We start from the raw sequence: 72,089 nt of genomic DNA, 5'->3' as shown, positions 1-72,089 counted from the left end.
TTCAGCACAGAGATAAGGGAATTTGGTTTTTTCCACTTCAACTTTCGGAAATTGTTCCGAGAAAGAAGAAAGACAATTTTTTGTTTGTTTTTAAATGACAAAATAAGTTTTGTTTTCGGCAAAACAACTTTGTTTTGTCTTTTTTTTTTTTTTGAACTATAACAGCCCACAACGACATCATTGCTTACGAGGATGTCAGGCAGACGTCGTTTGACGGATCGTTAACAGTAATTGGACGGAAATTGGTTTTCACACAAAAAATAAAGATTAAATATGAAATTCAAGTTATTGTAACAATTAAATATGTTTATGCTAATACATACGTTTAGGCATAAATTTAACAATTTCTGAAAATTGAGGTTGGAAAAAGCCAATTTTCCTCATCAGCTACAATGCAAAAATGATCATTATCACATGGCTACACATCCACCTCTAAAAATATACTAGATTCTAAATCCATGTGTCTGCGCAAAAATTTTTTTTAATCAAATTTTATAATGTATTTTGTATTTATAATGTAATTAGTTAGATTTATTTTTTCTATAAAAAAATTGTTATATGTTTTAATACTAATCTTTGTATATTAGTAGAATAAGAATATGAGTTAGTTAAATATATGTCTATGTAATACTAATTGTAAATTTTGTGTAACCATTTTATATATCAGTGTTCAAATAGGCTAACTAGCCTTTTAATTACCTTAAATCAACTGATGATCTTACCTATTTTTGATAAACTAACACACTTAAAAACATAATTATCAAAACATAACTCTAATCCGGTCTATTGTAGTACTATCTAATATGGAATATATTTACTAATTTTGAATATTTAAAATTTTAGGCTGAAGAATTATGATTAAAAAAATATGATAACATATTTATTTATCATTTGGACTATTATGAAAATATTATTTAAATATAAATATTTAAATTAAATCTAAATTAATATCTGGTTTTTAGTAAATATATAATAAAAATGATTTTTTGTTATTTTTTCAAAATATCTAAGATATTATTAAGAAAATCTAAAAGAATAAATTAATATATATGTTTTCGAAATTAAATTTAAATTAAATATTATATCAAATTAGATTAATATTAAAACAGGTTCCAAATAGAATTTATTAACAAACAAAAAAAAAGAAATGTTTAGATGCAAAGACCAAAAATATATCTGTTTTAATAATATAGACTAGATTCTAATTTGTGCGTCCACATTAAATCAATTTTTTTTAGACTGAATTATAATTGTCTTTAAGTGTTTACGATCAAATATATTGAATTTTTAATTTCTAACCGTGTAAGTAAAAAAATTAATTAGTTTTAATGATACAAACTTTTTGTAACTTTAAATGATACCAACATTTTTTATCTAACAAAACTATAATATATATAAATATTAAAATGAGTTTATTCATCTTTTTAATCTGCGTCAAGTCAGATCACTATTTTGTATGTTTTGATAAATCAAATTATAAAAGACAATGATTATAAAAATATTATCCTAATCCCTCCTTTCATAATACTGCATAAGTTAAATTTGAATATCTAAATTATCTTGTAAAGATAAATCAAAAACTAATATTTTTATTTTTGATAAGTGATATATTACCTATATTTGAGGAAATATAAAATAATATAAATTAATATTTGAAATTTTGGAATTAATTATAAATATAAATAAAATAATTTTTATCAAAATTTTATTAAGTTAACCTACATTTTAGGAAATTTAAATTAACCTAAAACTATAGTATATATATTTTTTAGAAAATATAAAATAATATATATGTATTTTCAGAATTAAATTTAAATATATAAGAAAATATATTTTAATAAAATTATATAAAGAGTGATTGGATGCAAATATTAAATTATCTTCTATTGAGTTTAAATGTATATATATCTTTTAATAGTTTAGATATGTAACGACACCAAGTATTGTAGTCATATGGTGACATGCACAAACTAACATAAGTTAATTATATTATTAAACCATCAAATTAAAAAAATTCTTAGGGTTAAATCTCAAATGAGTTTCGTAGAGATCCTACAAAACAGGCATTAACTTAATTAACCTGGTTATATACAAACTGATTTCTGACCCTACTCAAAAATTAAGAATTTGGGTGGAAATCAAATTGGACATAAACCAAAAGTTCCTGATTTAGTCAGATTTATATGGATTTCTTCAAAGATTATCAGTAAGAAATTTTAAATTTGGTGGTATGGTGTTGGTAACATAATTAACTTATGCTATTTGATGCATGTCATTACAATATTTGGTGTAGTTATAGATATATTTTGAAAGTTGGGATGTGTAGCTATGTGATAGACTATGAGAGAGTAAAAGCAGAAAACTAAATAAATTAAAATATTTTAGTTTTTTATTATTTTTATTTTTACGCTATTTCCCTCTTCAAAAGAGAGGCATAAAATTTTTTTCATTTTGTTAAGAAAAGACAAAAAAAGAATAAAATGGAGTAAATATTTTTCTGTTTTTTTTTCCACTTGATTGAGAACAAAATAGAGTAAATGAGCCTAAGTTAACAAACTATCAGACCCTATACTTTGTTCTACTACAAATACTTAAAATGATACAAATACTCGATACTACATAAATTCAGAGACTAGTCTGAGTTTTGTTCAGAAGTTTCCGCACGTATGTGCAGATTTTTCTTTTCAACTATTTTAAATTTATATTTTAAAAAACTAAATATAATCATCATTTGTTAATATGTTATTGTAAATTATTTTAGAAATTAATTTAAAATACAGATTGAATATTATTAAGTAATCTAGAGTTATATAAAAATAATATAAATATCCATCAATATTTTTAATTAATTATAACATAAATTTTTGTTTAACATTTATGATAAATGTTATTTAAGAATAATTAATAAAAACAGTTTTTCAGTTTTTGAATGATTTCAAACTTAATATTAAAATTTATGAATGGTTCAACTATTTTAAATTTTTATTTTTTATAATTTTAAAATTTAATATAATCATTATTTATTATTTGGTAGTATCTTATTATAAAAAAATAAAATTAATTTAAATACATATTGAATATTATTAAATAATTTAGACTTATATAAAAATAAAATTTATCAAAATTTTTAATTAATTATAACATAATTCTTGTTTAATATTTACATAAATATTATTTAAGAGTCAATTAATACAAAAGTCTTTTGGATTTTTTTTAGTGATTTGAAATTTAATATTAAATTTTATTAATCAATTTTTTTAAATGTGACATGTGTCATCTCCATATGGAAAGAGTTGACCATCTTTTGTATAAGGTTTCACTCGTTTAAAATTCACTAATATCACATACAGATTATTTATCCTCCAGAACAAAAGATTCAAAGTTTTTCTTTTAAAAAAAAAATGGAGACAGATCATCACAACAGAAAACTTGACACCTATATAGTTCGTGATGAAAAAAAAAATTCTAATAAATTTTATTACAATATTTAAACATTTATAAAAAGCCACCATCAAACCGTAATCAGCTTTATTTTCCTTTATAAACACAGCTCTCTCTCTCTCTCTCTCTCTTCAACGAAAGGACTTGTCTCATCGTCAGCCACGTTCTCTACAAAACGGCAGTTATTTTTGCCGTTTTATGATGGATTTTCGCCTAGATCCTCTGTTACCGATCTAGAACATCCGTCTCCGAATCCAGATCCGTCTCCCCTTCGATTTCATCGTAGACTATCAAAGAATCCCTCGCCGTAACGATGTTTTGCGACGTGGTGGAGAGATCTCCGGCTTCGATGATCAGGGACTCGTGCGCGGTGTGCCTAAGACGATGACGATATCAGAGAGCTCAGGAATTCCAGCCACGTGTTCCATCGCGACTGTATTGACCGGTGGCTTGACTATGAATGTCGTGGCGGCGATGAGGATAACCACCGTAACTGCCCGCTCTGTAGAACACTGTTGCTTCCTGCTAACACGACGTGGATTCCCGATTGGCCTACCAATAACCAACCTAGTTAGGCCGTCGAACGGCTCCTCTACCTTTTCGGCGACGATCTGCGTCCCTGATTTTTTCTTTTATTTTCTGAAAATTTGAAATTCATTTTTTATCAATGGGAGAATATTGTAACTTAGTGGAATTTAATGGGGTATATTAGGACATATAAGAATGATCTCAATTACACAAATCGAATCAAATTGATTGTACATTCCTTTATGTTCTTTTTTCATACTAGTGGTTATCTTTCTTTCACATTTCTAATGACAGACTTCTCATTTTTGTAATCATATCATGCCGCGTTTTATAAAGTAGTTTCTGATATCTAACAATAGAAATAAGTCTCTCATTCGCACCTATAAATTAATAAATATAGGCACCATGAACAATAGGCAAATCTGATATGTAAAGTAAATTATAGACATTGATAGTCAGAATATGAACACTGATAATGAAGGTATGAAGCAGGGTCAAGACTCAAGATGAAGATCTCTCTCCTTAATTCATTAAACGCTTTTAGTATGTCAGTTTGAATATGTTTAAGAATACAAGAGACATTACTTATCTCTTCTGTCTCACAACACTTGATAAATGAAATGAACACTAATTATATTATACTTTCAGATAAAACTAGTTAGAGTATAACAGTTTTATGTGAAAGCGTGAATACTAAACATTACCTTAGCCCAATTTAGCGATGAATATAACTTGATATGATTTGAAAACGGACGCAGAGATCAGAGAAAAGATCACATATAGAAATCAACCATGTATCACTTTCCAAATGTCATTCCAATTGATTTCTCCAACCTTTTTCCCTCTAAAATGTTTTCTCTCTCCTCTATATTTTTTTTGTTTACCAACAGTTACCAACTTTTGTAAACACACACTTGTTCCAACAGTTACAATGTTTCATATATATACTTAATGAAAAAAGACAATCTGTAGAGTCATAACTGTTCATTTAGGAAAGTTATAAGAACTAACTTTTTATAACTGCTGGTTTAATTAAACATGTTTGGTATGCTGCGAAATCATGGACGTAAACCGACCATAAACCAATATCTCTCACTTGCACATGATAGAGAACATAACAAGCATTAAAGAAGTATTAGAGAATAAGTTCGAGAACTGTAACTTAGAAATCATACGGCAAATGAACTGTGCGACCCTTACGAATACACCTGTACTTGGGAGCTAAATGATAACACCAGATTTTGACCATTTTTATACATCACTTTAATATCTTTTGCAGGTGTTTTTACTCCATTTTCAAAGGTTTTCAAAGGATTTATATGTTTTCGGATTTTAAAATACTTTTCAGGTAATTTGGGAGAAAGAGGTGCAAATTGGAACAAAAAAACTATTTTGGATAAATTCAGACCATCAGAACTAAGGAGAGACGAAAACTTTCTCACCGTCTGATCACCCCCAAAATTGGACACTTAACAGAAGACTCAACCAGCTTTCAAATGCACTTGGTTTGGAGACATTTTGACGGTTGGATCTCAAGATATTCTATTTACCCCGGAGACATTTGAAAACTGCCAGCAAGCTACGAGACCGCGGCCAACAAGCCATTTACCATGGCCAAGGCTATGCAAACGCGGCCAAACACCCATTAACCATGGTCACACATCATGCGACCACAGCCGACTATCTCCGACTTAAGAAGCCCATTTCTGAAGCCCAAATCATTTCCCAACCTCAATTCTGAAACCCTAGATGCCCTGGAGTATTGAAGACTATAAATACTTGTCATTTAGGTCGTTTTTAGATATCTCTTCCTTATTTTTTATAGAGACAACTTTTCTTAGCCTTTTTAGCGATTTGTAGAGAAAATTTCTTAACCTTGAGTTCATCAGTAGAAAAACTTTCTTTCATTTTTTTTCTTTATTATTTTTGATTGCTTTCTTTAAAAACCAATGATGATGTCGACTTCAACTATGTATGAGTAGATCCCAAGTTAGGCATAGGATTCCCGAAAGGGGTTGTCATAATCAAATAAGACATCTTGGTTTTTAGATTTGGGATTTTATTTTATGTTCTTCATTTATTCTTGTTCTTAATGCATGTATGCTTGATTGATCACCTCGTGTTTGATCTAGATAGTTATTATTGCGAAAGTTTTCATTAAGTATCCAACGTAGAATGAAACAGGCAATTCTGCCATAAAAGTGGAAACCTATATATGGGTGAGTCGTGAATATTGACGAGTCCTATACAAGTTCCTGCGTTTTCTCCCTTCCAGGGACATAATGGAAACCTACTGGTCAAGGCTGCGAGAGACAGCTGGTTATGATCACGCCAGTGACGTAGTCATACCGCCGTTCTCTAGCTCTAGAACACTATCCAATAATCCCAATCTATAGCCCTAGTTGTTAAAACTGATTATGATCTTCATAGAGTTCCCGAAAGCCCAGCGTTTTTAGTTATTGTTCACAATCCAGCGATTATTTACCTGCTTACTTAGATCTTCATTTTTGCTTGCTTTCATTCGATATTCTACTTGCTTTTTAGGATAGAATATTTGCTTTCTTTTGTTTTAGTTCAAACCGTGACACACACCAACCTCCTAAAATCTGATTGTCTAAACATAAACTTAGAAACCGTAGAAAAGTTCTCGGCACACAAATCCTTGTGGATTCGATCCCTAAGTACTACAACTGATTTGTAGTGTACTTGCGGCTTTCATTTGTTTATTTTAGAGTAAAACTTGTTCCCTCACACTGCACACATCAAGTTTTTGCGCCGTTGCTGAGGATTTGTTTTGCTGCTTTTTATTTTTTCTTGTTCTAATTTATGTTCTAGACGTCGGATTTCTAGTTCCTTCTTAAGTTTCTGAAATCTCTTTCTTTTCTTTTGTTTTTTTCTGTCTTTAGGGAAGTGCATGAATACCATGCGCAAACCTTCAACAAATATTCCGATTCTAGGCGACCAACCTAGAGATCTCGTAAACAAAACCTTAATGAAACCATTAATATTCCGATCATGGTGATGACCGAGAGGATGATCATAGAGTAGATGTTCAACCTCAGCTCGATGGAGACGGAGACCCAATCCTGATAACACCTGATTTTGACCATTTTTCACCATTGATTTCAAATGCTTTTTCAAATGTTTTACTTTATTTTAGGAACTTTTATTATGATTTCCATGTATTTTTAGTTTCAAGGCTCTTTTCAGGAAAGGGAATTTGATGGCAAAATGGAAGAAATCCACATTTTTAGCTCAGAGTGAGACCGTCAGAAGTTCAGCCTCAAATGAAGACTTTCTCACCGTCCGATCCAGCTCAAATTTGGAGACAATCAAGAGGAGACAACCAGCTTTCCATAGCACTTTACATCACAAAGATCCAACGGTGCAATCAAACGATACATGGAGAAAAAGTTGACACAGTTCACCAGTCCCGGAAGACTCTCACCCGCGGGAAACACATATTTTACCTGTCCTGGAAGACTCTCACCCCCGGTGGACCTTAGGACGAGCCACAATGCCCAACATCAAGGCCCACTTCGCCATTTCTCTTCAGAGAAGCCCTAAATAAGACATGGAAGACCTTAGGACCTATAAATACATTGTTTAGCAGCCCTAAACGGGTGTGTGCTCCTGTAATGAGATTTTGAGCCACCAAACTTTGTTTTTTCTAGGGTTAGGCGATGGTGATGGGGATTAGCTTCCCCATATCCATTGTTCTTCGTTCTTTTTATCTTATTAACCTTTTTGTTTCATTCTTTTGCATTCTTCTATGTCTTTTATCATTCATTGCATCATGTAGATTAGTCCCAGAGAGTCAAGTTGTTTGAAGATATCTACAAGCATATATATTGATTAGGATTTCTATTGTTCTTAGCCATATCTGGATCTCAACTCTTCTAAGTTATTCGTAAAGCATGAGAGTAGATTCATGACCTATTCTCTGAGCCTATGATCGATCAGATCCACGAGAGTGCTGTATCAGATCATCCATACCTAGCTTCAGAAGAACATAGTCGCTATAGGAGTCGAAAGCTACCTATAGAGAAGATGTGAGCAGACAAATTCAATGTCCAATGCATGATCTTAAGTTTAGCATGAGAGCGAGAGTTAATTGCTAGATCTAAGAGATTAGTTGATTAAGGTGACGACAGTTGGTTAATCATACATATGTCTATTCTAGTTCAATGCAGATTCCCAGAAACAATGAAGATAAATCGTCTGGAAGCTAATTGAAAATGCCATCATACATCGATTAGAGTAACCCGGAGAAGTCTAAATTGCCACCTATGAGTTCAAAAGTCTTTAGTTTGAGTCGATATGCTTTAGATGTTCTTTTAACAATTCATCATGCATTGCATTTCTTGTGAATACTAGATTAGGTTTAGTTTAGGATCTTAACCAAAAACCCCAAATCTTTTATTGGTTTATGAGTTTGCTTACTTCCCAGTATGTTGTTTTTTTGCAGATTAGACATCCTCCCTGTGGATCGACACCCTAAGTCCTACAACGTACATCTGTGCACTTGCAGACACTAGGGTTTTATAAATTTAAAACTTAAGGAGGACCAACGGGCTTGTTAATGAAGACACTGGAGGCTGAATCCTTTTGAAAGTCTTCCTTCTCAGGTGATAAAGTTGAGGGATCGTCGGCTCCATAACACTTGTCCGAGTCTGATGTACATAAGGTGATGGTCTCTCCATGGCTTTTGTTCCAATTGCTCCCAATTAGCTCCAAATGACCTGTAACCACTCCAAAAGTGCAAAACTCTCTAGGACCTAATGCAATTCCTAACTAAAGACAAAAGCAAAGACAAATATATGTAAAACTACCTAAATGTATGCATGAGACTCAATATTTAGACCAAAAATGCAATTCTAATTATGTAAATTATGAATATATCAACTCCCCCACACTTTTCCTTTCCTTGTCCTCAAGCATAAAGATCAAATGAGAAGAAGCTTGTGAGTTTGGGAGTTCACATTTCCTATGGGAAGAGAGAGTTAACCACATCAAGAATTCACATTCAATGTCCAAGTTGCTAAGTCTAAAATGCATGCATGACTTTACTTAGTGCATCAATTTCAAACCAGGATCTCCACAAGTTCTCATTTTCCTCAGCCCTTTAACATTCATTAGTCAGTAACCAAGTGATCAAAATGATGCATACATAAACAAACATGCTTGGCCAAGGGATGAGGTTATGAGATACAAATGATCTCATTATATGCATATGTGGTTTCAGCTCAGCTCATTATATGCACATGTGGGTTCAGCTCAACATTGGTTCTTGGGATCTTTCTTTACACTTATCTCTCTTTTCTTATTTAATTCCTCTAACCTCTCACTTTCTTTTTAAACACATGAGCCTTTGGATTCTTTTCTTTTCTTTACACTTAGAGGTTAGAAGCTTTTTCTTTTCAAAACACTTAGAGCTTTCTTTACTTTTTAAAAACACTAGACCCAAAACCTTTTTCTTTTCTTTTAAAACCCGTAGCTCTCATCACTCCCATATTCAATACTCTTTCTCTTTTCTCTCTCAAAAATCTTTCCTCTCAAAACTCTCACTCAAAGAAACCTCTCCCCCACACTTATTTCACAGCCTAGACCTAGTAGTTCCTTAATGTTGGAACTAATCTACATGAAACCTAACCCTTGTCGCTCTAAACCTAACACTTTTTGCTAAGTTTGATCCAAGGTGGCCTCACAATTCACACACAAACATTGGCTTGAAAGAAGTGGTTTTGGTTTGAGGTGAGGTAACTGCTCCAAAGATGGGAGTCAGATATCTGAGCTAAGGAAGAGAGTGGTAAAAATAGGGTTTCTAGCTTAGATATGTATATGCTATCCACATGGTTATTCAAGCATGCATCAAATGATAATTGCATTGTCAAGTTCAGGGTTATCACTTTAACTAGAGATGAGTTCAATTCAAACTTGCATTAACAATCTCACACATTTTCAAGTTATGAAACCATTAAAGACTTAACAACTTGGGCATTGAATGAAACTCTTAATGTGATGTTCTCTCAAGGAAACCTATCATTACTCCCATGCAAGTGATGCAACCCTATATGAATGCAATCCTAGACACAATCTAAAATGTGAATTGCAACTACATGAGCATTTTTTTGTGAAAAATTTTCAGATTTTTCAATTGTTTTTTTGGTTTTTATATGCACTTAGATGAATGCATAATGAGACTTAAGAGTGAAAAAGAAAATAAGATCAAGAACAAAAATGGTTAGCAATACTAAACTCCTCCCACACACTTAAATAACACAGTCCCTTGTGTTATAAAAGCATAAGAAAAGAGTGTAGATCAAACTCAAAATGCAGAGTGAGAAAAGAAATAAAATGTAAAATGCTATGTACAAGTTGAAGTGTTACCTTCTTAAGGACTGGGGGATGGGGCTGGAGAATTGACTACACCGACCTCTTGCACCGAGTGAAATCACCTTGGTGTGAGGCATCCTTGGCCATCTTTTGTTCTACACCGACCTCCATTTGCTCGGTGTATCAGGTCGATATTTCTTCGGCTTTTTGAACCTTGATACACCAAGTTTTTGCACCAAGTGAAATCACCTCGGTGTGAGACAAGTGTTGGCCACTTTTTGCACTTCACCGACCTCCATTTTCTCGGTGTAACTGGTCGATATTTCTTCGGCTTTCGAACCTTGTTACACCGAGTGAATGCACCGAGTAAAATCACCTCGGTGTGGATGCATTCCACACACGATTTCTCAGCTTTTCTTTGGTCCAATCTCCTAAACACCTCAGAACCCTGTCCACATTTAAGCAAGACATCAAAACATCCTAAAAATAGCAAAAGAAAGCATCAAAAAGAGTATTTACAAAGGATAAGCTTGGGGTGTCTCCCAAGAGCACTTTGTTTTAAGTCACTAAGTTTGACTTTTCAGAACCTTTTGTTAATGAGGGAGAGGAGGAGCTTTGATTCTCCTTGTCTTGTCCATGAACTCAAGTGTAATGGCCTTGTTCATCAGCTATTGAACACAAGACCACCCTTTGTCTATGAGCTCTTGTGTGAGGATTACCCTGACCTTAGTAAAAGGTTTTGATCTTCCACTGCCTTTAACCTTGTAGTCCACAGCTCCACCATCAAACTTCCATGGAGTGAGAGTTAAGACTTGAGAAGATGACTCAAGAGTGAATGGTCTGGTGCTTGGTGGGTTCTTGTCTTGAGACCCTGAGCCATTGCCTTTGTTGCTGCTTATCTCCTTCTCACTTGGTGTAGGAGATAGAGATTCCAAGCAAGCTTTATCATCACTAAAGAAATCCCCTTCAAACTCAAGATCAGGTCTTATTAGGGATTCTTTTTTTTTCTCAACAGATGCAAGGGGTTGAGCTTCTTCTATAGTTCCAATACTCCCCACATACATGATCCCATAGCATTTCAACTCATCAGAATCATCAGATATAACTCCACAAAACCCAGTAAGAGAAGGCTTAAGAGGATAAGGTACTTCATCATCTACCTTAGTAAGCACCACTCTTTGAGTATCAAAGTCCATCCTTGCTCCTGTGGTGTTCAGAAATGGAGTTCCAAGCAAAAGAGGTAGCTCTTTGGTCTTCTTCATCTTCATGACTACAAAATCAGTTGGAACTGTGCATTCACCATTCTTCAATGGGTAATCTTCAAGGATTCCATATGGTTTCTTTGAGGATGAATCTCCAAAGGTGATTAACATGGGGTGATGCTTAAGACTCTTGATCCCTAGTCTCTCCACCATGTCTAAAGACATTACACTGATGCTTGATCCAGAATCACGCAAAGCATTGTCCCTTTCAAACTTTCAAGAGAGCATGAGATGGAGAACTTTCCTGGATTACCTAGCTTGGGAATAGATTTGGGTTTCACCCTTGTTGAACTAGTGCTAGAGACTCCATTAGATGTCCTTCCTTGAACCATTCTATGATCCTTTCCTTCAGCAATCTCAGAATCATTCTTTTTCATATCAAAACAAGCTGCCTCCCCACATTTTTTCTCAATGTCCTCATTGAGATCACATAAAAGGAACTCAAACTCCTCTATGATGGTGTCTTCATCATCTTTTTCAGGCTTGTTGCACTTGAGACATTGCCATGGAGAAGATCCTCGATTTCTTGGACAACAACATGATTCTCATCATTTGAGAGGATTGCATTGCAGTATTCTATTTTATGTGCAGCTGATGTCCCTGGTAAAGATCTTTCAGCTTGAAAACTGCAGTGGCCCTTGTTGTTCTATAGAGTCTTGACTTTGGAAGCCAAGGTTGAAAGTTGAGTTAGAAGATCAGAATAAGTGCAATCCACCTTGTTATTAATCTCTGCCATTTTCTTGTTGAAGTCCATGGCACCACTTGCTTGACCTTGGAGAATTTGCTGGACCAGGTTATGTACTTCTTGATCCTTATTCCCTGAGCTCTGTTGGAGGCTTTGCTGTTGGGGATGGACAAAACCATGTTGGCTATTGATGTGAGAGTGAAAGTTCTGGGTGGGGTGATTCTTGTAGTAGGTAAAGACTTTTTGGTAACCTTGTTGTCCACCTATAAAGTTTACCTCAGCTGTGATGTCTTCCCCTTGAAATGTATCTTGAAACACATGATTCAAATCTCTAACCAAGTTGACTGACTTATGAGAAGCTAGGAGAAGTTTATCTAGCTTCTCATTGAGATATCAGATGTCTTTCCTTGTCCTTTCCTCGTCAGCACTCACAGCACCTCTTGAATTCCTGTCAAAATCTGATCCATAAATCTCATCACTCTGAGCTACATTCTCTACAAGGGTCATGGCATCATTGACTTCCTTGGTCGTGAAATTACCATTTGAAGCAGTGTCCAAGAGGAGCCTGACCTTTGGTAAAACACCTCTGTAGGAAGGTACTTAACAGCTGAGAATCTGAGAATCCATGGTGAGGGCATTGCATGGTATACCCTCTAAATCTTTCCCAAGCCTCACAAAAGGATTCATGGTTCTTCTGAATAAAACTTGATATTCCATTTCTTAACCTTGCTGTTCTTGATGAAGAGAAGAACTTGGTTAGAAATGCTCTTTTGCATTGCTCCCATGTTGTGACTGATCCTTGAGGTAGAGACTTTTCCCATTGATGACCTTTGTCTCCTAGAGAAAAAGGAAATATCCTTAACTTGAAACTGTCCTCACTCACTCCATTCATCTTAGTTAGATCACAAACTCTGTCAAAGTTGTCAATGTGATCTAATGGGTCATCTAATGCCAAACCATGGAACTTGTTTGATTGCACCATGTTGATCAGGCCAGACTTGATCTCAAAATCGTTTGCAGGTGTTGGAGCCTGAATCCCATGTCTCTGACCCTGTGCATTGGCCTTATCACCAGCTCCTACAACTTGTCTTGGACGTGGTGGTGGACCCTCTTGCTGATCCTGGTGATTTCCATTACCACTATGAGCCTGTTGCCCTTGATCCATACCCAACCTCTCAATGTGCTCAGCTCTTTCTCTTTGTCTTCTTGCTTGACTTCTGGTGTTCATACACCTGAAAACAAAGACAGCACTGGAAAGGTAATCAGTAAAACAAAATAAAATGACTTGATCTCAAGATGATCCAAAGACCTAATGCTAGAATGAATCTCCAATTGGCAACGGCGCCAAATTGATAGTAGGTTTTTAGCCTACTAAGGTCAATTAACCTCTTGTGTTGTAGCACTTGAGGGTCAATCCAAATGAAGATTATCTAGACACCAAGACTATATGGAACTATCTTAATCCAAGTCTAATTAAACAGGTTGGTGACAAGGTGATCTAAAACATAAAACAACAAGAACAAGCAGTGATTAAGGACAGAGCAAACAAGAGAAACTAAATAAGACAATTCAAAATAAAGATAAAGTTAAACCTCTAGATGTGATCATTGATCAGGGTGCTTTCAATGCTAGTTTATAATGTTAAGCAAACAATGAGACACTTGCAATTCTTTAGTCTAGACTTCCAAAGTAGATTAATTCATTCTCATGACAGAAATCACTTTGCAAGTTACTTAATCAAGACTAATTCCCATTAGTGAATAAGCAATCAACAAGCTTAAGGTTCCAAGTCTAATATGATCAAACAGCCTCTTTGTGCATCAAAATAAGAGCTAAGAAAGACTGAATCTTATATAGAAAGATAAAACAAGCATCACATAATCTCAAATTCCAATCAACATAGAACTCAAAGCAAGACCATTCCTTTCCCAAGACAATGATCACTATATCAATCAGCATTCAAACCTAACTCTCATTAGTGGTAATGATGATCAATATGCATTAATAAACAGTTCTAACATATCATTTATGCTTCAAACAAACATTCCCATGGCATTTAAAACATAACCCCTTAAGTTACCTCATTCAGGCATTTCATCAAACACTTTTGGTGCATGAAATGCCTAGGAACCCAGATTTCACTTTCTCAAGGAAACATGGCATTAGAAGCAGCTAATTAAGGAAAAGAAATGAGAATCTAGAACCTAAACATCATAAATCAAACATCTAAGCACCCTAATCTACACACCTAGAAGCTTAAAAGAAGACTACTCACTAATCATGATGAACACACAATTTCCTTTGCAAGAGGTGATGTTAATCATGATTATAAGTAAAGATAAGAAGAAGAGATGATAAGAAACAGCCTGAACTGATCAAAAACGAGGTATCTCTTAAAAAATCACAAAGGTTTTCACCCAAAGAGGCAAAGAAACAAAGAGAATAAAAGCTTTCTCTAACAGAGAGAATAAAATCTCTGAAATTCAACACTGAGCAGGTTTCACTCGGTGTAGCTCCTCGGTGCAGTGTAATGAAGGACTTCAGGGGGCCAATACCGAGCATAATTGTGTTGGTGCAGCATATCGACATTTCTTTGGCTCTGAGCTCCCAAAATCCAAGAAAAACCGTCAAGGGATCAAGGTCATATCGACCAAATTCTGGTCGGTATTTATTCTCGATATGAATGCAAACCGCTTGCACCAAATCCTTCATAACTCCCTTCTAGCTGGTCCAAACCTTGATATTCCAACTCCACGAACCAGATGACGTCCTCAGCTCCATTTTTAGTGAAGGGCTCGACCCCGTATGATGTCGGCAAGGGCTCTGTTCCACCGGTTCTTTGATGCGCGTTGCTTTGGTCCTTTATCGGCTCCGAGACATGTACTGCTTCTGATCGCCATAACTTTCAGCTCACAACTCCAAATAGGACGATCTAAAGTGTTATGGAAACTAGACTTAACCCTATGGATTCTTGATGAAGACACCAGAGGCTGAATCCTTGTGAAAGTCCTCCTTCTCAGGTGATAAATTTGAGGGATCGTCGGCTCCATAACACTTGTCCGAGTCTGATGTACATAAGGTGATGGTCTCTTCATGGCTTTTGTTCCAATTGCTCCCAATTAGCTCCAAATGACCTGTAAACACTCCAAAAGTGCAAAACTCTCTAGGAACTAATGCAATTCCTAACCAAAGACAAAAGCAAAGACAAATATATGTAAAACTACCTAAATGTATGCATGAGACTCAATATTTGGACCAAAAATGCAATTCTAATTATGCAAATTATGAATATATCAAATAGCCGCCCTATTCAACCCAAAAACCAACACCGAAGACAAGCCCGAAATCATCTATAGCTAACTTTGATGCACCAACTCAGAACTTTCAGAATCGATCTGCAATTCAAGTACCATTCCCGAACCGGAATGAGTTCGAAGTCAAGCCTCAGAAAATCTTTTTGGTGAAACAAAATCAGTTCCATGTAGTCCCTTCTGAACATTATATTGAAATTTTTGAAGAAATCTGCAGCATGATGAGAACAAACCAAGTTTTAACAGATTATCTTAAGTGTAAGCTTTTCCCATTTTCATTAAGTGATAAAGCTCACCGTTGGTTGAAATATTTGCCCTGCAGGATCGATAACTAACTTGGAAAAATGAAAAACTGCTTTCCTAAACCATTTCTATACTAAGTCAAGATTGAACATTCTGAGAAACAAGATCCAAAGTTTCCAGAAAGGTCTGGTCGAATCTTTTTATGAATCCTTAGAGTGTTTTAAGGAATATGAGTGTGATTTTCCAGACCACGGATTTCCTGGATCAAGCCTGCTAAGCACATTCTATAGAGGATTGCACCCAAATTACAAGCTCTCACTTGACACAGCCAGCAATGGAGATTTCTGACAAAAGACAATCGCCAAGGAAGAGCTCTAATCAAAAATCTTGCTCAACCTAATAGCAACGATTTTCCGGAGTATGATCGTTCGACAAAGCCAACCGGAACAGAAAACAAGGAGATTACCGAGTTGAAAAACATGATGATCCAACTTCTGAAGAGCCATAATCACACAGTCCATGCCTGTGAAACCACCAATGGCGTAGAAGATGAAGGATTTTGTGAGACCGATCACAACAATCCAGCCTTTCAAGAAGAAGACGTGAACTATGTAGGAGCACAAGGGCCATATCCGAACCGCTTCAACAATGGTTTCAACAACAACTTCCGAAATGCCAACTTCAACGATCTCTCTTACCGAAATCCAAATGTAGAGAATCCCCAAGATCAGCATTATCCACCGCAGCAAAGACCATTCCAAAACAAATATCCAAAATGGGAATTTTGGAGGAAACCGAAGCTTCCAGCCGCGACAAAAATACAATTACCAAGGTGCGAGGTTCAATAATCGATTTGGACAGCAGCAAGAAGTCACAACAAACCAGCTAGCCTCACAAGTCAGAAGACTTGAGCAGTAAATTCAGTAACTTGTAATGACAAATGAGAAGACAGCCAAAGACATAAACGTGAAGGTTGATTGTATGTACAATGATCTAAACGGGAAGTTTGAAGCCATGTTTATCCACGTCAAAAAGCTAGACATTCAAGTCGCTCAGACAACCGATTCCATGAAAAGACAAAATGGAGCTCTTCCTGGAAGAGTTGAGGATAACCCCAAAAGGTTTTGCAATACTATTACCACACTGCCCAAAGAAGGAGCAGCAGTCGTTAAAGAGGGCAAGGAGACCTTAATTTTTGTGCCCCTTTATAGAGATGTCAATGCAAAGCAACCACCCTTCAAGGTATCTCAGCTTTCTCTGTTTCAAAGGCTCACCAAAGCCGATGATCCGGGACGTTTCTCTTTCCAATGTTTCATTTCAGGAATCAAGTTCACAGATTGCTTATGCTACTCCGGAGCCAATGTCAACATCATGTCCAAAACTTTTGCTGAGAAGTTAGGAATAAAAGAACTCAAAAAGTCAACTGTTAAAGTAATTTTCGGAGATTCCTCTCAAAAGAATACCCAAGGGGCGATTCAACACCTGAGAATTCTTGTTGGAAACAAGATTGTCCCAGCAGATTTTTAAGTTTTTGAGATGGATCAAGACAAAGAAACACCACTCATTTTTGGCCGCCCATTTCTAGCAATTGTAGGGGCGATAATCAATCATGCAAACCGGTGTGACGTCTTTTTAGATGTAGATTATAAAAAGTTCTATCCTATTGGCTGAGACGAAGTTCAAAGTGACAAGACGAAGACCAAAGGTAATCAACCAAAGGAGAAAGATAAGGAAAAGCAAGGTCACCAGTCTAGACCTGTTTCAAAAGTCAAGATCGTTGTCCTACCAGATTTAGTGGAGACCAACGAAGAACAGATCCAAGAATTGATTAAAGGCACTAAAAAGGTCTTGAGCAATGTTAAAGTTTGTAAGAAGAATAAAGGAAAGAAGCTGGTACTACAAAGAGAAGAAGTTGAACCAACAAAGCTCAAGGATATTCAAGACACACCTGAGAAAGTGCCCTATCCCCTCGCCTGATTTTCCTTACTAAAGCCGAGCTAAACGACTTAGAACAAAAGCGCTTAATGGGAGGAAACCCATTTAGGTATACCTTTTCTCAAGTTTTTCTTCCTTTCCTATAAATGTTTTTCTTTTCCTTTTAGTTTTAGGAGTTCCATTAAAACAAAAATACCAAAAAAATCAAAAAATCGAAAACCCCAAAAGAAGTGTCAGTTTTAGTTGCTCGGTCCAGCAGAAACTGAAGGAAAGAAGTTTTGGCTGCAAGAGGATCGGCCACAGTCGCGACCAACCGACCCGCGAGCAACCTAGTATCGACCACGGTCTTGAAAACCAGACCGTGACCAAGTGTGTATCACCGCGGGCCTCCTGACCGCGGCCGTTGGTCATTGAGATGGGATCCTTTTTCCCATCCTTGTCGTGCAAAGCAGATCCGAACCGAATCGGTCCAGCTCATTCCGAAATCCCGTAAGTCTAAAAGTTTCCCGGTTTCCGATTCCGTAACCATCAAGCAAAGGTAAGTTCCCAAAAGTTTTGAAATCCCAAAAATTTTCCTTTTTTGTCATAAAAACACTTTTTAAAGAAAAGAAAATAACTTTTTGGATCAAAATCCCTTTTTCTTCGCCTCTTCCAAAAGAGATGGAGATTTAGGAAAAAAAAACATCTTTTTCAATTCTTAAGCTTTTCAAGAAATTCTTTGGCCAGAACTCACTCTTTTTCAAAGTAGAATTCAATTCTTTAATCATCTTCCTCTTTCCACCAGGTATGAAGCTCAATCTCATATTTTCTCATTGTTTTAGAATCTAGGTTTTTCTTAAAAGCTTAGATCTGGATCTAATCTAGGTAGAGATTGGTTTAGAAGTTTAGACTAACCTTCTACGTTGAATGGAAATCGATTTTAACACCTGGTTGATGAGAATCTGTTATTTTTGAAATTTGGAATCTTCAAGCTTTGCCAAAATCGAATTTAGAGGAATTAAATTGGTAAATTTAGTCAAATCTTGTGTGATTAGTGACTGGTATTAGGTAATTTATAGATTTTGCATAGAAATTTGCCATTTGAATCGATTATTAGAAAACTTCTATGTCAAAAACATCACAACTCCGAATCTGGCCATGAACTACTCTAACTTTTGAAAATTATTATCAATAATGCACATTTGTTGATTGAATATATCTTTTGATACTTTAATTTGTATCTCTGATCATTAATCTAGTCAATTCAACTGCCATATTCATTCTTCTTCCGAGAATTCTCTTGTTTTGTAGGAACTTAGACCAAACCAGTTTCAGAAGAAGCCGTCATACCGATGACAGCCCAGAGATAGCACCCGATGACAGCACTCTTTGAGAGTACATACTGAGCACTGACAGACCAGGAGTTTTAGGTCGCATAAAGAGGAATCTCCAGCATTCACGCAAAGCCCCTCCACCACCTGAGCCGCAAAATATTTTGATACATTGGGAAGGAGATGAACCTGAAGGTTGACTATGCAAGGAAATTCAAGAAGCTGAACATCAAACTGACACCTTGCATCAATTATCATACACTTGAGATGTTCGGGATTAGAGAGGATGCAGTTTGGTACATCAATGCACTTGGGCTGCGACCATACATAGAGCTGAATCTCCTCACTTATGCTGATCCAGTTCGTGAGTTCCTATCGACTGTCACCCTTCACCACACGAAGAGGAGGAGCCCTAGAGCATCAGATGTTATTCTATCTTTCTTTATCCGCAGATAGTCCTATTCACTCACTATCTCTGAGCTTTGTGAAGCTCTAAAGCTTCCAGACATCGATGGCGTTCACCTCGAGGAGGAACCTGACTTAGACCTATGGGGAGAGATGGGTCAAAGCGTCTATGATGGTGGGAGATCCAAGTCAGCTCTTTTCACTTACCCAGTGGTTAGAGTGGTGCACAAATTCTTGGTACACACGATTTTCTCTCCAGCCAACATGGGAGGTGTCCTCAAGTTTGAGCTTTTTACAGAACATGGTGAAGGTGAAGCATGATCTGCATGGATATGAGGATGCATCTACTGCTTTTGGGAGCACCATCACAGCCATACTACAGGCTGTAGGATTCAATTTCTCATCTGATGCTCCACTTTCTGAGGTCTGGTATGATTTACTCTATCTTTCTCTAGATCACACTATCTCTCGTGCCATTTTTGATCTAGATAGGTTTGGTTACAAGTATTGTACTAGCACAGAGGAGCACAGAGATTATTTACTTTCAGCATCAGTCCTGAGACTATACGACGGAGCTCGTCCGCGATGGACTCCGAGATCTGATGAGTTTCTACCATGTGTACCTCTCCTGCCACTCACCATTGGGCAGTATATGGGGGCTATAGCCAAGCGTGACACAGCTGCAACACGTTCTCGCTACCAGCCATCAACTTTGACCGACCACACCTCATCATCTACATCATCGCACTCAAGTCTGGATTCGGAGCACAGAGTTGAGAGACAGTGATGATGATTCGAGCGTATTGTCACCTTCTTGCAGGAGCCGCACCAGTTCGATGCAGATTCATCTGAGGATGAGGATTGATAGGACCAGCATTGCACTAGCCACACCATTCGACCATCATCCACAGTTATATCATCATTTTCATTTTTAGCTTTTTATTTTCACTTTATGCTACCTACTTTATCATCCTTTCACCAACTTTTTCACACCGAGGACGGTGTAATTTAAGTCTGGGGGAGGATGCATATTCGTACTGATCATTTTCTTGCCTTGTTTTTCATTTTCAAGCACTTTTAAAATCTTTTAATGTAACTTATTCGACTTTTAGTATTTTTCAAGAATGCTTGAAACAAAACTATGATGATTTTCGACCTGTATGCTTTTACACTATGCATGATAGCTCATTTGCGGTTAATACTAGACTAAGCGGTAGCTAGAGTACTTGCACTACGAACTCCTACAAGAGGACTTCTATTCATGGAGATTCTTTCTTACAGGATATACTAGCTCGTTTTATTTGACCTTAATATTGATATCTAATTTTCTCATCATTGATTATAGGAAGGCATCGAGATATACATCTAGGACATCTTTTTCCTCATTTTTACCACTCTTTGTTGTCCTAAATAGCCAGTAATCTTTAGCTGATATCATACCCTTACCCAATCCTTTAATTTCAAAACCTTTGTATCCTCTCTTTAGTTTATATCAGTAGATATGTGCAAAAATCGCCAAAGAGGGAGGAACGACACAGTTTCAGTCACCCAAAGAGAGTACTGAAAAGGAATTGCAAAAGAAGGTATACCGGCAATGTTTAGCCACTTCAAAAAACTCGCTCTGAATGGTAATTTTTCGTGACCTCTAAGGCTCTATATCTAAAGGTGTTTTCCCTTTATAAAAAGGAGAAAAAAGAGAGAAAAAGAATGAAAAGGAAAGAAACAAAAGCCTAAAGAGCCTTAGATGGCTGAAATTATTTGAAGCAAAAAGCGATTAGTATGCATCTATTGGAGTCACGGTTACAACCCGGAAAAAATCTAAGTCTTGGGGAACTAAAAGAAGAGCCGGAGGAAGATTAAAGATTCTATGGCAAGAAGAATGTGACAGGAAAATGTGGATATCAACAACTCCATCCCCTCTTGCTGTTTTGCATAATACCCTGCTTCTCCAGAAAATCAAGGTAACCCGAAACACTTTAAACCTTACCCCTACAGAGATTTTTGACACCTAGCCCAGATTGCTTTGCTTATACTTCTTTTGATGAGAACCACTGAGATTTTTAATGAATGTTAAGAGCTAGTTGACTGGAAGTTAGATATAAGTGTATAGATTTTTGCATGACGGATCAACAGACTAGTTATGCTTGTATTTTGGTGAGAATTTTCTAGATTGTCCCGATTGACGCATACTGATTGATTTTAGTCTAGAATTATGGTCTCTGATATTTTGTTAGTTCCTGCGTTTTCAAACCTCTCATCGAGATTTGTTCTTTGTTTTGTTTGACGACAAACAAAAGTCTAAGTCTGGGGGACTTGATAACACCAGATTTGAACATTTTTTTATGGATCACTTTAATATCTTTTGCAGGTTTTATTACTCCATTTTCAAAGGTTCTCAAAGAATTTCTATGTTTTCGAATTTTAAAAGACTTTCAGGTAATTTGGGAGACAGATGTGCAAATTGGAACAAAAAGACTTTTTCGATAAATTCAGATCATCAGAACTCTCAAAAAGAGACGAAGACCTTCTCACCGTCTGATCACCCCCAAAATTGGACACTTAATAGACCAGCTTTCAAATGAATGTGGTTTAGAGACATCCTGACGGTTGGATCTCAAGATATTTCATTTGCACCGGAGACATTTGAAAACGGCCAGCAAGCTACGAGACCGCGGCCAACAAGCCATTTACCACAGCCTGGGCTGTGTGACCGCAGCCAAGCACCCATTCACCACGATCATGCATCATACGACCGCGGTCAACTATTTCGACTTAAGAAGCCCATTTTTGAAGTCCAAGTCATTTTCCAGCCTCAATTCCAAAACCCTAGATGTTCTGGATTATTGAAGACTATAAATACTTGTTATTTAGGTCGTTTTTAGATATCCCTTCCATACTTTTTACTGAGACAGCTTTTCTTAGCCGTTTTAGTGATTTGTAGAGAAGATTTCTCAACCTTGAGTTCATCAGTAGAGAAGCTTTCTTTCATCTCTTTTCTTTACTGTTTTTAATTGCTTTCATTAAAAACCAATGATGATGTTGACCTCAGCTATGTCTGAGTAGATCCTGAGTTGGGCATAGGGTTCCCGAAATAGGCTCTCATAATCGAATAAGACATCTAGGTTTTTAGATTTGGGATTTTATTATATGTTCTTCGTTTATTCTTGTTCTTAATGCTTTTATGCTACGTTGATCACCTCGTGTCTGATCTAGATAGTTATTGTTGCGAAAGTTTTCATTAAGTATCCAACCTAGAATGAAACGGGTGATTCTACCAAAGGAGTGGAAAATTACCTATGGGTGAGTCTTGAGTATTGACGAGTCCTATACAAGCTCCTGCGTTTTCTCCCTTCCAGGACCAGAGTGGAAAGTCAGTTGGCTCTGATCACGACAGTGACGTAGTCATACCACCGTTTTCTAGCTCTAGAACCCTAGATATTTTGATATCCAATAATCCCAATCTATAGCCCTAGTTGTTAAAATCGATTATGATCCTCATATAGTTTCCGAAATTCCAGCGTTTTTAGTTATTGTTCACGATCCCCATCGATTATTTACCTGCTTACTTAGGTCTTCATTTTTGCTTGCTTTCATTCGATATTCTACTTGCTTTTTAGGATAGATTTATTTGCTTTCTTTCGTTGTAGTTTGAACTGTGACACACACCAACCTCCTAAAACCCGATTTAGTCTAGACATAAACTTAGTAACCGTAGAAAAGTACTCGACACACAAATCCATGTGGATTTAATCCCTAAGTATTAATATTGATTAGTGTGCACTTGCGGCTTTAATTTGTTTCTTTTGGGGTAAAACTTGTTCCCTCACACCGCACACATCACTAAACTATGCACATATTAGGGATACATACTTGCTACAACCCTAAAAAGAAAAAAATTACATTTCAACATGTCTCACTGTTCCCCAAACTCATTTGCCTTTCAAATCGCTCTAAACATATCTTTTCCCTAAGGCATATGTTGGAATTTTTATTACATCATGGATTCACTATATTCAAACTCCAACTGAGTGATATAGTGGCTGGCCAATAAACACATATGTCAATATAATAACAAATAGTTTTTCCTTCCTTTCTCATGTCTATCGGTTCCGAACTAACTGCTTTCCTAACATGTCTCATAAGGCTAATTATTCCATCACCGTCAAAGAACATACTAAAGTAGCAAACATTAGTTCATCCCTTAAAAAACATAGCGAAAGGTTCAAGGTTAACCTTGAAACCATAAGTAGGTTTGTAGGAACTCATATTGCAAGAGATAGGGATCATAATTAAATAAGGCTTAGGCCTTCATCTTTTGCGATTGGGGTTTCAATGTGATTATAATCAAGCATTTTAAATCTTTCAAGGATTGTTCGAATGTAAGACTCTTGTGAAAGAGCTAGTAATTTCCTTGATCAGTCTCGATGTATCTTAACACCAAGTATAAAATCAGCTTCTCCCATATCCTTCATCTTAAAATGAGATGATGACCATTGCTTAACGGTTAATAGAAACTCCATATCATTTCTAGCCAATAAGATATCGTCAACATATAGAGATAGTTATATAAAGGATTGTCCAATGCTCTTGACATAGATACAATGGTCTTCACTAATCATCGTGAACTCATAAGATTTTATAGCTTGATGAAAACAAAGATACCATTGCCTAGAAGAATGCTTTAGGCCATATATCGAACGTTAGAGCTTACAAACTTTGTGCTCTTGGCCTTTTACAACAATACCAGGATGTTATTGAATGTAAATTTCTCATTCTAGTTCCCCATTAAGAAACACTGTATTAACATCCATCTGAAGTAATTCTAAATCCAATCCGGCAACTATGGCTAGAATAAGGCGAATTGAGGCACATCTCACCACAAGTGAAAAAGTTTCCTCATAGTCTATACCTTCTTGTTGGGTGTATCCTTTCGCTACCAAGCGAGCCTTGTACCTATCTATGGATCCATCTACCTATATTTGATCTTAAAAACCCATTTGTTTCCTATCTCTCGACGTTTTGGCGGAAGATCTACCAAGTCCCAAATATGGTTAAGTTTCATAGTTTTTAATTCTTCTCATACTGTACCATCCCATTCAGCTGAGCTTGGGAAAGAGAGAGACTCTTGAACTGATCTAGGCTCTAGATTTTCATGTAGAGCAACCAAAAATTTTCCCCTTCAATCTCAAAATGGCGTCGAGGAATTTTTCCACGTTTACTTTTACGTAACTCAGACTCTTCAGATGCCCCCTAGAGGAATCACCAACCAATGTCTCTCTCCCACTAAGTTTTGATAGTTCTTAGGAAATTAGTTAAGGATTTTCTATGCTTCTGGAACTAGAATAGACGCAGGTATGATTAGCCAATGTCGTCACCCTAACCATCTAATCACTTAAACTCGACCACTAGCTTTCGTCTCTGGCCGCAAGAGAGATCATGCATTAACTAAACAGAATTCATCTCGGCTCATGCCCACTCTATAGATAGCTTTCGTCTCCTACGACGGTAACATCCATAAGATCTAGATCACACAATCTGATACATCATTGTCATTGCTCTGATTAAACCTTAGATCAGATGCTAGGTTATGAATCCAGTGTAAAGCATGGTTCATATTCAGCAAGGACTTTATAAGGGTTTAGAAGGCTTTATAAGGGTTTAGAAGGTTTATAAAGCTTTAGAAGCTTTTAGAAGGTCTTTATAAAAGCCCATTACGCAGCCCATATGTATTAGGGTTCTCTTGTATCCCTTTATAAAACACTTGTAGCCACCATTATTCTGGATCTAAGGAGAAAAACGTTTTTCTCTTCTCTATTTCAATCTACTTTCTCTTAGCTTATTTACAATTCTATTCCACAAATCTCAACATGGTATCAGAGCAATGATTTCTAAATCTTGCTCTATTCTCTCTAAATCTCGTCTTTCATCTCTGTTTCTTATTCTCTGGTTCACTCTTTCTCTTTTATTCTATTTCCCAACGGTTACTTTCTGTTCATCATGGAAAACATAAAAACGGTGGTAATTCCAGTTATGCTCAAGGGAGCTAACTATCTTCTGTGGTCCAGAACCACCAAAACTGCTCTTTGTGGTCGTGGTCTCTGGAGCCACATCTTGGAAGACAAAACACCAAAGGTTGATGACAAAGATGAGAAGAAGAGTGAAAAACTCCTTGCCGAGGAAACCAAATGGTTTCAAGAAGACCAGACGGGGCTTGGCCTCATCCAGAACTCTCTAGATCCAGCAATTCTTGAAGCTTACTCCTACTGTGAAACCGCAAAGGCTGTTTGGAAAACTCTCAGAAACGTCTATGGAAATGACACCAACCTGAGCCGCGTCTTTGAGGTGAAGAAAGCCATCAACGACCTAAGCCAGGAAGATATGGAGTTTACCAAACACTTTGGTAAATTTAGATCTCTGTGGGCTGAATTTGAGATGCTGAGGCCAGCCACAACAGATCCCATGGTGTTGAATGCTCGGCGTGAGCAAGATAAGGTCTTTGGTCTCTTGCTCACTCTGAACCCGGTGTTCAATGACCTCATCAAGCACATTCTGCGTGAGGATAAGCTTCCAAGTCTTGAGGAGGTGTGTGCTCGCATCCAGAAAGAACAAGGGTCATCCGGCCTCTTTGGTGGTAAAGGAGAGCTTCTCACAGCCAACAAGGGAACTTACAAGCCGGAGGAGAAGAAGCCATGGGTGTGTGAATACTGCAAGAAGAAGGGCCACACCAAAGACAAGTGCTGGATCCTTCATCCACATCTTAAGCCAGCCAAGTTCAAAGATTCAAGGGCCAATACTGCTTATGAACACTCGGCATTTCAAAGTCATGCCGGATCATCCACTCACCGAGAAGAGACCATCCAAGGAGACTTTGTGAGGATAGCTGACTTGGAAGCGGTCATCAAAGCCATTGCCTCCTTGAAGGAGTCTGGTATCACTTTCTTTACCTAAAAGTCCAGAAATGATATTCTTATAGACTCGGGTGCTTCACACCATATGATTAGTAACTCGCAATTGCTCAAAGACATTAAACCGGCCTTAGGAAATGTAGTTTTTGCAAATGGTGATAAAGTTCCTGTAGAAGGCATAGGAAATTGAACCTGTTTGATAAAAACTCTAAAGCATTCTTTATGCCTCAATTTACATCGAATCTATTGTCTGTTAGAAGAGCTACTAAAGATTTAAATTGCAAAGCTATCTTCGGGCCTAACGATGTATATTTTCAGGATATTGAGAATGGCAAAGTTCTTGGAAAGGGTGGAATCAAAGATGAGCTTTATGTACTTGAAGATTTATCTCCGAGCACTCTTGCATCATGCCTTCTAGTTATTGTTTGTCTACTAGTTTAAACGCTGTTTGGCACGCTAGATTAGGTCATCCCCATTCTCGTGCACTTGAATTATTATTACCTAAGGTCTGTTTTGATCATTTGAGTTGTGAGGCTTGTATTCTTGGTAAACATTGCAAGAATGTTTTTCCAAAATCAACTACAATTTATGAAAACTGTTTTGATTTAGTTCATTCGGATGTCTGGACTTCTCCTTGCATTTCTAGAGACAACAATAAATACTTTGTGACATTCATAGACGAGAAATCAAAATACACTTGGATTACATTACTTCCAGCTAAAGATGGTGTATATGATGCACTTTTCAACTTTCAAAACTATGTCACTAACCAATCTCATGCCAAGATAAAAAAAATTTAGGTCTGATAATGGAGGAGAGTATACAAGTCACCGATTCAAAGAACATTTAGCAAAACATGGCATTATGCACGAAACTAGTTGCCCATACACTCCACAGGAAAATGGAGTAGCTGAGAGGAAAAACCGACATCAAATGGAGGTGGCTCGGTCGATGATGTTCCATACTAATGTGCCCAAAAGATTTTGGGGAGATGCGGTCATGGCAGCCTGCTACCTCATCAACCGAATTCCCACAAGATTCCTACAAGACTCCTCTCCATTTGAGGTACTGAATAAATCTAAACCATCTATTGATCATCTAAGGGTTTTTGGGTGTGTTTGTTTTGTTTTTATACCAGGAGACCAGAGGAAAAAACTTGAGGCAAAGAGTACTCGATGCATCTTCTTGGGTTATTCCACAACGCAAAAGGGCTATAAATGCTTCGACCCATTTACCAATAGAACTTATGCGTCTCGGGATGTTAAGTTCTTGGAGCAGCAGAGCTATTACACAATTAAAGACTGGCAAAGCCTCAAAGACATCTCCAACTCACCCGGTGACCGGGCTACGAGTTTGCGGTTTCTTCTTGATCACCTTGGAAATGATGTTACCCTAAGGCGATCTCCAGAACCTCCCAGCTCTGATCAGACTCCGGATATCGATGCACAAACACCACTCAATCTTACAGACCCTGGTGGTGAGAAAGAACCGATAGAAGTGGATCCTGAGCCAGAAGAAGATCCAACGCCAACTCCACAACAAGAAGATGTTCATTTGGAGAATCATGAGTCAGATTCCGAAGCTGGTGATATAGTGGAACCTGACGCAGCTGTTCCTCAACTCCGTAGAAGCACAAGACTCATCAATAGAAGGGTTTACTACAACAATATAGCCATCGCTCACCCAGTTCAAGTTCCTTGTTCGACTGACCTTCTACCAGATGAACATAGGGCTTTTCTTGGGAAAGTGGAACTCTATGAGATTCCTCAGAGCTATGAAGATGCTAAAGACAAAGAAGTCTGGACTAATGCCATTCAAGATGACAAGGAGGCTATGGAGAGGAACCACACTTGGGATGAAGCTGACTTACCAAAAGGAAAGAAGCTCGTAAGCTCCAAATGGGTTTTCACTATAAAATTCAAGAGCAATGGAGATATTGAGAGGCACAAGGCTTGCTTGGTGGCCCGAGGCTTCACTCGGTCATATGGAGCTGATTACACAGATACATTTGCACCAGTGGCCAACCTCAAGACTGTAAGAGTTGTACTTTCATTAGCTACTAACTTGTCTTGGGAGTTGTGGCAGATGGATGTCAAGAATGCTTTTCTTCAAGGTGAGCTTGAAGAAGAAGTTTACATGCGACCTCCACCTGGTCTTGAAGACACTATTGCACCAGGCAAGGTCTTAAGACTTCGCAAAGCCATCTATGGCCTTAAGCAATCACCTCGGGCATGGTACCACAGGCTTAGCTTCAATCTTAGAGATCATGGCTTCAAGAAATCCGAATCAGACCACACCTTGTCCACTCTCCAAGGACCTAAAGATATTGTTGTTGTTCTCATATATGTTGATGCTCTTATAATCTCCGGAGACAACAAGGAAGGTATTGAATCGACTAAGTCCTTTCTTAAATCTGTTTTTGACATTAAAGATCTTGGAGAGTTGAAATATTTTCTTGGAATTGAGGTGTGCCGCTTTGATGATGGTCTTTTCTTCTCACAAATAAAATATATTTTGGATCTCTTGAGTGAAATAGGTTTTCTTGAAGCTAAGCCAGCCAAAACTCCACTTGAAGAAGGTTATCAGGTCAATCGAAAGGGGGAGACATTGGATGAGCTGTTCAGTGATACTCCCAAATACTGCAGGATTGTAGGTAAACTGATCTACTTGACATTGACTAGACCTGATCTCTGCTTTGCTGTGAATCAGGTGAGCCAGCATATGCAAAAGCCAACCGTACATCATTGGGGTATGGTGGAACGCATCTTGAGGTATCTCAAAGGCTCATCAAGCCAAGGCATATGGATGGGCAAGAATGACAGCACAGAGATAGTGGGATACTGCGATGCTGATTGGGGTGGAGACAGAAATGATAGGAAGTCCACAACAGGATATTGCACATTCATTGGTGGCAACTTGGTGACTTGGAAGACAAAGAAACAGAAGGTGGTGTCTTGTTCGAGTACAGAATCTGAGTACCGAGCCATGAAGAAACTTGCAAATGAGCTTACCTGGCTCAAAGCATTGCTCAAAGACTTCGACATTGAGTCTTCAAGCCCCATGACATTCCACTGTGACAATCAAGCAGCCATACACATTGCCAACAACTCGGTGTTCCATAAAAGGACCAAACACATCGAGATTGACTGTCACAAGGTCAGACAGAAGATTAAAGAAGGAGCTATTCTGCCTTGCTATACACGCAGTGAAGATCAACTGGCAGATATCTTCACCAAAGCCGCGAGCCTTAAGGTCTGTGATCACATCTACAGCAAACTTGGGCGTGGACATCTCGCATGCTTGAGCTTCCCTAACTCATGGATGCCATACTCTTTTTCCCTTAGCATAGTTTTTCCCATGTGGTTTTATATTCTAAGGTTTTTCATGAGGTGGTGCTCCATGAGTCTCCAAGCTTAGCCTTCGTATCCTACGGTTAAGCTTGAGGGGGAGTGTAAAGCATGGTTTATATTCAGCAAGGACTTTATAAGGGTTTAGAAGGTTTATAAGGGTTTAGAAGCTTTTAGAAGGTCTTTATAAAAGCCCATTACGCAGCCCATATGTATTAAGGTTCTCTTGTATCCCTTTATAAACCATTTGTAGCCACCATTATTCTGGATCTAAGGAGAAAAACGTTTTTCTCTTCTCTGTTTCAATCTACTTTCTCTTAGCTTATTTACAGTTCTATTCCGAAAATCTCAACATCCAGTATACATGCATTAAGATCAGGATGAATGAGAGAATCAACTATAAAAAATTACATCCATAATCTAAAAACCTAGATGTTTTCGATCATGAGGGCCCTTTTGATAACCCCCTTTACCCAACAAGGTAACTACTCAGACATAGTTGAGCTTAACATCATCATTGGTTTAAAATAAAAAGTCGTAAAGTAAAGAGATAAAGAATCAAGAAAAGCTTCTCTTATTGAAGACAGGGTTGACAAGAAAGCTTTCTACAAATGCATAAAAGTAAAACCTAAAACCTAAAAAAGTGTTCTCTATTCTCAAGCATGAAAATAAACAAATTGTAAAAGACCTAAAGACAATGTATTTATAGCCTCTTTTCTCCTTGGGTTGTCTAAGGTTTGCAGAATAAGTGAGAGGAATGACTTGGCTTTGAGATGGGCTTTTGAGGCTTGAAAATAGGTCCACCGCGGGTGAGGAGTGTTTCACCTTTGCAGTTATGTTCATTCGCCCTTTAGTGCATTGGGAATACCTGGAGATTTAACAGTTGGATTGTGTTCAATCCAGTTGTATTAGAAAGCTAGTTATCTCACCTATGATGTCTCCAACTTTGGGGATGATCAGACGGTGATAAGATATTCATTGGTTGCCAAAATTTTAACGGCCTGAATTTATCAAAAAATGTGTTTTTGCTCTAAAATGCACTTCCTAAGTCACAAATTTCCTTAAAAGTCTCTGAAAACTCTAATTCTTAAAACTCACTTATAAAACATTAAAAACAGAGTAAAAACACCTGCATTAGACATTAAAAACGATCCATACAGATGGTAAAATTGGGTGTTATCAACTCCTCCAAATTTAGACTTTTGTTTGTCCTCAAACGGCAGCGGAAGCTTCGACATCCGGCCTGAGGGAGGAGCCGCATAGAGAGCCACAGAGGATATATAGAATCTTGAAATGTTTTTTTTTTGTATTTTGACTATCATTTTATTTTGGAATTTAATTTTATTTTCAAATTATATTTAAATAATATTTTATTTTGTTAATTTTGGTTAATTTCAAAGTTTCAATTAATTCAGTTTATTTAAATTTTTAATTATTTTTATAAATCGCTTTAAACTCGTCCTTAATTACATCGATATTACGTTGAAATAATTACCAATGATTCTTCAACGACATTTATTTTACGATGAATTGCCGACAGATTTAAAACGTAAAAACTAATCTTATCAAAATGACCTAATAACTAAATGTAATAAAATTGATTAAAAAGGGGAAAACGACTAGACCTAAATTGCTTGAATGAAAATCGGCTGGAATAAGAAAATAACCTAATGACTAAAACTTGTATGAAAATCAGCGAAAACTTATAAAGATGAGACGCTGGATTTTCAGGGAAATTTTCTCCAGGGATGAAAGACTCAAAACATTGCTAAATAAGTACATTAAAAGATACTAGCTAAAACTTTAAGAACTCGAGTCATGAACGTATGAATAAGCCACTGTCGTTATCATAACCAACTATCTCTCGCAACCCTGACCAGTAGGTTCCACTCTGGCTCTAGAAGGGAAACGATGCAAGCTTGCTTAAGACTCGTCAACATTCACAGTTCGCCCATAGGTAGGTTTCCACTCCTATTGTTGATCTGCTCTTCTCAAACTAGATCTGGCCCCAGATGATACTTTCGCAACAACAAGGACCGAGATCAGATTGTAGTTCGTGACTCTACTCCCATGCATTGAAAATAAGTTTAGAAGAAAAAGTTAGATTCGGCTTCAATAGCTAATGGAATCCTCATCAAACATGTATAGCCCCCATTGAAAATCCTTTAAACTCAAAAATAAAACTACTCATATATGATTAAAGAAAGAAAAAACATCTCTAAAGAAAGAAAAGTATCAAAAACCTAAAAAGTATACTTAATCATACGACTTAGGGTTCCTGAACATGTATTTATAGTGTTCAAGTCATTTTTGGGCGTTACTTAGGGTTTCTCTAAATGGGGGAATCCTTTTGTGCTTGAAAATGGGCTTCTAGGTGATATGTTCATAATTTGCATCATTTAGGTTGTATATCTCATTCCAAATCATATCTTATTTCATGCATTTTAGATCTTTAGGTGTTGTTTTAGGACTTAGGGGTTTACATTAGGTCCAAGTGAGTCTTGCATGTTTTGGAGTGTTTACATGTGATTTGGAAGCAGTTTGGACCTGAAAAGATGAAGCCAGGAGAAGAAATGGTTATTGGGGCATTAAAAATGGTGAAATCAGCCTTTTGGAGGTTCTCGGCGCTAGCCTATACCGCGGGAAGCTTTTTCTCGGCTATTTTTTGTGTACCGCGGGTGGATTTCTCGGCTAAAACACGTACCGGCTGTTCAAGTTTCTCGGCCAAAATTCCCGGGTGCAGATACATCTCCACAATCGCGTTACCGGAAGGTCTTGCCGACTGATTCAGCCTCCGGGATCTTCAGAAACGATCAAGATACTTCAGTTCAGATTTCAGAACAGTTGGAATCGATAGATTTGGATCATCGAACTGGAAGATACGGCCACCGGAAGACAGACCTCTCTTGCATCCATTTCGGAGCAATCCCATACGTCTGGAAAGATCGCCTGTCCGGGTTATCTTAACGTCCGATTCAGATTACAGAGTCTTCAGAAAAATTGGATATGATCATGTCACGGATCCAGAACAGGTGGAATCATTGGATTTGGAGTCGTGAGCAGAGAGTTAAGCTCACCGGAAGGCACACCTGTCTCGGTACAGTTTCAAGACCGATCCGATGAATCACAAAGATTGCGTGGGACGATGCTTTTCCAGTCCGATTCAGTTGCCAGGGTCTTCATCAAAATTCGATATATTTGAGTATTCTTTCCAGAACATCTGGGATCATCCGGTTTGGAGCTATGTGCTGAAAGATACCGTCTCCGGAGTGAACACTGGTCCAAGAGCTTATTTTTGATCGTTTCAATGCACTTCAGAGATGAGCCGTCCAGGGAACCTTCCACTTCCCAAGCACTGAAGTTTTCTTCACGAAAGTTCGATAAATTTTAGTGTTCTTTCCACTGCAGCTAGAATCAAGCCATTTGGATCTATATCCTGGAAGTTACGCTCCCCCGAATGCGAAGTGGTCCGAGGAGATTTGAAGTCTGCGAGATGGTTTTGCGACTTGGATAACTCGCAGCGCTTAAAGGATAATTTCTGGGAATTGAGCTTCGTGTAGAGATGTTGATATGATCATGGCCAGCAACAAGAAAGAAGATCTTGCACCAGAGCCTGAACCAGAGCTTGTACCAGTGGATAAGCTAGATAATGAGGCATTGTTTGATCCAGATGGTACTAAGACCTGAGTTAATGCCGAGAAGCTCAAGGAAACAAATGGAGGAGTACTTGTTCAAAACTATATTCGGCCAAGACACTTGGATCAAAAGGTAGAAGAAGAGTTTACAACTACTCTAGTTGTAAAAGAAGTCCAAGAAGATCAACAAATGGCTAAGTGTCCCAGTTGTACTCTTTTTCCCTTACCTTTGGTTTTGTCCCAATGGGTTTTCCAAAGGAAGGTTTTAAGGAGGCAATGGTGATCACTACTCTTCAAGCCCAGTTTGTTGATTCAGTACTTAAGGCCAGACAGAAGAACATTCAAATTTCGACCAAGGATGTTATTGGCCAAGAAAGCATGAAGAAAGCCATTGGGAATGATCTATATCAATTCCAGCCTCTTTTGAGCAAGGTAAAGATGAAACAAGGCCCAAAACAAATGGGTTTACTTTCTGGCCAAGAGGAGTGACGAAAATAGAAGTCAAAGAGCCAAGAAGAAGAAGAGTCATTCCAAGTTTAGATTTATTTCAGTCAAGTCTTTATAATTAATGTTTCTAGTTTCAAAGTTGCTTTGTTTTTAGCACTTTTTTCTCTTTATAAACTCATGTAAGATCCCAAAAAAAATCATCCTGGATTGGATCATCAAAATTAGTCAATAAAACTCTTTTCTTTTATCAAAACTTGAAGAAACTTCTCTTTGTCTTTTGAGAGTGGTTTGCTGCTTTGTGCAGCATCTTTATCATTTCTCATCTATCTCTGAGAGTGACTCGTTGCTTTGTGCAACATCTTTATCCTCTTTTATCTCTCTTTTGTGATCAGTTCGTTGCTTAGCAACATCTTTATCGATTCATCACTCAGAACAGAGGTTATTTCGCACCTTCTGTTTCTATTCTATCTCTCTCTCAAGCCTCTTTGTGCCGATCCTTGGGAGGATCACATCAGATGTGCGGGTAAGGTAATCCTGGATGAGTTCAAAGGCTCCCGAGCAGGAAAAATGCTAACTCCACAAGTGTGCGACTTGAGCATGCGATTTGGACGAGCAGTGAACTGAACCACAGAAACGTTTGCTGTTTACACCAACTGGGGCTTGCGACTTGGAAGTGAAGTAGACCAACTCGCACACATACTTGAAGTCCGGTGCTACATGGTTGTGCAAGCTAGGGAGCAGAGGGAACTGAACCGCATAAAGACTCGCAGTTTACACCGAGAGAGGAATGCGGCTTGGCTTACATGGTTTTATCTCGCTGAAGCTCCTTTCTAGACCTGTGCGAGTTGGGCATGCGACTTGAGACTAAAGGAGAACCAACTCGCACACATATTCTCCCCAGATTTCGTCTTGGTTGTGCGAGTTGAAGAGAAGAAAGCCTGAACCGCATAAAGACTCGCGGTTTACACCTAGATGGACATGCGGCTGAGGCTGAAAGACTTAAGGCTCACAAAACTGTTTCTTTGGCTGTGCGACTTGGGCCTGCGACATGGGAAGCTGTTTTCCTTTTTAATCTATCTTCTCCATCTTCATTTCCATCCATTAATCATGCTTAACAACACATCTTGCAAAGGATTGATTGTGTTAAGTATGATTAGTGAGTAGTCATCTAATGAGGTTCTAGATGTGTAGGTTAGGGTGCTAAAGTGTTATATTAGAGATGCTTAGGGCTAGATTCATGATCTCATCTCTCTAAATAGCTGATCTCTAGGCTAGATCCATATCCATCATATGTGGTCTAGATCTTAGGCATTTCATGCATCAAAAGCGTTTGATGAAATGCCTGAAAGAGCTGTATTAGAGATCTTTGCATTTAATTCCATGATGATGTTTGTTAATTGCTTAGATGATCTTTTAGAACAGTTTCTTAATGCTCATTGATTCATATTTCACAAATGATGATTTGGTTTGAAAATGGATTAGTATAGAGGTTAATGCCTTCATGAGAGGATTAATCTAGATTAGAGTTCTAAATCATTTGAATCATGTTTCGTCATTGTCATTAGCACCCTAGCCAACTATCATGTCTAGAATCTCATGCTTCCATCATCTCATATTTACATCACTTGTCAATTCTTTAGTTCTTGTTTGATCATTTGCTTAGTCATTAATCTTGTTTTAAGTTTTTAGTTGTCATTAATCAATCAAAACCTCACTTGTTTACTTGAATTGGGAAACTGATTACATAGCTTAGTGTCTATCACCACATTCTTGGATTGACAACCTCTTTTGTGCTACTTTGACAAGGGGATTGATAGCCCTAAGACCATAAAAATTCTTGTCTATCACTAGGCCGGACAGACCAATCTCCACAGTCGGGAAGGACAGGACCGGTGCGAATTGGGTGTTGGCCGCGGGTAGGAATGTTTGCCGGCTGGTTTACGAGACATCTTTCTCTTCGCATAACTTTTGATTGAACCGTTGGATTGCCATTCTGTAAAACGTTCTGGAAAGCTGGTAGTTCCATCTTTACGTTCCAAATTTAAGCTGGATCAGGCGGTGAGAAGATCTTCATTTGAGGGTGAACTTCTTACGGTTTGACTCTGAGCGGGAATCTGGTCTTCTATCAATTTTGTTAAGTTTTTTTCCTAAGTTTCCTGAAAAGAGTCATGAAACTACAAGTACTAGAAAAACATAATAAAAACACTTGAAAGCAATAAAAAACATAGAAAAGGTATTTCAAAACAATCCATAAAAGTTGTCAAAATACGGTGTTATCAACTCTCCCAGACTTAAACCTTTGTTTGTCCTCAAACAAAGCAAAAATCCAATCTGGTGAAGTGAAAACAAAATTAAGGAATGCACAAATCTCAGAGACATGAACTCCTAAACTAGGACCATAGATCGTACATCAGTTCACAACTTAGTCTAGAAAGTTCTCACCAAGACACAAAAGATACTAGTCCACTTTTTCCGTCATGCAAAACTTAAACAATTTAAATCTCGATTCCAGTCAACTAGCTCTCTACATTCATTAAGTGCAATAGTGAATTCTCATCAAAGACATCATCCAGGGTAGACGGCGTTTGACATTTCAGGGCTATTTAAGTGGTGGAGTTAAAGTGTTTCGGGTTACCTGATGAATCTGGAGGATGCAAGATATTATGCAAAACTGCAAGAGAGAGCGGACCTGTTGATGTCCGCAATTTTCAGTCACTACTTCTTGCCAAATGTTGTTGCGTAATCCTTCCTCCTTTTGTTGTGAACAGCTACTTCTCCCAGACTTAGATATTTTCCGGGAATCAAAAAGATGATCTCCAAAACTTCATATAATCAGACTCTAGTTTGCCTAAATGATAAAATTCGATCCTTTTAGACTCTCTAAGGCTTTTATTTCTTTTCCTTTCTTATTTTAAGTTTTTTTTAATGAGAAATGTCTTTTTAGAGAGAGAGAGTGTTTAAAGGATGAGATTTTACCAAGATTTTGAAGTTTTTCCAAGGCAAAATGATTTTTCTCTAGGTGTTGAATCCTTCTGGTAAAGTTTTCGGCAAAATCGCAGGTCTCCGTCAAAATGCGGCGTTCCTCTTTCTCTCCGACGTTTTTGCACATATCTGCATATAGGACAATGAATAACAAGAATGAGTGTGGTTTGAAAGAGGTTGGGTTAAGGTGGGGAACTAGCTAAAGATGAACTAGCCCTTCAAGATAACAAGAGAGTGAGAAAAGGATAAAGGAGTCATGAATGTATGATTCGTTTCCCTGGTCTAATGCTTCAATGAGAAAATTAAGTCCATATTAAGTCCAAATAAAACAGAGCTAGTATATTCCTTCATCTACATCAAAATCATTCAAATTTCTCTGGGGTATTTCGTTTCAAATGTGCTTAACTACCGCCTAGTCTAGTCCTAAATCATGAATGAGTATGTCACTAGGAACAGTATAAAAGCACACAGTCAACTATCATTGATTCATGTTCACCATTCCCTTTAAAAACATATTTTGTTTTGAAAACCCTTTTTGAAAAACTTTAAAGAAAATGCAAAAAGTGTAGATAATGCAAGACTCATGAAAGAAAAATGGCCGCCTCACCATTAGTCATTCCACCTCAGCCACCACTCCTCACCACTTCCCATCACCATTTAACATCTTCCCGCTTCTTCCTGCATCTTCCCAAATGTATCCGGTTCATTCCCGTCAGTATCCCGGATCCAAGTATTCTCTTTAGCTTACTTTTTGATATATCTATGCATTTTTTTCATCCAATCTCGACTTCTTTCACACTGAGATCATCTTTCTGATTTCCGGAAAAGATCTAAGTCTGGGAGAAATAGCTGTTCACAACAAAAGGAGGAATGATTATGCAACTACATTTGGCAAAAGAAGTGAATGAAAATTGCGGACATCAACAGGTCCACTCTCTCTTGCGGTTGTGCATAATATCTTGCATCCTCCAGATTCATCAGGTAACCCGAAACACTTTAACTCCACCACTTAAATAGCCCTGAAATGTCAAACGCCGTCTACCCTGGATGATGTCTTTGATGAGAATTCACAATTGTACTTAATGAATGTAGAGAGCTAGTTGACTGGAATCGAGATTTAGATTGTTTAAGTTTTGCATGACTGAAAAAGTGGACTACTATCTTTTGTGTCTTGGTGAAAATTTTCGAGACTAAGTTGTGAACTGATGTACGATCTATGGTCCTAGTTTAGGAGTTCATGTCAGAAGTTCACCCTCGATTGAAGACTTTTTCACCGTTTGATCTAACACAAATTTGGAGATCTTAAAGATGGAACAAACAGTTTTCCAGCTCACTTGACATCAAGACAATCCAACAGTTCAATCAAAAGTTATACGAAGAGCAAAATGTCCCGTCAACCAGCCGGTAAGCAATCATGACCGCGTCCAGCACCTAGTTTACACCGGTCACGTTGATCTTGATCGCGGAGATTGGTCTGTTTCGGCCCAGAAGCCCATGTCGAAGCCCAAATCGACTCCTTCATTTGGAGAAAGTTTTAAAAGTTTTAGCTATGATCTTTTAAATTACTTTTTAACAATGTTTTAGATATGATCTTTTGAATTACTTTTTAGCAATGTTTTGAATCATTCATCCCCAGAGATAATTTCTCTGAAAACCCAGCATCTTGTCTTTATAAGTTTTTTGCTGATTTTATTCAAGCTTTTAGGTTTAGTTATTTCTTTCATTCCAAACGATTTTTACTTAAGTTTTAGCATTAAATTATTTCCAGTTTTCATTAGATACGTCTTGTTCCCATTCAGCTTAGAATTTACGTTTTAGTGACAACCCAAAACCCCTTTAAAATTTGACCAGTTCTAGACTACTTCATATTTCTTTCAAAGGCTTTTGCATGAAAAAATCCTCCTTCCCTATGGATTTGATCCCTATGTACTACAATCGATTAGTTGTGCACTTGCGGCTTTACTGATTTCTATTAGGGTAAAACTTGACACACTCGCACACACCATATCATGCGTCTAGTGCAAGATTGCATACACTTGCTTCCAAGGCCAGAGTGGAAACCTACTAGTCAGGGTTGTTGGTGACAGTTGGTTGCGATCACGACAGTGACATAGTCATACCTTCGAGCTCAAGTTCTAAGAGTTTTAGCTAGGAACTTTTAAATTACTTTTTAGTAATGTTTTGAATCGTTCAGACCCTAGAGATAATTTCCCTGACTATTAGACTATTAGAAGTTTAATAGTAGACTTCTAACAAAGCTTATGAAATCTACTAAGTAATTAAATCAAAAATTTAATTTTTAAAATAATAAAAAAAATAATTTTGGTTTCAAATTTGCAATCATAAATTAGATATTGGTAAATTTAATGTATATAAATTATTTTTTCATGTTCATAAGTTTAAATTTATGGTGTCAAATTGAGAAGAGCAAAATATCTGATATATGGTTTACACTTAATAGACTGCTAAATCGAGTAATTTAACTTTACCAGGAATTGAACCGAAAATAACTTCCCCTAACCAAAAAAAAAATCATCTCGTAACTTAAAAAAATTCTGTAAACCGTATTATACCGAATAATAATTAACCTAACCCGTAAAAACTTTCCCTAACCGAAGAGAATTACCCAGACTATATAAAAGATTTTACAGATCCCGTAAAAAAACGGTTAGGAATTCCCCTTTTTTAAAAAAAAACCAGCAGCTCTCGAGGCGATGTCCGTTATTAGTCAACACTGCCGCCGCCGATATACTCCTCACCGCCACCAAAAACCCGTTCCAGGCAAGTTTTCTTCCTCCATCTTCATCCCCCTGCAGATCTGAAGTTAGGTTTTTTTTTTTCGCAGATCCGCTTTCGTCGCTTGACTCTGTTGTCATTTCCTGCTTCATTCTGAAGCTATATACATAGCTCTTCCTCTATATTCTTCCATCTTCCTTTATGTTCCTCTATCTTTGTCTCGGCGGGTGACAGTATATTTTTGTAGATCTGGTTGCATCTCGTCGCCGCCGGTTGCATCTCATTTCGCTGGTAACCTTTTATCTGCTTTGTAGATTCGTTTTTGGATTGATTGACTTTAGTAGACTTCATATTCTGTATTTATGAGTAAACTTCGTTTGGCTATTGTAGACTTCCTGTGTTTGAGTAGACTTCTATTTCCAAGTAGTAGACTTCATTTTGAATATAGTAGACTTCTATATGCAAATAGTAGACTTCATTTTCTTATAGTTTCAAATCATTTGTTATTATCAGGCTTGTGATTATAACTAGTAAACCGTTTGTTGTAGAATACTGTGAAAGATAATGGCGGCCCCTGAATTCCCGTGAAGGTTGTATACTAAAGGCGCTGAGCCAAACCCTGACAAAAGCATCGGTTACTATGCTGATGATTATAGGCTGGTTCCTGCACTACGGAAAGCTCTGCGAGAAGATGAATGAGAAGAAATTTACGAGCCACCGTTGGGTGTCTTTTTAAAGTTCCACGACTTGGATTTTGGTTGGGCGTCTAAGCTGGTGCACCACATTCTCACCTTTCAGATAGTTTGCAAACAGAGGTACCAGATATGGATCTTGATTGGTACCACTCATGTGAGGTTTTCACTGCATGAGTTTCAGGAAATCATAGGACTCAACTGCGAGTATGTGAATGACCTAGCTCTACCTGATCTTGAGCTTTCAGAGGACATGCGGGTATTCTGGGAGAAAATGGGGGTCGATGTCGCTGTGGGGCCAAGCATTCTTGATGTAGTAGAAGCATGTTCCAACTGCTCATCATGGTCTCGGGATGATAGGCTGCGTTTGGGTTATCTTGGGATCTACACTGGTTTCATTGTAGTAACAAAATCCAGCTCACCCACGAATGCTAGCCATGCCAGACTCGTGGTAGATCTCAAAGGTTTTAAAAGTTTCCCATGGGGAATTGCTTTTCGACATTCTATAAAGTCTGTCAAGGAGAAAGATCTCAGCAAAAAAATCACTTTAGAAGGTTTTGTGCATGCTCTTCAAGTATGGATATACTATGCTCTTCCCGATTTTGCTGCTGAATTCAGAGAGCCATTACCAAATGAACCAACACCTCTTCTGCTGGCTTACAAAGTATCGAGAGGACGAAAGAACCTCAAAGCGAACCTGCTAAACCAGGTATTATTCTTTTGATTTAGAAGTCTTCTTCACTAGTAGACTTCACTAGAAGAATTCATTTACTTTTTTGGAATGTTTAGGCTTCACTAGTATACTTCTGCAGTAGATTTCATATGTTGACTTCCAAAGCAGACTTCATTTTGTTTAATGGTTTTTTTATAGGCTCGCATACAACGCTGTGTGGTTAAGCTCTTGGCGGATATGTTTCGAATTTGGGATGATTTGCAACAAGAACCCAACATTGTCAATGTTGTCAATGCAATGTTTGACTGTGAATTCAAGTTTTCAAGACAGCATTGGCCTCTGGAAGGTGTTCTAGGTTCATACACCGTCGAGGCAGAGAAAAGGAGCATTCCCTCAGATGAATCAAGCCGGAAGAAACCCTGCATCTGCCGCCTTTTACATGGGCGATCAAGGGGTCGGAGTTGTCGCTACTATGAAAGAGTACTTCGACCAATGCTTCAAAGGCTTCTCAACCAAGATGCTGAATGGTCTTGGTAGCTGTACAAAGCAGATCAAACTCCTCAGTGATATGGTAGAAGCGGTAGAGAGTGCATTGGAGGCGGTGACAACAGGGAAAGCGAAGCATACTGACGAAGAGAGGTTAAAGACAATGTCGATCCGAGCCAGCAGAAGGACACCAGCAACACGGGGCGTGAAGGGGTTAGTACCAAAAACTCTCCGAATATACAAACACGTTACATGACAAGATCATCGAAAGTTAGCAACAGTTAATACTAATGAGGTCACTTGAATTCGAACATGTTTGATATTGTTATGTACTGTGTGAACTTATTTACTTATGTTTCTAAAACTTGTTGTTTCCAATTTTACAGACTTTTATTTATGTTTAGTTGTGAAACATGTTACTAATTTGTAATACTTATGTTTTCATTTGTATATTCATGCCTGTTTGACACCTTAAACTGCAAACTTATTCAAAGAAAGAAGATGATCGTGAGACAGGTGATGTCAACGTTTGTATAAGTGAAAGTGTTAATGCCCCAGGGGCTGTAAAAGCAAAGCAGGCTACTATGGACCAAGAGGAGAACCCAGAAAAAAGTCTTGTGGAACTAGATCCAGCGAAGTGTGGCATTGATTTTGATGAGATTTAGGTGTTTAGCAAATCCACAAGAATCCCACCCTCTAATGCAGCTGTAATAGCATGTGAACAAGGGATTTTCTCGATATAAAACACACCACATTCACACATTCGATGTTCCAAATCGACAAAATAATTTCGGTTTCCTCCTTTCACATGGAATCTCCAAGCATCAATGTGTTCCACCTCCATTGCATCTGCATAATGTCCACGAATTGCCAGCAAATATTCTACTCTCTGAGTTTTATGTGTTGTGAGACTCAAAGCATATTCTCTCCGTTTACTAAACCGCCTACCGAGCTTCTTTCGAATGAAATCCAAGAAAAATGATATGGGATAACCTCGGGATTTCTTAAGTGCAGAACTGATAGATTCTGCGATATTGTATCTGTCTCCACAGAAATGAACACGGGACCAAAGCTTCACATCGGCGTCTTCCAAATAATCTGCAAGATCAGACTTCATATGCCGTAACTCCGCCAGGCAACGGTTGTAATCGTAGAGATTGTACGCATAAGCAACACGTTTGACCAAGTACAGTAAGTGGTTCCCCTTAAACTTTGTTACTATCTTATGTTGTAGATGATAATAACATATCCTTCGTTTTGCCCATGGGGAAAACAGATTCACATGCATTCTTGATAGAAGTAGCTCTGTTAGAAACTATCACCAAAGGATAACCATCTGAAATACATTGACGCAGTTTTGAAAAAACCATTCCCATGAAGCATCATCTTCAGCATCTACAATTCCAATAGCCAAAGGAAATATCTGAAAATTACCATCTTGAGCGGTTGCCACTAACAAAGTACCTTCATATTTCCCAGTTAGATGACACCATCCACCACAATAACTCTTCTCATATACTGAAATCCAGCTATCAATGCTCCAAAAGCCAGAAATATGAATTTGAATTTATTCTGTGAATCAACATGGAGTGCTGTTACAGTTCCAGGATTGGCTTTTTTAAGTGAATGTATGTTAGCTGGGAGACTCGCATATCCATCTTCAGTTATTCCCCTCACCAATTGTTGGGCATATATCAAAGATTTGTATGAAATTGTATAATCCATCTTGATGACAAACATATGCTTCATTGAATCCTTGACATGTTGTGGTGTGAGTCCATCAATTATGCCCAAATGACTTATAAACAGCCTGCCAATATACTTCAAAGTAGACTTCCCACAGTGAGCCATTCGCTCTCCTACTGAACATGTGTGGACTTTCACATACTTTGTCACCCAAAACGTGGTTGCTTCATTTTTCACATTCGCTCTAACCATCCAAGCACATCCTGGCACCCGACATTTAGCCACAAGCAGAGTCTTTGTAGACTTAGTTGTTTTAAAAACAAATTTTAACATGATCGCTCTCAATCGCAACTCTGATAACAGCTTCTCTTTGGTAGGGAAACTTGCCCCAACATATATATTGTCAGACCATGACATGGGCATTCTTCCTGTTTCACCAGATCTATTTCTGACATTATCAATACAGACTTCATCTTTATCATCATCTTCATCTTTCACTTTATTGTAGACACTGTAATCTTCCCCGTCAGAGTAAGCCGCATCTTCCCCATCAGCTGGAACTTTAATATCTTCATTCGCATCAGAATTGACTGCCTCGTCATCCGTAGTATATTCAGCATCTTCATCGGACTCCTCACCGACATCTTCATCTGAGTCTTCCTGGTTCTTCTCAGTATCCATCTCCACTCGACTGGACACACAAAGACGTACCATATGCACTCTGCTTAATGCAATCAAGCTTGAAACTTGTCTGTCATTGGTGACATGCATTGGAGGTGTATCTGGAGTCATAGTTTGCAACATTGAATGTGGAAGTGAGTACGATAACTCGACCATCTCAGTCTTGCCCAGATTATAATCATCTACTGCCATTTCAGTAAGTTCCCCAACTAATCAATCAATCCAACATTAAATGAAACCTTATAAGAACTCTAAACCTAAAAATCTAACTACTCAAACATGGATATTGAGGCAATAAACATGAATGAATAGGTTGCAGAAAGCAGTAAATATATTAATAAACAGGGGTTCAAAATCTTCTCTCAAAACAGAGTCTCAAACTTGTTTCCCCAAAAGCTCTCTCAAGTATCGATGAATTGAAAATCAAAGGTCTTAAAAAAATCTCAGATGTGGCCAAAACCGGTGGCTGAAAACCCTAATAAATACTAGAAACACGTGTTGGGTTTCTTTGTAAATATTGGATACTTTTGGGCCCAAGAGATTCTTCAAAACTTGGACAAAATCACGTTTTTCCTTTTTCCACGACATTGGTGTCGAGCGACACCATCATCGATTGGGTCATTAAGCTCATCATCTGATGGATCACCATCTAGAAAAGGGTCCTCTTCAGCGAGAGGATCAAGGATGTGTTCCTGACCCCTCATCGAAAAAGTACCTGAAAAATCAAAGAAAAACAAAAATTAAAAAAAGTTCTACCGAATTAAGCAGAGATTCGCAACGAAAGGAATCAGAATCCCCAGCAACGGCGCCAAAAACTTGATGCTAAGAGAACCAAGGGTTACTTCTAGCTTCACGTTTTAAATTTATAACCCTAAATATCTGCAAGTGCACTGATGTACGCTGTAGTACTTAGGGGTCGAACCACAGAGATTTTGAGCTTTCAGTGCGAATCAATCAAGACATAAGACTAGCAGAACAAGCAAATGGGGGTTTTTGGTTTTGGTGTCACTAAATCTAAGTGTAAATCGAAATAAAAATGTTGTAAACAATGGGAACAAATCGCTGGATCTAAAGGGTTTTCGCAGGGGTTCATGAACTGATCAAAAGACAAATAAATCGATAAAGGAAATCAACTAGTGAGGATCCCAAACTCGAATAGACACATTTAAGATTAGCCAACTGTCGTCATCCTAATCATCTAATCACTCAACACAGCAATTAACTCTCGCTCTCATGCTGCGAATACGATCATGCATTAAAAACAGAATTCATCCACGCTCGCGATTCTCTGTAGGTAGCTTTCGTCTCCTACAGCGATTTCGCTCGATCACTTCTAGGTCTGGTAATTCGATACAGCACTCTCGTGGCTCCAATTACTGAGATCAATTTCTAAGCGGTTAGCAACAGAAACAGCATAGGGAACAAGAATGAACGAAGGACTCCTAGAAGATTATGAACCCTAAATCGCAATAAGTATATGATCAAGACATTAAATTCCCTTTGAAAAATCCCTTAAAAACCCAACTGGGAAACTACTCAGACATAGTTGAATTCAACATCACAAGAGTAATTAGAATTACAGAGAATTGAAATAGACAGAGTTTAGAAACGAATAACAGGTTGAAGAAAGAGGGCCGATGGTGCCCCTCTCGGTGGCTCCTCTTCTGGGCGAGCTTCTCTTCTAGGGTTCCTGGTGAAAAATGTGGCACACCCTTCTAAACGACTTAAAAGGGGTTTACATAGTGTCTTCAGTCCTCGGGAACGCCTAGGGCTTGCAGGAATAATGATGGGAGTGACTTGGGCTTTGATATGGGCTTCTGAGGCTCGGAATTGAGCCCCCCGCGGTCTAAAATTTTGCACCGTGGCGGATGATGTTTTGGCCGCGGGTGAGCTTCTGACTGTGATGATTCGCCTTCAGTGTATCAACCATATCTGGAGATCTAACAGTTGGATTGCTTTGTTTCCACTTGTATTGGAAAGCTGGTTGTCTCCTCTATCCTGTGACAACATTTGGGGATGATCAGACGGTGAGAATGCCTCCATTTGTTACCAAACTTCCGACAGTTTGAATTTATCCAAAGTCATGCTTTTTTACTCCCAAGTGCATCCCTTTTGTCAAAATAACCTGAAAACTCTTTTGAGATTCTAAAACATGGAAATCACTTAAAATCTTCTAATCTGAATGAAAACACATGCATAAGATATTAAAAATGATCCATAAAAGTGGTCAAAATCAGGTGTTATCAAATACCTCCCGCTTCAAAGACCGAATATGACTGAGAGAACTTATGTAGCCAAACATCATTTATAAGAGCTCTGTCGAGCTTTTTATGGATTGTACCATGATCCCTTTTGTTACACCAGGTGAACTTGGGACCATGAAAAGCCATATCCATCAACGAGCAGTGTCTCACCAGGTCTTGAAAGTCTCTCATACCAGCAGTAACAGACAACGTTTGAGGGTAGTCAGAAAGGTCCTCACCCTCCAATATTTCATTTAAGTCACCAAAAATGATCCAGGGCTTATTTCGCAATATTGGAGAATCCTGATGATGTCTCAAGTCACTCCATAATTCCTTCTGATCATCCGCAAAGTTTGATGCATATACGAATGAGCAGAAAAATTCTTTCTCCAAGCCATCTAGCTTCACTGAACATGTGATTAGCTGAATACTCTTGAAAAGAGGGGTCAGCCTAGTATTCCATCTCCAAACAACCCAGATGCGTCCCAAACGATGATGTTCATAGTTTGTAAGCACCATCCAATCTTTAAAAACTGAATTCCCAATCTGATTCATCCTATTCTCCTTTACTCTTGTTTCCAAGACACCACCGAACTGAAAATCCTCTCCATCTACCCAATTCTTCACAATGAAATGTTTTCATGTTTTGTTTAAGCCGCGGACATTCCAGAAGAATCCTGACGTACTTAATTTCTGCCGGGGGTTTCTTTTTGCCTGTTGCACGTGGAAGAATCTCCTTCGTGCTCAAAACTAAAGAATTTGAGTTGCTTTTAGATGATCCTCTAGTAGCACACGGAGAAAGAACCCTTTGTGCCTTCTCATCCTGGTTCGCATCTGCTTTATCAGCTATCTCTCCCTCCTCCTTTTCTGACTCCACAGTATCTAGTCCCGATGAGGTTGCTGGAACAAACTCCTCTGAAACCTCCTCTTCCATATCATTTTGATCTTGTAGAATTGCAAACTGAGAAAGAGATACAACGAGACCCTCCTTTTGCTCGGTTCGGTCTGATTGCTTCCTCGCCTTCATTGGAGAGACCTTTGACCAGCATTGATCATCTTCCCCTCCGTGATGATTCACTTTCTCGACATCTTTTGCCATCTCCACTACTACAGGTGGTGACACCACATCTCTAACTTCTTCTATCACCACATCCCTCTGTTTCACCTCTGCACTTTTTTCCATCACCTGCATACTTCCTGCAACTTCCTTTGGAGCAGTCAGAATATTTCTTTGTCTCCTTTTGGTGAACAAGCAGTAGCTAGATGCCCCCATTTTGAACATATGGAACATCTCACCGGTAACCAGGGATAAATAAATTCAACCTCTGAATCTATCCTCTGTTTCGATGTAAATCGATATACTTTTGGCAGCTCCTTAGTCATGTTTGCCTCGACAAAAATCTTTGCCTCTTCAAACTTTGTACAAAGCATTGTGTCGGGGTGCAGTCGAATTGGCTTCCCCACTGCACTAGTTATGAAACTCAAACCTTCCCATGAAAATATCTTATGTGGCACATTTGTAAGTTTAATCCACATCGGAATAACTTTAATCTCCGGCTCTGGCTCCTTCTCTTTCATCGGCGACCATTTTGAAATAAGCATCGGAACTCCTGCTATGTTCCACATTCCTCTTCACATAATCTTTGCCCTAGTTGATGCATCGTTAATGCGGAACTTCACCGTAGTGGAGTTTACCACAAACACATCAACCCTAATACTCTTATCACCAAGTGGCCAAATTTTGTTGACGATCACGTGGATCTTAGCCACGTGAGGCGCCGTAGATAGAAACCTTCCCTCCAGCAAATTATCCTATAGAGGCACGAGTTTGACAGAATCTCCTCCGGTATCTCCACTGTACTAATACTATCAACTACATCCACTATCACTTCGTGAGTCGAGAGAAATGACTTGTTTTTAACAATATTCGCCCATGGAGTTTGAGAAATTATGCGCGGAGATAACTCTGCACTATGACCCTCATCGATCGGAGGTTGCAGCTCCGATCCCTCCTCCATTCTTCGCCGTTAACTTGTGGTAGAAGATGAAATCCTAGTGTCTTTCATGATCGCCCAAAATCGTCTATGGTGACGTGTTCTCCTTTTTAATAATTATTTTATTTAATTTTTTTTTTTTAAAGGAAACTAAAATCTACAGCAAAAATCAAAAACCAAAAATTTAAAAACCAAAATCTAAAACTCAGAAGCCATGCCTTAATCGCTTTTCTGAGACGTTAGTTTCAACAAACTAAACACACACTTCGTCTGTGTTTGTTCCCTTTAGATTCACTCTTCCTTTCAAAAATCAGAAATCTCGCAAAACACACAAGAATCCCTTTTTCACCAGTTTCTGACTACTAACATCTCACCCAAATCTCAAGATCTAAAATCTCTCCCTAGATTTCCTTTTCTCCTCCATTGTTCTTCTTCTCCAATTCGAACTTCTAATCCCAAAAAAATGGTGGAACCCCTACCCAGGCGTTTCCTCTCTTCCCACAAGTCTCTCGTCTCTGTTTTCTGGATCGCCACCTTCGCTTCCCTATTCATCTGGCAATTCGGCGGCGTTACCGGCCGAGGAGGCTCTCTCTACGGCGTTAGTGGTGGCCTCTCCGTTTTCTGGTGGACAGCGACCGCTGCAGCCGCCGTCTCTTCCGGCGGATTTCCCCAGCTTAGACCCGTTGCCTTCAATCTCACTGATTTCGGTGCGGTGGGCGATGGCGTCACGATGAACACTGAGGCGTTCGAGAAAGCTATCTTTGCGATCTCAAAGCTTGGGAAAAGAGGAGGTGGGCAGCTCAATGTGCCTCCTGGTAAGTGGCTCACAGCGCCGTTTAATCTCACAAGTTACATAACACTTTTCCTCGCCGAGAACGCTGAGATCCTTGCCGTGCAGGTTAGTTTTGTTTCTGCTCTGATTTCATGCTTTTCTTTTCTAGTTAAGAATATGATTGGAACTATTGATCCTTCTGCAATCGAATATTGTATGCTAATGGGTTCCTGAATCACGAATTTTTTCATTAAGAATTGGTGAAAAATTCAGACTTTTTTCAGGGAGGGATGTGGGTTTTGATACTGAAACAGTTGCCCTGAAGGAAAATTCTACGAAATTAAATGTGAAACTTGATTTGTTTCTTCAAGCTTTTGCTGAGTTTAACACTGAGACAAATTACACCTTCTGAAGGCAACTCTTACTTTCTTGTTCCTGGAATGATTCCTTTCTATTGATTTTGGTTGGGCTATGAAGTTGTGAGTTAGTAGAGAGTGTAGCTTAATGTTGCCCATTGCGTGGTTCATCTAAGGTTAACAATGATTAACCAATCGAGAGCTACACCTAGAAATTTTAAGAGTGATTTTTTTATTGATATTGAATTGGTCCTATTGATAATTTGAGGGGGCTTTGTCTTTTATAGCTTTATTTATTACAATGGTTTTCATGCTAACTTGCCTAGGATGAAAATTTATGGCCCCTTCTTCCTCCTTTACCATCATACGGCTATGGAAGAGAGCATCCTGGACCTCGCTATGGAAGTTTCATTCACGGACAGAATCTCAGAGATGTTGTCGTCACAGGTCAGTCAATGGATTTGTAAATCTCTCTTGGGAGGACTGTTTTTCTTTCAAGAGAACTGAGTTTCAAATGTGATTTTTCTTAATTCAATAATTGTTAAGAATGTGCTCGCACGGTTAAGCATTTTTGGCTGTAGCTGCATTTTGAGGGCTTTTCACATATCAAGGTTATGTAAAAGTAAACCACAGCTCTACTGTTTAAGCTCAACCAAAACGTTTGGTGTTGCCGAATAATAATTTTCAACCTCAACACTATTTTAAGCTCTAGATGCAACCAGGCTCTTGCAGGAAAATTGAAATGTATCAATGATATCTCTATAAGCTGGATGAAACTTGTTATTTGTTTCTCTTAGCTGGACAAGAGCTTTAACCGTAGTCTCGGGACAAGAATCGACTAAGTTCCTCTGTTAGATAATCAAAGTCTCCTTTTCAGTTCACTCATATTATCCAACTTTTGTTACTAATAGCCTGTTCTATCTCTGACAAACATTGGCTTTTATTCCATTAACTGTTTGAATGATGGCTTATCTATGATGGAAAACAGGAAATAACGGTAGCATCAACGGGCAGGGGCAAACTTGGTGGAAGAAGTATCGCCAAAAGCTGCTCAACCACACTAGAGGACCACTGGTGCAGATAATGTGGTCAAGCGACGTTGTTTTTGCCAATATCACTTTGCGTGATTCTCCATTTTGGACACTTCACCCATACGACTGCAAAAATGTTACAATCACAAATATGACCATTTTGGCACCTGTGTTCGAAGCCCCAAACACTGATGGTATCGATCCTGGTTAGTATTTTCCACTTCGTGCTCACAATGCAATTCAGTTATATAGGAAGAAAATGAATCCATGATTGCAACGACACCTATAATGAGCAAGTGAAACATTCAAGATGGCATGAGCAGCAAGATGGGTTTTATTAGAGTGATAAATTAGGTCTAATTCTGGAATATCAATGAAACAAAAAGGCGATAAATCTTGAGTACCCAAATTGCATCTGGGATCCTAGCAACTGAATTATGTAAATATCAGGAATTCCATATGCCGAAGAGCGACACAGCTCCTTTCATTGTATCCGAGTGCTGCTAATAAGCATATGGCACCGAACATATGATCTTACTGATACAAATCTTATTCAGAGTATGGGCTTGGGCGTTCTGTGTAAACCAGTTGGCTTTGATGGTGGCTAATATCTTCTTGTTGTGCCTCAGATTCGTGCGAGGACATGATAATTGAGAGCTCTTACATTAGCGTTGGGGATGATGGAATCGCAATAAAGAGCGGTTGGGACCAGTATGGAACTACCTATGGACGCCCTTCAAAGAACATACTCATCCGTAACCTCATCATCCGCTCCATGGTTAGGTAAGAGAGAATAGCTTTCCCTAATTGATGTTGATCTAATAACTACATATACCTAAAGCCTCTGTGCAAAACAGTGCTGGTATATCAATAGGAAGCGAGATGTCTGGTGGTGTATCGAATATCACCGTGGAGAACATTCTGATTTGGAGCTCCCGGCGTGGAGTTAGGATAAAAACCGCACCTGGAAGAGGTGGGTATGTTCGGGATATAACATTCCGGAATGTCACATTAGATGAACTGAGAGTTGGCATTGTCATTAAAACGGACTACAACGAGCACCCAGATGGTGGATTCAATCCCCAAGCCTTCCCGGTCCTTGAGAACATAAACTACACAGGTGTTTACGGTCAAGGAGTGCGTGTACCAGTGCGTATCCAAGGAAGCAAAGAAATTCCGGTTAAAAATGTAACCTTCAGGGACATGTCAGTTGGGATAACGTACAAGAAAAAGCACATATTTCAGTGTGCGTACGTGCAAGGGCGTGTGATAGGCACCATCTTCCCTGCTCCGTGTGATAACCTTGATCGGTATGACGAACAGGAACAGTTGGTGAAACAATCTGATTCCCAGAATGCAACAGATATAGACTACGAGATCTGAGTCTAACCAACAACAAACATGGGTTTGGTTGGCCTCCGCAACAGATTTGTTTCGTTGGAGTTTGTACATATACAGAGGAATCCTGAAACCAAAGCAGGTCATCATCGGTCACAGACTAAATTGTATTTGGCACTCACGAAGAGGAATTTTTCCATTGATCATTTATCCTTTTATTGGGTTCTCTCTCTAGCTTTGTTATAAAAACTCATAAATCGTGAAACTCGAAAGTACTACGTTTCCAGAAAGTTGAGATTATTGCTTTTGTATAGACATATAATCTTTGTTACCTCATAAATGGGAATGCTTAATTTTGGAAATCTAAATGCTTAATTGCAGCACAACAAAAGTTACATTGTTTAATCTCTCAATCATAAATCATAGATCACTGTTAAGAGAAACAGTCGATTTTATTTCACTTAAAAAGAGAATTACAAGATTGATCCAAGTCCGAGACTCTCAGATGTTGAATGAACCAAAGAACTCGATTAACAAGAACAGACTCTTGTAATCACTAAATTGCAGAGACTAAATTTCTAACAACCTCCAGAACGAAAATACAAATTCCATATTAAAAACAGAATTACAAACTTCTATTTATACTATTCTTATATCTTCTTCTCTGTTTCTGTTGACCATTGACTCGCTTCACTTATCCATATCAGCTCAAATTCTTCAACGATCAATCCATTTCCTGAACAATCCTTCTCTTCTCTGTTCTTCTTCACGATTCTTTCTCTTCTGCGTAGTATAAACCCTTAAGGGCTTATCAATAACATGTACGACGGTAGTGTCTACACAAAGTTAATTCCTCATAATCTTTAGTTAAGTAGTTGATAGCAATGGCGATATTATGAAACTTAAAAGGTGAGAGAAGAAAATTTTGATTAAACGTACATATCTTTTAAACCATTAGTTTCAACATCAGCTCTTTAATTATAAGAAAGAAGAGGATTACATGATTTTCGTTTTTGGTGGTTAAGGACAGATTTTGAAATAAGTAGTTAGAAAATATTTATTTAATAGTTCCTTTCCATAATAACCTTGGAAAATAAACTTCTCCAAGATTTCTGATTCATTCACCAAAAGACGAAAACTAATTGTACATAGCTCTCAAGGTTTTAGTGGCGGAAGTGTAACCACCATCAACGACAAGGTTATGTCCGGTAATGAACCCCGAAGATTCTTGGCTTGCAAGAAACAAAGCTGCTTGAGCCACATCCTCCACTGTACCGGGCCTTCCGTTCAGCAAACTCCCTTTCTCAGCCACAATGTCAGTGACCTCAGCCACATCAACTTTGTCATTGTTTAGATACTTACGGTACGCATTGACCAAGATGTCAGTGGGAACTCCATGAGGAGAGACGCTGTTCACGCGGATGCCATGAGAGCCGAGCTCGCAAGCCGTTGTCCTCACCAGTCCGTTGATGGCTGCTTTCGAAAGCGTATAGCCGTGAGCTCCAAGTCCTCCCATTACCGCTGATGAGCTCGATGTGCATATGATCGACCCGCCTCCTCCCCCTTTTGCGTTTTTAGATGCATCATAACTAAGTTTTAGTTGTCTGACAATTAAAATAAGGGCTGTGCAATCTCTCATCTGAATGATACCCATCAAAACAGACGTAACAAGAAAACTATGAACAGTAACCTATACCAAACCAACTTAAACCTAAGACTGCTTTCATCAAACATATGTTTCTTAAAATTCAGAGCATGGACAAAACCTTACATAATCTAATTAATTAGTCTTTGCTTCCATGTTTGTGTTTGCTTTTATGCTTTTTTTTTTCAATTGTATAGGTTAAACAATAAGTAAAGTCTCAAGTACTTTTCATTTTCAATGATAATTACATTCCTAGCAAGAAAAAAAATCACATAAGTTTCTTTTAAGTATCTGAATCATAACCGAAACCGTCTGATATTATTATTTAATTACCAATTACTCTTAACAGAAAATATATTAGAAAGTCAAATTCTACACTTTTATTTTCAATAACGACGGATAAAAAAAATAGCATGACTAGTTTTTAGCTGATAAAATGCCAATTTACATGTTATTTGTTCAAGTTATACACGAAGAAATACACTTGTTATTTTTTTTTTTTTTCTATCGATTCCAACCAAAACTTTAGCTATCTAGCAAAGAAGCCTTAGTTTATATAATATATAAACCGAAAATCTGATTGGACACCACAAATTAAAACATTCACGAGGAAAAAAATTAAAAATTCACATCATATCTAATTTATGTAGTAATACGCCTATCTGTACCTTTGATCATGGCCTTAGCAGCATGTTTAATGCCATGCACGACACCATTCACATTAACGGAGACAAGTTTGTTAACCATCCCAACGTCCATTTCCATGATGCTACCTTCGTTCACAGTCATCCCGGCGTTGTTAAACATCACGTCCAGCCTCCCTCTACGTCTCATGGCTAGCTCCACCACCGCCGCCACGTCAGCTTCGTTGGACACATCACAATGCACGTAACACCCGCCTATGGAATCTGCCACGTGGACGCCTTCTTTCTCCAAGATATCCGCGACTATGACATACGCGCCGTTCTCTGCGAACAGTCTAGCCGTCGCCGCACCGATCCCTCTTGCTCCTCCTGTTATTATAGCTACCTTCTCATTTAATTTTTTTTTTAAATTCGACATTGAAGTTTTTTTTACTTTTCCCTTGAGATGTTTGATGTTCGATCTTGTTCTTATAATACCTGTTCTTATGTTTCTTATTAATTAGAGACATGCTCTTTACCTTTCCACCAACTACTTTAATTTCTTTCACTTGTTTAGTTTATTCATCTGCTTTGCGTTCATGCAAGTTTAATGCATATATTAGAGAGAGAGAGAGAGAGAGAGTTTTAAATAATGAACGAAATGTAATTTTTAACCGAACATGATATTACTCTCAAGTCTAACATCAAATCATCAGAATATCAGAATTAATATATGTATCACTCTTTTAAAAATTAATATATCGTAGCTGATTTTATCTTAATTTTCTTTGGTAGAATTGTGAAAACCTAATTCCTGAGGCCTGGAGGCTCAATCCCGCAACCCTAACCCTGGAGGATGATATGATCGTGACCAGCTCAGAGGAGGAGAAACCAGAGGTAGCTGGCAGGATCACTCGTTCCAGAGCTAGAGAGATGGCTAAGGAGGCTCACGCACTCATTGCCATAGAGGACAGCGATCACCAGGAGGCTGGAGCTCACATCTTCAACATCTCTATCTTGAAGAATGAAGAATCCAGTAACAATGACTAGGTAACTTAGGTGATGATTCTGTACTCTTTTCCTTGGTGAGGATTTTGGAAGGCAAGGAGGTTCTTCTCCAAGGTTTTTAACGAGGCAGAAATCGTTGCTACGTCGAGTTACTTAGAAGTTGTTACTAATGGGTAATAACGTGCAAAGTCACAATGACTTGTGCACTAGTTGTTTTAGGCGCACCACTTAGGTTTAGAAGGGACGCCTCGCTGTTTTATTTTTAAATCAAACTTCGTGTTGTTTTTTTTCAGACTTCGTGTAGTTTGTTATTAGGGCTGCGATTTTCTCTCTTACTCTATAAAGTAGAGAAAATCGCCTATGTCATATTCAGTGAAGAATTTTGATCAAACTTTTAACGTGTTCTTCTCTCTTTGATTTCTGAGAACTAAAAACTCTGAAATTCGAATTTCTTAAAACTAATCTGTTTACAAGAGATTCTACTATCTCTCCATCATCATCCGTTCGATTATCACACTACCACCACCACCCCATCGAATCGATCTCTCCTTCATCACCATCATCGATCCCTTTGCGACGAGCCACACACAACCATATCGAGTCTTCAACTCGATCCGCATAACCACCATCTCGATACATCGTCGCGATCACTATAACACCTACACGATACCATCGCATCTTCGTCGCACCACCATCACTGTTCCTTAAACCGTTTTCATCGCATCTATCCATTCAAATCGCGATCTCGCGTTGTCTGTTGCCTTTCCTTCAGAGTCGATCATCTAGGATCGTATCACGTGGTATCAGAGCCAACTCTGAACCAAAGGCTGAGCGAACTCTAACCCTAATCTCTGTACTTTGAAATTTTCGATTCTAAACGTAGATTAGCTGGTGTCGATCTCTGCTTTCATCGTTTGAATTCTTGATTAGGTCGATTCTTATTGTTTCGTGTCTAGGGTTTGTTTCGTTATCGTTTTCGTTGATAGTCTTCGTGTTTCGCATTCGTTAGGAGTCTTCGAGTTGTCGTTTGCGTTTAGGCCTAAAATCTTTGTATTTTTCGGCTGTTTCGTTTAGATTTGATAAGAGAGTCTTGTATTTTCGTTAGTTAGGTTTACAAAAAAAAAAAATTTCGTTAAATTTCATTAGTTTCGTTAAGTTTGTTTTTAGATTTCGTGGGGATCGTTTATTTTTTTTTTTTTATGATGAGTTTAGTTTTGCTGTTTTTGTGATTTCTTCTAGAACAAGTTACTGCGAGTTTTATTTTTAAAATTTTCAGGTACCATGGAGCTTTCGGCTGAGGCGATGGAAGCTCTGAACCGAGCAATGTCTCAACAAATTAAAGAAGCGAATCAAGCCATAGCAACTCAGCTCACACAACAAATCGAACAACTCAATGACAAGTTCGAGACGAAGATGACGGATCTGCTCAAAGACCTCAGTGCAAGTGGAGAAGAGTCGTCTCAAACTCCAACTCCTTCGGAAGCAATGCGCTTAGCAAAGGGTAAAGGGCACATAGGATCTTCACGGAAACTTCCACGCCACCCAACACCTTCCGAAGCCAGGACTAAAGCTAAGTCCAGTCGAAGCCAGATTGGGGGCAGAGAGACTACGTTTAATCCGAGGAGGAATCCTACTGGTGCAGAACGAGATGGCCCAAGGGTAGATCCTCAGCACCGCCGAGAGGAATATATTGCTGGGCATCGAGTTACCCTGGAATCAGACCCAGAATACTATGAGGAGGACGAAGCTTCTGATCATAGCAGAGAAACTGTGAGACGAGATCGAGGCCGAGGACATGGTCGAGATTATGATCCTCTACGACAGCAGCTGCGTCATATCAAAATCCAGTATCCTCCTTTCCATAAAACTAATGATCCCGAAGCTTATTTAGATTGGGAAAGGAAGATGGAGTCTAATATTCTGGTCCAAGGAACTTACGAGCTCAACAAGGTGAAGATTGCAGTTTCGGAATTTCATGGGTATGCGCTTCTATGGTGGGAGCAGTTGGGAGTCACCAGAAATCGCTTGAGGGAACTTCCGATTACTACTTGGGAGCAGCTCGTTATACAGATGAGGAAGCGGTTCGTTCCGGCCCATCATCAGCGCGAGATACTCAACAAGCTTAGGCGCCTTGTCCAAGGTACGAAGTCTGTTCGAGATTATTATCAAGAATTGGAAACTTTGCTCATTCGTGCAGATTTACGAGAAGGCGAAGAGATGGTAATGTCGAGATTTCTTGGAGGACTTAACCGAGAAATTCAAGACAAGGTGGAACTTCAGGATTTCGCAGATATACAAGAGATGGTGCATAAGGCTGAATTGGTGGAATCTCAAGTCAAGAGGCGAAATTTCAAGTCCACATTTACGCCTAGTGTGCCGAAGCCTAAGGAGATCAGCAAGCCAGCTTACTCCAGAGACATCAAACCACCCCCCACTGGACTTAAAGAAGAAGCTAAAGCTGAGTTCAAACCAAGAAGTGGTACTTCTATCAGCAATGTGAGGTGTTTCAAATGTCAAGGAATGGGACATTACTCTCGAGATTGCCCAAACAAGAAGGTCTTCTTGTTACAAGAGGGGGGAGAGATAGTTCCTCAAGAGGATTCAGAGGCCGAATATGAATTAGAGGAAGAGGAAGAAGCTGCTGCTGTGGGCGAGATGCTGGTTGCCAGAAGGACTTTGAGTGTTCAGAGTCAACCTGAAGAGACTTGTCAGCGAGAGAACCTGTTCCATACGAGATGCTTCATTCAAGGAAAAGTTTGTAGCCTGATCATAGATGGAGGAAGTTGTACTAATGCTGCAAGCGAAGAGATGGTTAAGAAGCTCCAGCTCAAGACTATTCCTCATCCAAGGCCGTATAAGCTTCAGTGGTTGAATGACAGTGGAGCCTTGACCGTATCTCAGCAAGTGATGGTTTCTCTATCCATTGGGAAGTATGAAGATGAGATTCTATGTGACGTCATTCCCATGGGTTCGAGTCATGTGTTGCTAGGCAGACCGTGGTAATCAGATCGTAGGGTGATACACGACGGTTACACCAACAAGCACTCATTCGAGTTCAAAGGTCGCAAAATTACCCTCCTACCTCTCACGCCTACCGAGATTTATCAAGATCAAGTTCAAATGAAGCTCAAGGAGAAGGAGAAAGTCGCCAACAGCCTCTACATAAACCACAGTGAATTTTCTAAACTCTTTGATCCTGAAATGACTACTTTTATGTTTGTGTACAAGGAATCCCTTGTTAGTACTAACCCTTCACAGGAGCTTCCTAGTGCTATGTTTGAGATTTTGCAGGAATACAAGGACGTTTTTCTAGTAGAAATTCCACCAGGGCTACCTCCAATTCGCGTGATAGAGCATCAGATTGACTTGGTACCAGGATCAGCCTTACCTAACAGGCCAGCATACCGAACCAACCCTGTAGAGACTAAGGAGCTGCAAAAGCAAGTGGAGGAGCTGATGAACAAAGGCCATATCCGAGAAAGCTTGAATCCATGTGCGGTTCCAGTTCTGTTGGTGCCAAAGAAGGATGGTTCCTGGAGGATGTGTGTAGACTGCCGAGCTATCAACAACATCACTGTGAAGTATCGGCATCCGATCCCAAGGCTAGATGATATGCTGGATGAGCTCTGTGGATCGACAATCTTTTCTAAGATCGACTTGAAGAGTGGATATCATCAGATCAGAATGAAGGAAGGGGATGAGTGGAAGACGGCATTCAAGACAAAGCAGGGACTCTACGAGTGGCTAGTTATGCCGTTTGGCCTCACCAATGCTCCCAGCACCTTCATGAGACTAATGAACCATGCTTTGAGACCATTCATTGGCGTGTTCGTAGTGGTTTATTTCGACGATATCCTCATCTACAGTAAAGGTTTGGAAGAACATCTAGATCACATCAGATCGGTTCTTGATGTTCTTCGCTCTCAATCTCTCTTTGCTAATTTATCTAAATGTTCATTCTGCACTAACGAGATTGTTTTCTTAGGCTTTGTAGTAAGTGCAGGAGGAGTTAAAGTAGATGAAGAGAAGATAAAAGCTATCAAGGAGTGGCCAACCCCCAAGAATATTGGAGAAGTCCGAAGTTTCCATGGCTTAGCAGGATTCTACAGGCGTTTTGTTCGTGATTTCAGCACCATAGCCGCGCCCTTAACCGAAGTCATCAAGAAAGACGTGGGGTTCAAGTGGGGAGAGGCGCAAGAACAGGCTTTTACAGCCCTTAAAGAGAAGCTTATCAATTCGCCCTTACTAGTACTTCCTGATTTTACTAAGACTTTTGAGATTGAATGCGATGCTTCTGGTGTAGGTATTGGAGCAGTTCTTATGCAGGATAAGAAGCCCGTCGCTTACTTCAGCGAAAAGTTAGGAGGATCAACGCTGAATTATCCCACGTATGACAAGGAGTTATACGCATTGGTTCGAGCTCTCCAGACGTGGCAGCATTACTTATGGCCTAAGGAATTCGTCATTCATACCGATCACGAGTCTCTAAAGCACCTCAAGGGTCAGCAGAAACTTAACAAAAGACATGGGCGATGGATGGAGTTCATTGAGACATTCCCCTACATTGTTAAGTACAAAAAAGGTAAAGATAATGTGGTCGCAGACGCATTATCCCGGAGGTACACTCTTATTTCGACTTTAACATCAAAGTTGATTGGATTTGAGCATATTATAGATCTTTATGAATCTGACACTGACTTTTCTGAGAGCTATGCCAAATGTCATAAGTTTGCCTGTGAGAAATTTTATAGACAGGATGGATACTTGTTCTTCAGTAACCGATTGTGCATACCACGAGGATCCATTCGAGAGTTACTGGTACGAGAAGCTCATGGAGGTGGATTAGCTGGACATTTCGGCGTCACAAAGACACTTCTTGGGCTACAAGAGCACTTCTACTGGCCGAACATGAGGAAGGACGTTGAGAAAATCTGCTCTAGATGTGTCGTATGTAAGATGGCTAAGAGTAAAGTTCAGCCTCACGGTTTGTATACTCCTTTGCCTATTCCTTCTCAACCTTGGACTAATATCTCTATGGATTTTGTAGTTGGCTTACCTCGCACCAGAAGTGGTAGAGATTCTATTTTTGTAGTTGTTGACAGGTTTAGCAAGATGGCTCACTTCATCGCTAGCCACAAGACAGATGATGCTGTGAATGTAGCTAACTTGTTTTTCAGGGAAGTAGTACGACTGCATGGAATGCCACAGGTTATCGTTTCAGATCGAGACACGAAGTTCTTAGGACACTTTTGGCGAACGCTTTGGGCTAAGCTGGGAACAAAGCTCTCATTCTCAACTACGTGTCATCCTCAGACCGATGGACAGACCGAGGTGGTGAATAGAACGTTGTCCACACTTCTAAGGACTTTGGTGAAAAGTAACCTCAAGACATGGGAAGAGTGCCTGCCTCATGTCGAGTTTGCTTACAATCACGCTAAGCATTCTGCTACTCTCTTTTCTCCTTTTGAAATTGTATATGGGTTTAATCCACAATCACCTCTAGACTTGATCCCTTTGCCTTTAAGTGGAAAATGCAGTTTGAATGGCAAGGAGAAAGCTGAACAGGTCAGAAGAATTCATGCTAAGGCTAAGGAGAATATCGAGAAAAAGACAAAGCAGTATGAGAAGCATGCCAACAAAGGACGAAAGGAACTGATTTTCGAAGAAGGAGATCTGGTGTGGATCCATCTGAGGAAGGAGCGATTTCCAGCTGAGCGAAAGAACAAGCTAATGCCCAGAGTTGATGGACCATTCGCAGTCATCAAAAGAATCAACAACAACGCCTATCAGATTGATCTTCAAGGTAAGTATGATGTTTCTGATACTTTCAATGTTTCTGACTTGCTTCCTTTTGTTGCAGATTCTGATTTGAGGGCAAATCCTTTTCAAGAGGGAGAGGATGATATGATCGTGACCAGCTCAGAGGAGGAGAAACCAGAGGTAGCTGGCAGGATCACTCGTTCCAGAGCTAGAGAGATGGCTAAGGAGGCTCACGCACTCATTGCCACAGAAGACAGCGATCACCAGGAGGCTGGAGCTCACATCTTCAACATCTCTATCTTGAAGAATGAAGAACCCAGTAACAATGACTAGGTAACTTAGGTGATGATTCTGTACTCTTTTCCTTGGTGAGGATTTTGGAAGGCAAGGAGGTTCTTCTCCAAGGTTTTTAACGAGGCAGAAATCGTTGCTACGTCGAGTTACTTAGAAGTTGTTACTAATGGGTAATAACGTGCAAAGTCACAATGACTTGTGCACTAGTTGTTTTAGGCGCACCACTTAGGTTTAGAAGGGACGCCTCGCTGTTTTATTTTTAAATCAAACTTCGTGTTGTTTTTTTTCAGACTTCGTGTAGTTTGTTATTAGGGCTGCGATTTTCTCTCTTACTCTATAAAGTAGAGAAAATCGCCTATGTCATATTCAGTGAAGAATTTTGATCAAACTTTTAACGTGTTCTTCTCTCTTTGATTTCTGAGAACTAAAAACTCTGAAATTCGAATCTCTTAAAACTAATCTGTTTACAAGAGATTCTACTATCTCTCCATCATCATCCGTTCGATTATCACACTACCACCACCACCCCATCGAATCAATCTCTCCTTCATCACCATCATCGATCCCTTTGCGACGAGCCACACACAACCATATCGAGTCTTCAACTCGATCCGCATAACCACCATCTCGATACATCGTTGCGATCACTATAACACCTACACGATACCATCGCATCTTCGTCGCACCACCATCACTGTTCCTTAAACCGTTTTCATCGCATCTATCCCTTCAAATCGCGATCTCGCGTTGTCTGTTGCCTTTCCTTCAGAGTCGATCATCTAGGATCGTATCAGAGGCTCAATTCCAGCAATTCCAATTTCCCTTCTTCCTCCACCTCTTTTTTATTTTCTTCACCATAAGTTTTATGGTGAAAATTCTTTCTCTCCTCGCCATAAAATTTTAGGGTGATCTTCTCTTTCTCCCCTTTCCGAATTATGTGATAGTCAATTCCCCGACTGTTTCTTTTCTACTCTTTTTCGTTAGAATATATATCTCGTTCCAATCTGTTTACTTCTCCTTTTCCTTGCCGCAAAATTTCCTCCCAAATATATTATTCTCTCATTTTCTTCGTTCTCTCCTAAATATAAATGTATGATTATTTGTTTTCTTCTTTTCTTCGCCATAAGTTTCATGGTGACTTTGTCCTTTGTTCTCCTGTTCCTCTCTCTTCTCTTCCATCATTCCATGAACTTTTCCCCATTGTCCTGGTAATAGTATGAAGTGGTATCTATTCCATGACATACTCCCTTCGTTTCTTAACCGTGAACTCTCCTCGTTTGTTAGTTTCCTTCTCCCTCTTCAAAATTTCTCTTCCAACTCCTCCTTCTTCCTACTTCTCTCTCCATTAAGATTCTCTTCAGTATATATGTATATGTATCTTTTCCTATTCTTTCCCATAAAGTCAATGATATCATTCTCTCTTATTTTTCATGAGTTGAGAGTGGTATAATTTATTTTTCCCTTCTCTTCCTACAATTCATTTTCACCTGTTACTCCTATACCCCTCTTTTCGCGGTGAATCCTTTTCACTGAACCAATCCTTGCTCCTAATCTAGCTCACTTCATTCCTTCTTCCTACTTCTCATCATAGTCTGTATTATCCCTTCATTCTTTCCCTTAGCATAAAGTTGCAAGAAGGCACCATTTCTTGCATTCCGCTGGTGCCATAGTTCCTTCTCAATTGTCAATTAACTTCTTCTCTCTCTCTTGCAACGAATATTCTCTTATTGAATCTATTCCTTCTGCCTCCTCATAGACTCATTTATATCATTTATTTTCTTCTTTCTTTCGCCATAAATTCATCCGGTCCTCCTTACTTATGTTCATTCCTCCTTATGAATTTATCTTGTCTTTATCCACTCTCCTTCATTTCGCGTCAGCCATTTCTTCTTCTCTGCAACCTAAAGCTCTGTCGCCTAATCTTATTTTCTTTGTCATAAACTTCATTTCTTTCATTTCCTCTACTTCCATCTAAGATCATTTTTGACCAATCCAATCTCCTCTCCTTCTTATTTAAGTCTCCTTAGAAATTCTTCTCATCTCTGTTGCAACCATTGTGACTACTCCCTAGATCAAGCGTTCATTTCATATGAGCTCTCGTATTTGGAGGGATTCGGGGGCGAATCCTTTGCAACAGGGGGGGGGTTTGTAATAACCCAGCCAATTGGAAATTTGTTAATTTCCTTTTCCAATTGGTTTTGTAATTCCTAATTAAACCATCTCTTAACCCTCCTATATAAACCCCTTAATCCCTGAAAACCCTTATCTCTTTCTCTTTTTTTCTGCAGCCTCTCATCTCTCTCCCTGCGACTTCTCTTCTTCTCCTTTTGGCCGCAGGCTTCCTCTCCTCCTCCATGGCGCGATTCTGCTTCTCCTCCTCTCTCCTAGACTCTTCTCTCCTCTCTTCCTCTCTCTCTTCCGGCCTCTTCCTTCTCTTTTGGCCTCTTCCCTCTCTTTCCGAGCTGTCAACTTGCAAGGCGATTAACAGGCGAACCGGGAGAATCCATGCGACAAGTAACCTATCAGATTGAAGCCCCGAGTCTCAGATTTCCGTGAAGTCCAAGTTTGTGCAGATCAGAGATCTGAGACGGGAGTTATGGTCATTTTTGTGTCGGATGTGAAATCTGCTCGAAGATAAATAAAGGTGGATGGTATCTCCATTTAGAAAGGCCAAGGTGAGGGTTTTTTCTTTCCAACTTCTGCATATTATGAGATAGGGTGATTGATTAGCCTTTTCTTAAACCATAGCTCTGTGTCTGTGTGATTGAAGGCTTGTTGTTGATGATAGTTCTTGTTGATGGTGTTAATAATTGCTGGATATTGCCTGATGTGAGCTAGGTTGCTAGAGATCCATTAAAACTGCTTAAAAGAATGAATTAATTGATTGACAAGTGTGTGGTGATTGATCTGAAGTCGTAAAACCTTGTAGATTGCTTGTTAGGAAACCCTATTGAATTGTTAAGTAGATCGAGTTAGGTACTCGACATAGGCGTTCCTGTGATTCGAGATTTCTTGCTGGGCGGCTGTCTGGTGCCTATTGCACCTGCAGGGCTCATCGCTAGGCGGTTGTGGCGAACCGCATGTCTGTGTGACTAAATGGTGATATGTCAAACTTAGCTTATCACGGATGGCAGTCTGATTCCGCGAGATAAGATGTCATCCTCTGCAGAGATTTGCTCTTGTTTGGGAATTAAAGTGTTTGTTGAATAATTTAAAAGGTGCATAGGGTTTGCCATGCCTTGAGCATGATGAGGAGAATTGATAGAGAGTTATGCCATGCCTTGAGCATGATGAAGAGAAAAGGTGAATTGACAGGTAAAATGAACTTAGTAAACCGGATGATTGCTTCCTTGTTTCTTAATGTCTAAAAGTCTAGGATTGAGTCATGGTTGAGCTTGTTTTATGATTAGACTCTATGTTATAATATGTTGGAAGTGATAATGAATCTCTTAAAGTTTCCTCACTAAGTAATTCCTCAATTACTCACCCCTCAATCTCCCTTTCAGGCTAGCACTGGATCTAATATCTAATAGGATTGTAACTACATGGGTGTTTTCGGTCTTGGCAGACCTTTGCTTACCACTAAACCAAACCAGATGGCTAACCAAATGAGGTTAGACCATCGACCTAACAGGCCCAATTCCGGTTATCTCAGGAGACCCCGGGTTGGGATGTTAGACTATAAAAGAGCCATCACATAGAAGGAAACTTCACTTGTTTCCACAAAGCTCTAGCCACCAAGAAAAAGAGAAAGAGAGATCGCCGAGCATAGCCGTTGCCACCCGCCGAGAGGAGTAGAAACTGCTGTGAGCCTCCTCCTTCCCATCACCTCCTTGATTCTCTCTCTTCTAGCCCTCTTTGATTCAGATCTGCATTTTTCTAAGGTGAGGATTAGATCTAGGCTTTCCTCTGTCTTCACTTGTTTGTTTTTAGTGTGTTGACTCTAAATCTATTCAAGTTGCTTTGTGTTACGAAGTACGGACACGATTTTTGTTGGTGCATTAAGATAGATTCATGTAATAATTGAATTAGGATTAAAAAAATTTCAGAGGAAGTTCCAGCATGCTTGTGTGTTCACCCTGTTTCTTGCTTACTGATTGTAATGTAGTTAGCGAGAGGTGATATGTGAAGGGACACAGTGGTATGGTTATTGTTTGCTGGGGATCAGACCTGGAGTGCAGGTTGGTTCTCAACGTTGGGTGGTTATGACGAAACCATGAAAATGTTTGTGTGACCAAATAAAAATGAAAATGAAAAAGAAAAAAAAAATGAAATGGAAATGGAAATGAGATGAGAAAAGAGCTGAGGGCTCAGTGGATTCCTATGGGTGTGTATTGCTTGTGTGCTTGTAGAGCACTTGCTTGTTATTCATTAGATTTAGTTTGGATTATTGGAAAAAAATGGGTGAAGGTGATGAAATTGTAGGTTTAGTTCTCACTAAGAATTCCTATTATTCATCCATCTCCTTCTTTTTCAGGTGAGTATGTCGATGAGTATGTCGATGATGAGTATGAGGAACAGGAAACGTAGTTCTGGTTTGGTACGCTGTGTTTTGAGAATTTGGGTTTTTTCTTGATTTTATTTAAAGAATTAAGTTATGATTTTGAATTGTAGTTTATTGGTTTTAGAAATGGAACAAGAAGTATTATTCAGAAATTTTGTATTTGTGTTATGAGAAATGGTTGGCCGACATGTGGTCTATAAGTGGTTTAGAAAGACAGGGTCAAGGGTGTTCAGGCCGATTCGTCTGATTCCTTCAGAAAGGCAGGATTGGTTGTTCATGCATGTTGTTGCATCAGGATACAGTCATTTCATCCAAGGTAGATACTTGGAACTGGTGAAGATAATGACATATCCATTTGACTAACCGACGTTCGTAACTCTTGCTAACAGAGTTGTTGGGCCTGAAGTCCTACTTTTGCTCTTTCTCTTTATCTCATTTTCCTCACTTTTCAATGTAAAAACAGATTGTTTGACACATAGTGCTAGATTCCGCTCTTGTGGTTTTTGTTTGTAAACTTTGTTTTTCTAGTTTTGTTAGGCAAACTGTTTGATTAATTTAAGAATGCAAGTTGACAATATAATTTTGAACATTTGATGTTATCTTTGTAAACTTGTTAAAACGATGCTTTATACTCCGTTAACGAAACTTGACGTGGCAGCCAGAGCTGATAAGTTAAATGCAAAATAGAATCTATTTACCTATTTTAAACCTAAACCCATAGATTTTAAAACTAAACCCATAGATGTTGCTATAATAAACCTAAGCGAAGGAAAACGAAAAGAAAAACGAAAAACTCCTCTAAATTCTATCATAGATCACACGTATTTGCAAGCAATTTCTAGATGGATATGGTGGAAGTGAGGAAAATTCAAGAACTCCAACGGCAACAGATGCGTGGCGATCCTATCCGGTACATGTCCATAGATTTGTGTTCCAAACATACACAGATATATACTCCTCGTACACCTTTTGCATCACCTTAGTTAAATTAGTGCTTTTTATCGTTTTCAACAATTTTCAAGCTTTGTTGGTATCAACACAGAAAGACCAACTTTCCTTCCTATGCTCAGTGTCGGCTAGGATACTCTTTTGGATAGTCTTGGTCTCTTTTGGTTTGGACTTTTTGTTTAATATGATCTATTCTGTATTTTATTGTATAAAAGACATCGTTAGCTTTTTATATATATATATAATATTGATTTATTCTGTGTGGGAATCACAATCTGAGTGTTCCTACCATAGACAAACACCAAAGTACGAAGTATTCTACTTCCATATTCTACTTACATACGCTTTGTTTTTTCTACAATTTCAACTCGAATTCCAATCATTTTTGTTTGTTTGTTTTGTTGGACCAAATATTTCACAAAGCACAAGAACTTTTAATATGGTTTAGTCTGATACAAATAGCCTATTGTCGCTAATTAAATTAAGTGGGAAAAGTCCCACATCGGGAACAAGAGAAGAAGTATTTAAATTGTTGATTGGACCTTTGAGCGCGCCGTAGGTGATTATTCTTTTTGGGCCCAATATTAATTCATTACTGTTAGATTTTAATTATGCGGAATTAATAAGATTAAAAAGATTCATTAGAGAGAATGAGATAGTAAAAAAGAAAGGTTTCCAGAAAAGTATATCATTATATTCTCGGAAATGTGCTCTATATAAAGCTACAAAGGAGACACTAGGTTAAGTCTACATACAGACAAAATAAAGTGGTTTTTTTTTTTTTTTGTCGACTACCCATCTACTAAGTCACGTCTTGATCGGTAGGATGATGATTCCGGAAAGTCACCTCTACCGATTCTGTCTGACTTATATGGGAGAATATGATACCACGTACTCGAGCTTCTTTAGCGAGAGAATCAGCTCGGACGTTTAAAGCTCGAGGTATATGAGTGATGTTAAAAGCAGAAAATGTCTCTCGAAGATGTTGGAAGGCGTTTAATTCTGAAGTGAAAGCCGGCCAATCGATCGGATTCTCAATCATTTCAATTAAATTCAAGCAATCTGTCTCAATTTGTATCGTTAAAATGTGTTTATCTTTTAGGCATAGCATAGCCCAAAGAAGAGCATCCATCTCCGCATGTAATGATGAGATACTTTTGCGGCATCCTTGGAGTCCAAAAACCTCTTGTCCCATAATGTCCTTATAGCTCCACCCTAGTCCACTAACTAAACCATGGTCGATCCAAGAAGCATCGATTTGGCAGTTTGGGATTCGGGGTATTAAAGGCGGGGTATAAGAGTTGTCGTGAGCCTGTGGGACCTCAGTCTCTTCCTCACATTCTCTTTGGTTCGCTATCCTCCAGCTTTCTGCTTCGAGTGAAGCTAACTGGAGTGTTTTCACCGCTGGAGTATCTTTTCCGTTAAATAGTTTATCGTTTCTTGCTTTCCATATGAACCATATGATCCAAGGATAGATGTCTTTATGTGGTTCAACTAGACCCACTTCTTTTGTTCTCCAAAATAGGAAGTCCATATTTCGGTAAATAGAACTACACGGGAAGAAGCCCGGAAGGGACGGGAAGTCCGATAAAGCCCAAACTTGTAAAGCTGGGGGACATTCAAAAAGAAGATGGTTGATAGATTCCTCAGAGCCCCCACATCTAGGGCAGCTCCTATCATTGCCAAGGTGTCTATAAGTTAATTTTTCACAAGTTGCCACACATCCTGAGAGCGCTTGCCACATGAAATGTTTTAGTTTCCTCGCTGTGCGGACTTTCCAAACGTGACTTTGGAGGCAAGTGATACTTGGTTCTATCGCCTCCTCCGGGTTCCCACGTAAGTTAAACTCTCGGATTAAATCATATCCGGATTTCACCGTATAAGTTCCTGATTTTGTGTGATTCCATGCATACCCATCAAGGGAAAAATTACGACTAGGTCTCAACCCAAGGATAAGAGGGATATCCTCAGGTTGGAAGTATTCATGAAGGAGGGGAACATTCCACTCTTTAGTATCTCGTCTAATAAATGTATGAACCATGAGTTGAGGGTGGCGATAGCCTATCCCGACTGAAGCTCTTGCGGGTCTGGCTGGCATATCCGGGATCCACGGTTCACTCCAGACTCTAGTATTAAGGCCCGAACCAATAGTCTTCCTCAAACCAAGCTTTAAAAAGGTTTTTTGCGGCAAGAATACTACGCCAACCAAATGACGGTGAGTAAACTCTCCTGTCTTCTAGCGGGCATGATCTATTATAATATCTTCCTCGAAGGACTCTCGCAAGTAAGGACGAGGGGAACTGAATAAGCCTCCACAATTGTTTTGCAAGCAAGGCGATATTAAAATCATGGAGGTCTCTGAATCCCAACCCGCCTCTATCTTGGGGAGTACAAATTTTATCCCATGCAATCCAATGTAAACCCCTGCTATTTTGTTTGGAACTCCACCAGAAGTTTGATATTGCACTATTAAGTTTATCTAAAAGACCTTGTGGTAGCAGGAAGCACGACATAACATATGTCGGCAGTGCTTGGGCTACAGACTTTATTTGAATCTCTTTTCCTCCCTTAGAAAGAAGTCGAGCTGACCATGAATTCACCCGGTTATTAAGACGGTCTTGAACAAAAGAGAAAACTTTCATCTTTGAGCCACAAATTTCCTCTGGGATTCCCAGATACTTTCCCATGCCACCTTCTGTAGAAATACCAGTTATGGTTTTTATCTCTTGTCTTGTAGTCTGGTCAACCTTATTTCTAAAAACTATAGAAGATTTTGCAGTGTTTAGACGTTGTCCTGAAGCATTTCCATACATGTTTAAAATTTTCAGGATCTCCTCACATTGTCCGACCTCCGCTTTGCAGAAAAAAAGGCTATCATCCGCGAACAATAAATGCGAGACCCGTGGGCTTGCTCGTGCGACACGCAATCCCATGATACGTTTCTCTTCTTCCGCTCCATTTAGGAGGGAGATTAGTGCCTCTGTACAAATGATGAACAGGAAGGGTGAAAGTGGGTCTCCTTGACGTAGCCCTCTCGAGGGTTTGATCTTGCCTCTCGGTTCTCCGTTTAATATAACCTGATATGAAACCGAGGTAATACAGCACATTAATAATTTAATCCATCTCTCATCAAACCCCATCTTTAGCATTAAAGTTTCAATAAAGCTCCATTCAACTCTATCATACGCCTTGCTCATATCCGTTTTGATAGCCATAAACTCAAGTCGACAGCTAGTATTCGTACGAAGGGCATGAAAATTTTCTTGCGCAAGCAGAATATTATCGGTTATCAGCCTTTTGGCCACAAAGGCTGATTGTGTCTCTGAAATCAAGTTTGGAAGAGCTCTCTTGAGTCTCTTGCATAGCAACTTAGAAATAATCTTATAGCTGACGTTGCAAAGACTAATTGGCCTGAAATCAGCCATCTCTCTTGGTCTGTCTTTTTTAGGGATAAGGCAAATATTAGTTTGGTTAAGTCTCGGGTCAAAACTTCCCGTCTCGAAGAACTCTCTCACGAGTTTAATTATGTCTTGGCGCATCACTTGCCAGAACCTTTGGAAAAATCTACTAGTCATGCCATCTGGACCTGGTGCCTTATCTGGGTTGATGTCAAAGAGTGCTTTTTTTATCTCTTCTTCTGATGGTTCCCTGAGTAAAAACCGATTAGTAGAGGGAGAGATTTTCTCGGTAATGTACCGGACTGACTCGCCCATATCAGATGGAGATGAGGTGGAAAAGAGCTCTTGAAAATAGTGAACAGCAATCCTTTCTATTCCACATGCACTTTCCACCAACATCCCATTTTGATCCTTTAGGCTGAGGATTCGATTACGGACACGTCTTTGTTTGGTTAATGCATGATGGAATTTTGTATTGCGGTCTCCCTCTTTGGGCCATAAGGTGCGACTCTTTTGTTGCCAAAAAAGGTCCTCCTCTCTAAATGCTGAAATAAGTTGTCGTCTCAAGTCTTCAATTTCTTCGAGAGATGTATTGTCATCATCTTCAGCTAAATCAATTTGATTTTTAAGGTCTTCGATTAACTTAGCCGAATTCGATGGATTTGATCGCTTCCAACTTGCAATATTGCTACGACATGAGGTTATTTTTTGATGGAAATCCCGCCCTTGGGTAGCATCAAAAGAACCCCACCCCGAGATCACTGCTTCTTTAAAACCAGGTTTCCCCATCCATCTCTTGTCGAATCTAAAGCTTCGCCTTGATTGTCTTGTACTTGAATGGATACGTGCAAGGACAGGTCTGTGGTCTGAACCCCAAAGTTTTAAATACTCAGTTGTAGTATGAGTGAAGAGAGATTGCCATTCCTCATTTGCAACAGCTCTATCAAGTCTGCATTTGACTTTTCCGGATCGTCTTTTTCCCACCCACGAGAAATAATTTCCTTTATACGGAAGATCAATCATCCCGCAATTGTCTAGCATAGTGCAAAATGGAATAAAAGTGCTTTCTGCTCTCCTTCTTCCTCCTCTTTTTTCGTGGTTACCCTTAATTTCGTTGAAATCGCCAATCATAAACCAAGCATCTCGTCGGTTTAAACTAATCCTTGTGAGACGTTCCCAAACTTGATCACGGTTTTTTAATACCGGATCTCCATATATGAAAGTCATGAAAATTTTGTGCCCTTCAAATTTAGTCTCAATATCTATCATACGATCATCCGCATATAGAATAAGAACTGATGGATCATCCATATAAAAAAGAGCGAGACCACCACTGCGACCTCTAGGTTCAACAGTACAAACATGATCATACCCAAAAGAAACTTGCAAGTTTTGCAGAAAATACCAATTGTTTTTAGTCTCTGATAAAAATAAAAAGCTAGGAGAAAAACATTTATGGAGCTCTTCGAGGTGCTCCTTCGTCAAGTCGGCTCCCGCCCCTTGACAATTCCACGCGATTGTATTCATCTTGGAGTTCTCGGTGGTTTATGAATTCCCACCTTGTTTGACTTTGCCTTGACTTTGATTTGCTCTTTAGGGACGTCTTCTTTGTTTGCCTTTATTTTCACCTTATCGCTTGGGCTTGGGCCAGAGACCACTCTTTTTTCTCTAGATTTTGGAGAAGCCCGGCCCATAATCATAATTTTCTTTTTTGCAGAGAGCCCAGCAAGCTTTGGACTTGTCGCGATCTTCTTCTACCTCGCTCCTTCCATACCTGAGATTGGAGATTGATTTGGCAGAGATGATAGATTGGCAGAGACACAGTTTATTAAACATGTAAACCTGGACTGAAGAGCTCTGGCTGATCCAAGAGAGATGTTGACAGCTTCCAACGCTCATATGCGCTCATGTAAGTAATGTAAGTCACGGGTGTGGGAAGCTGGTGGGGACCATTGTACAGACACAACTTTTTCCACACTCATTATTTGGGCTTTTCTTTCTCATCTCAGGCCTTGATACATTCTGGCCTTATAACACATCTCGGCCTTATAATGCCCAATATATTTGATCAATACTCTCCCTCAAGCTTAGCCTCATCGAACTTGTTAAAGAGCTAAGTTTGAAGACCCATGAGCATCACCTCATTAAAAAGAGTGTGATGTCCATGGATCAAGGACATAAGCTCAAGTTTGAGAAACGTCCACAAGTCCAAGTTTACTCGAGATATGGTTGTAAACTTTAAGACTTGTGGCCTTAGTGAATATATCAGCTAGCTGATCTTCACTTCTTGTATAACATGGGAGCACCACTACTTCTTCAATCTTCTCACGAACCTTGTGGCAATCGATCTCAATGGACTTTGTCCTCTCATGAAAAACAGAGTTTGTTGCAATATGTTAGCCGCTTGGTTATCACAATGCATAGTGATTGGATCCGATTGTTCAATTCC

The 72,089-nt window shown here is 38.9% G+C and overlaps 3 protein-coding genes, 1 non-coding gene and 1 pseudogene across 4 annotated transcripts; 4 read left to right on the top strand and 1 right to left on the bottom strand.

The window, feature by feature from the left end:
- The first annotated feature begins 3,401 nt into the window (after nt 1–3,401).
- On the top strand, nt 3,402–4,285 carry LOC112084548 (annotated as a pseudogene).
- An 8,587-nt stretch (nt 4,286–12,872) lies between these two features.
- Nucleotides 12,873–12,979, top strand: LOC112084685. Its single transcript, XR_002898346.1, has one exon. It is a non-coding gene; the product is annotated as a small nucleolar RNA R71 (small nucleolar RNA).
- A 12,861-nt stretch (nt 12,980–25,840) lies between these two features.
- Nucleotides 25,841–26,772, top strand: LOC112084669. Its single transcript, XM_024153960.1, has 2 exons — nt 25,841–26,384; nt 26,680–26,772. The coding sequence occupies exons 1-2, from the start codon at nt 25,889–25,891 to the stop codon at nt 26,685–26,687; spliced, it is 504 nt and encodes a 167-aa protein (XP_024009728.1). The 5' UTR covers nt 25,841–25,888; the 3' UTR covers nt 26,688–26,772.
- Nucleotides 26,773–48,253: 21,481 nt separating this feature from the next.
- Nucleotides 48,254–51,777, top strand: LOC18013823 (probable polygalacturonase). The gene is made up of 5 exons (XM_006419075.2): nt 48,254–48,861; nt 49,418–49,538; nt 50,080–50,328; nt 50,752–50,905; nt 50,980–51,777. Exons 1-5 carry the CDS (start codon nt 48,427–48,429, stop codon nt 51,503–51,505), a joined length of 1,485 nt encoding a protein of 494 aa, XP_006419138.1. The 5' UTR covers nt 48,254–48,426; the 3' UTR covers nt 51,506–51,777.
- An 821-nt stretch (nt 51,778–52,598) lies between these two features.
- Nucleotides 52,599–54,185, bottom strand: LOC18013822 (short-chain dehydrogenase reductase ATA1). Its single transcript, XM_006419074.2, has 2 exons — nt 53,774–54,185; nt 52,599–53,023 (listed from the first exon to the last, which is right to left on the bottom strand). The coding sequence occupies exons 1-2, from the start codon at nt 54,165–54,167 to the stop codon at nt 52,599–52,601; spliced, it is 819 nt and encodes a 272-aa protein (XP_006419137.1). The 5' UTR covers nt 54,168–54,185.
- Nucleotides 54,186–72,089: the final 17,904 nt, after the last annotated feature.

The sequence above is a fragment of the Eutrema salsugineum genome, unplaced genomic scaffold (genome assembly GCF_000478725.1).
Source record: "Eutrema salsugineum unplaced genomic scaffold, Eutsalg1_0 scaffold_4, whole genome shotgun sequence".
In the NCBI taxonomy this organism is placed as follows: domain Eukaryota; kingdom Viridiplantae; phylum Streptophyta; class Magnoliopsida; order Brassicales; family Brassicaceae; genus Eutrema; species Eutrema salsugineum.
This window is presented reverse-complemented; position numbering and strand designations above follow the sequence as displayed.

Excerpts from the sequence above, each read along its gene's own strand:
- LOC18013823 (XM_006419075.2), top strand. The coding sequence starts at position 48,427 with ATGGTGGAACCCCTACCCAGGCGTTTCCTCTCTTCCCACAAGTCTCTC. Across the intron at positions 48,862-49,417 it reads CTGAGATCCTTGCCGTGCAG|GATGAAAATTTATGGCCCCT; the intron begins GTTAGTTTTGTT and ends TAACTTGCCTAG. Across the intron at positions 49,539-50,079 it reads CAGAGATGTTGTCGTCACAG|GAAATAACGGTAGCATCAAC; the intron begins GTCAGTCAATGG and ends GATGGAAAACAG.
- LOC112084669 (XM_024153960.1), top strand. The coding sequence starts at position 25,889 with ATGCTGAGGCCAGCCACAACAGATCCCATGGTGTTGAATGCTCGGCGT.
- LOC18013822 (XM_006419074.2), bottom strand. The coding sequence starts at position 54,167 with ATGTCGAATTTAAAAAAAAAATTAAATGAGAAGGTAGCTATAATAACA. Across the intron at positions 53,024-53,773 it reads TGCTAAGGCCATGATCAAAG|GGGGAGGAGGCGGGTCGATC; the intron begins GTACAGATAGGC and ends AAAACGCAAAAG.